The following is a 57,157-nucleotide window of genomic DNA, read 5'->3' as shown; positions in this document are numbered from 1 at the left end:
TCTCACCAAGTGGAACATTTGTGATGACTGATGAACCTCAACTGACACATCATGATCACCCAGAGTCCATAGCTTAAATTAGGTTTCACTCTTGGTGGTGTGCATTCTATGGGTTTGGACAAATATATGACATGTACTCACCTTTATAGTAAGATACAGAATGTTTTCACTGCCCTAAAAATCCCCTGTGCTCTGCCTATTCATCTTCCCCCCCCCCCCCCGCCCCGCCCAAAACACTTAACAACCACTGATCTTTTCACTGTTCCCACATTTTGGACTTTTTAATATATTTGGAATCATACAGTATATGGCCTTTTCAGATTGGTTTCTTTCACTTGGTAATATGCATTTAAGTTTCCTCTGTGTTTTTTTCATGGTTTGATAGCTCATTTCTTTTTAGTGTTGAATAATATCCCATTGTCTGGATATACCATAGATTATTTATGCATTCACTTACTGAAGAACATCTCAGTTCCTTCCAAATTTTGGCAGTTAGGAATAAAGCTACTCTAAACATCCATGTGCAGGTTTTTATGTGGACACACATTTTGAAATCCTTTGGGTAAATACTAAGGAATGAGACTGCTGGATCTGATTATCAGTTTTCACCCAGATACTGTCCGCAGAAGTTGACGTCTTCAGACATGAACTTTCTTAATGAACAGAAGCAATTTCAATCTAATGGTATAAAGATGCTGTGTGGTAACAGAGAGTACAGACGTTATTTTATTATTCTACCATTTCAAAATCTATCTACTAATATAATTAGAAATTAGGAGAGTTAGTTAACTATCTCAAGAACACTCAAAAAATAATGGACCCCCAGGTGTCAAATATGAAGAAAAATATTCATAAGAAGATAGAATGTGGTCTTTGGAGGCAGAAGATTAGTAACTCAGGGATACAAATATGAAATTGGCATAGTTACTATATTATGGTTAGTATATGCTTTAAGAATAACTTAAAAAAGCTAAATGATTAACTTTGTTGTTTTTGATTTAATTATTTTTTTTTGGCTTGTCTGCTATGGATGGGCATTTTTAAAACAGATCTTTTCCCTGCAAGCTTAGTGAAATCAACATGATCCTTTTGTACCGAAAAGAAAATCACTTGGACAAATTTTTTTCAAGGAAATGAAAATGATATTAATTTGTTCATCAGAATATCATACATTTGCTTATTAAACCACTTACTGTACACGTTTTCAAACATTGACTTGCACTTTTTAGAAATGCCTTGGAAAAAGGAGCATCAGACACCACTTTTGACCTACGGTGTTGGAGAGTCCCTTGGACTGTAAGGAGATCAAACCCGTCAATCCTAAAGTAAATCAACCCTGAATATACATTGGAAGGATTGATACTGAAGCAGAAGCTCCAATACTTTGGTCACCTGATTTGAAGAGCTGACTCATTGGAAAAGACCCTGATGCTGGGAAAGATTGAAGGCAGGGAATAACAGGGGACAAGATGGTTGGATGATGTCACCAACTCAATGGACATGAGTTTGAGCAAACTCTGGGAGATGGTGAAGGACAGGGTAGCCTGGCGTGCTGCAGACCATGGGGTCTTAAAGAGTCAAACACGACTGAGTGACTGAACATCAACATTGCTATTTTCTGGAGAACATTTATCAGTTGCAAGATTTTTGGTGGGAAGTAACTGGATACCTAACTAATGATGGCTTGAAGAATCAGTGCTTACTCTACACAGTAAGAAGCTTGGAGTTTGGCACTCCCTGGTCGGCTCAGTTGTCACCTGTGTCATCAGCAACCTAGGCTCTTTCTACCTTTCACCTCTGCTGCACTTCACTTTTTGGCTGCCCTCTTCACCTAATGACCACAGAGACTTTCCCAGCCTCTGTCCCTTACAGGAAAGAAGGGTAGGCTTTTTGTAGACATTTCTCTTCTTTTTCAGGCAGGAAAATCTTTTCTGTGAATGATCCCAACACCACCACTTCCTTCTCCTTCCTCTCTCTCCTGCTAGGAGACTACTCCTTAGATTATTGGCTGGGATCAGGTTACACAGTGCCCCAGTATGAGGGAGTCTTGGGAAAAGAAGCCTCAGATATTTCTGACTTCTATTCTGCCAGCAAGAAAGAGAAGGAGGCTGACTATTGGATAGGCAACTAATAGTGTCCAAGCAATTGCCACACACCAGAGGAAGGCCATAATTAATATTTTAAAATTTACTAAACTCTTACTCTGACCTAGACACAGTTTTAATCATTACATGTACAATTTGAATTTTACAGATGTTGAAACTGAGGCATGGAGATGGTTAATAGCTTACCGAAGGAAATGCAACCCACTCCAGTAACCTTGCCTAGAGAATAGCATGGGCAGAGGAGCCTGGCGGACTACAATCCATGGGGTCACAAAAAATCAGACACAACCAAGCGACTAACACACAAGGCCATTCAGCCAGTAGAAAGCAAAGCTGAGGTTTCAATTCAGGAAGCCTAACTTCAAAGCCCAATCACTTAACCATGTAACCACTGCTTCTACATAATTAATACAGTACAGGATTAAAGATGAATGCCAATAGAAATTTACAATTGAAAACAGAAGTGGTAGAAAATTTCAACATATCCTTAGAGTCTGGGATTTTAATATTTTGGCTTGATCCACTGCTTAATAAGCAATCTACAGTGTGTGACTCATTGCTGTAGTTGATATTATGATAACTCATCCTCAAGGAGATAAAACATGTATGTGATATAATGACATTTAAGATAAATTATGACACTGGAAAAATTCTTTATTCTTTGTTAAGAAGATAAAGTGCTTCCTGAAAAGTTTCTTTTAAAACATTTGTCAGGTTTTCATAACCATTGTTTTAAAAATGCTCTTAATATTTTTATAATATGAGAATTTGATCTTAGCTAAAAATGTATCATTCATTGCACATTTTCTCCTTAAAATTATTGTGCTTTAATAACCAATTATGGGATCATATTAAAGAACTGATTGATTTTTTCCTTTTTCCTAGTTATATGACTCTGAAGAATCCCTACTCAAAAGACCCCCATTACTTTCTAATAGAAAAATATTAAAACGGCTACGTAATAAAAGAGACATACTAACAATTCTTTTTAAAAAATTACTCCCTAGCATTTTAGGAGAACAGAAAAAAGGAGAGAAGAAAGTTGCCATAATTGAGACAAAAAAAAAAAAAAAAAGAATTGATAGGTAATAAGGAATAAAGGGTGCTTCCCTGGTGGGTTAGACACTAAAGAATCTGCCCACAATGCAGGAGACCCAGGTTCGATCCGTGGGTTGGGAAGATCTCCTGGAGAAGGAAATGGCAATCCACTCCAGTATTCTTGCCTGGAAAATTCCAAGGACAGAGGGGCCTGGTGGGCTATAGTCCCTGGGGTTGCAAAGAGTCAGACATGACTGAGCAACTAACACTTCACTTCAAGGAATAAAGAAAGGAGATCTCAGTTTAAGCAGGGCCTTCACTGGAATTTTCAAGCAAGCCGCAGCCCAAACTCTTGAAATAATTACAATGGGAAGTTATTCAAGAAAACTTGGCTCAAGATAGGTTGCTAGGAATTGTGGGATGGGGGATGAACTCTGAAACCTTATCTATGCCTGGCTAGTTAAAGAGAAAAGAGCAACTTTAGGAAATAGAAATGACATGTCACAGGAGAAGTAATGGTAAAAGAATAAATGCTTTGACTTTGAATTTAGAGAAGATGGAGAGATGATTTGGAGTGGCTTTTGAAACCATCCAGAAAGACGAGTGGCTGAACCAGAATGGTGTTTAAAAGCTCTCATTGGCCTGAATCCCTCATGGGGAGAAGACTAGGTATGTCTGTGGTTGAAGGGAAGCCCTTCTAATCCTCCACCGTGCCTCGTCTCTAAATGGTGGATTCAGAGGAGCAGGGCATTGGCTCTGTATGAGGCCATGCAGGGATTTTTGTTGTAGCTAATTGGTTGGTTTTCCTTTAGAAAGTAAGGAAAAGAGAGAAAGGACAAGAGATGAAGATCCCTCAAAATAGAAAGAAGCTGAGGCAACTTGGGCACCAGGCTGCTCCACAGTTGTAGAAAATTATTTTTTAAATGCTGATGCCTTCCTTCAGTGATGTAAAAACTTTATTTTTTTTTTCTGTGACATAAATACCTCCTTGGCTTCCCCTACAAACTCTTCAATAAAATTTAAATTGCTCACAAACACAGTATGTACATAGTTCTTTGGAAACTCAAGAATACTACATTTGAACAATGTGAAGAACAGAAGCAACGTGTGTGGATCTAGGAAAAAGGAGTTTCAAGATCAAGTGTCCAAGCAGTTGCAGAAGTCCTAGTCTTCCACAAGCCATGGAACTGACAGAGATAAAAGCAAGTTATGTGTAGGTCTCTTAAGAGCAAGAGAATTCCAGCTGACAATAAATGATAATTACACTGATAATAATAACTGTACCTACCATTTATAGCACACTTCTGGATAAGGCATAAAGAATCACAGCCTTATGTTACAAACATGGAGTATATTTTTATGTCATTTAAATACAGGTAACTATAGATCTCAGGTTATTTTCATGGCATTGTTTCCCAGTTAATCTCTTCTGTTGTCAGTCAGTATCATGATAGGTACTTTTGGGCAAAGAAGTATTCCTTGATTCCTCTCTTGATAAGCATACCAACTGAAAGGCTTTTATTTCATCTTCATAGCAAAAATATTTAACTGAGAGGGGAAAGGCTAAAAGAAGACAGTCAAAACTGTTGTCTGAGCTCTGTCCTTTTCAACTGCATTCAGCAGTAACTCCTTTGCTGGCCCCTGCTACACCTTTGCCTTCTCACAAAACGTCTAATGGTCAGATCATGTCACTCCTCCACATTCACCATTTCCTATTTCATAGGTAAACTCTAGTCTTTCCCACAAGCTCTGGCTGAATGAAAACAAATAGGTTGCCAGGTATTTCTCCAGCAAAAATGGGTTGATTTGGGATTGACAGAGAACTGAAATTTGGGATCGGTAATGATGGTGAATAACGTGCAAGTCCCCCACAGTTGGGTAAGGAGAGACTTTGAAGACAAGAAAAGGAATTTGGGAGAGCTAGAGTAAACCTAGAATCCTTGGCTTTTCGTTGGCTGAGTCCTTGGCAGGAAAAGAACAGTCTTCTTTTTCCTGCTGGGCTCAGCTGTTGTCTCAGGAGGTTAGAGCCACCCCCCCCCCCGAACCCCAACCATTTCTGGCCTCCCAACTTTATTTAATTGAGCTTTCTATTTATTAAATTTTACAGCTGCAAGCTTTATGTGATCTATGTTCTAAACACAGTTCCCTCCAGTTCATAGCGTCTCCCACTGCTCTCTTCAGCGTGCATTTCACTCCAAGCACTCCCCCGCTTCAGGGTCTTCCCTCTTGCCCTTCTATCAGCCTGTGCTACTTTTCTCTCATGTGGTCAAATGGTTCCTTGCCCCAATCCTGACAGTCTTACCTGTGAGGCCTTGCCCAACCACATGATACAAAATAGCACGCCTCTCTCATTGGCCTCCTCCCCATTACCTGATTTCTTACTCTTCATATCACTTTCACTAGATATCCCATCATATGTGTTTCCTTAGTCTCTCTCTCTCTCCCCTACTTGGTCCATTTCATTTTGCATCCAACATTTGGAAGAGTGTCTGACATCTAGTAGAAAGACGGTTTCAAATTTCCAAAAGATTTACTGAGGTACATTTGATACAATTTTATTTTTGAGTGAGTAAATGAATGAATGGATAAGCAAGTGAAAAAAGAAAAAATTAAGGAAGCAGTTCCTTGTTTAAATAAGGTATATCCTTAGAAATTACTTGCTTGAGGCTACATGCAGAGATCAATAAAACAATCTTATCATGGCTCACATAATGATTAAAAAGAAAACAGATTGAATTTGAGGCAAGAGCTTTAATAATAGATGATTGTGGCTTTTGAAAATCTAAAACCTGAAAGATTAAAGCTTAGGCAGGCAGTCCAAGGTGCTTTAAGGAGGAGGTGAACATTCTCACTCATGCTTTCCATAAGCCTTGTACCACAATGTATCCTACCCAAGAACTGGCCTTTCCTTAGGTCTGGAACTAATGATCACACAGTACAATGTCTTACAGAAATGCTTTTCTTAGACTCTGCCTTAATGATTATAATTGTAACATCTTGCCTGGGAACCTGTTTCTCAAGACTTGTATCCCTGATGACACAGCAACAGTATTATCTTGCCCAGAGACTTTGCCTGGAACCCACTCTCCCTGGTTAATCTTGTGCCAGTTATCTCAGGATGATGCCTTGGGAAAAGGTCTGGTGGAACTCTTACAACCTTGAGGTATTCTTTTTATCTATTCTCAGCAGCTAGTTGGAAAGTATACAAGGTCCTACTTAAACTAGTGACGTGGCTACTCTCCTGCCCCCTTCTGATGTCTGTGTCAGAAGCTTTTTCTGTCACTTTCACTTTAAATAAAATCTACCCAAAGCTCTGCGTGACTGAGACTGTCTTTGGTCCCAGAGTTAAATCTTCTCCCTTAGAGACCACGAATCTGGTGACACTGTTCACTGCTCACCGCATAAGCTATCATCTTGGGGGCTTTCCCAGGATCTTCAAGACAAGGTAAGAATACTCAGAGCTGAGGCTCTTTTGCTCTTTTACTGTAAAGTCTCTACTAACTCAGAAGCATAAGGACCAAACTTCTTTTGCTGGTCAGCCTTTTCTGGTCTCTCTGACCATTTCACAACTGCTTGGGGAATTAAAGCTACTAACCTAGTGTGCCAGATTGTAGACTTTCAGGAGATTAGCAATCCATGCTGTTATTGTGTTTTGCTAGCCAAACCCTCATTCCAAGTTTTACAGGACACTGCAGGCAGGAACACATTAGGGAGCTCTAGCTCCAGGGACATCTCTCAGACTGGAAATCATCATCCTGACCCCAGAGACCCAGAGGCAAGTTCTTATCATGGCTATGCCTCCAGACTATATGGATGGAGGCATTACTGGTAAGCATGAGATTCCTGAGGACACAGTTCGGGGAACCTCAGATTTGGGCAGATTGGAAATTCAGCGGGCTTCTTCCCTTGTAGTGCTAGCTCTTAGAGGACCAGAGAAAGCCCTCCAGTGGCTCTTGTCTCAATTCCTTAGATATTCTTTTTGTACAACCTGCAGGACAGGAATAGAAATATTGACCTTGACACACCATGAACATGAAAGATTATTTTTTTTCCCTCTCAGGCCAGCTCTCCATCACTTCCTTTGTTATCACATAAACTGGTGTGATGACACTCAGGAGGGACATCTTGGGTTTTTGTTCATCCCTTTATGACTTACCACTTCTACTGCAGTCAGGAATATGCTCGGGAATGTGCATAGGCATACAGAAGAAGGATGTTTCCCCCTAGCAGTCTTAGCTTGGGAGACATTCTGGAAGGTTATTCTGCTCCACCCCAGGAGGCACCAGAGAAAAAGGGGAAATCAAGTCAAAGTTTTAATAGTGGGGAACTGGGCATCAATCTGGGATGCCATCAGGTCTACCCCTGGTGTACCTCCACCGGTAGGACACCTGTGTCGGTAAGAGACGGGTTAACTCTGGCCAGGGAAGGAAGCTTAGGTGGAATACCTGTCTCTGCCCCCATCTGGAGTGGGGAGGGACGCCTCCAGTAGAAAAAAGCCACAGCACTTGGTACCGCTTTTTTCTCTCTTACAGATGGGAGCTAGCAGTTCCAGAACCACCCCTTTGAATTGTGTATTGAAAGACTAGCATATGTTTGATCCCCAGAGCCTAGAAAGGCCAGTATATATAGGCTCTCTTTGCTTTAAGAGAGGACCTCACCTTCCCAGAGAGACAATGCCTGCTGGGTCAACACCTTATCAGTCAGTCCACCCCTGTCATCAGAGCCAATTTGGACACACTCTGGTTTAACTTTTAGCTATGAAACTATAACTACAAAAAGGAGAGATGACATTTCTGACACTAAACTTTAGACTCTGGAGAAAACTGGTTAAAATGAAATCTTTTTGAAATTGCAAAATTGTTTCTTTTTGCATGTGCAATTAGGAAAAAGCTGACTTGTTTTTTGTTTTTGTTTTTTTTTTTTTCATTTATTTTTATTAGTTGGAGGCTAATTACTTTACAATATTGTAGTGGTTTTTGCTATGGATTGACATGAAACAGCCATGGATTTACATGTGTTCCCCATCCTGAACCCCCCTCCCTCCTCCCTCCCCATCCCATCCCTCTGGGTCTTCCCAGTGCACCAGCCCTGAGCACTTGTCTCATGCGTCCAACCTGGGCTCGTGATCTGTTTCACACTTGATAATATACATGCTTTGATGCTATTCTCTCAGATCATCCCACCCTCGCCTTCTCCCATAGAGTTCAAAAGTCTGTTCTATACATCTGCGTCTCTTTTTCTGTCTTGCATATAGGGTTATTGTTACCATCTTTCTAAATTCCATATATATGCATTATTATACTGTGTTGGTCTTTATCTTTCTGGCTTACTTCACTCTGTATAATGGGCTCCAGTTTTATCCATCTTATTAGAACTGATTCAAATGTATTCTTTTTAATGACTGAGTAATATTCCATTGTGTATATGTACCATAGCTTTCTTATCCATTCGTCTGCTGATGGGCATCTAGATGACTTTTAAATTTAGTGATTTATACCTGTTGGTAAAGTTATAACTTTTTTCTCTCTGCCTCATCTCTCCAGAAATCAGAGCCTTATCAGATATAAACCTCAAAATATACTGGGGAGCTCTAAAAGAAAAATCCACCCAACTGATGTCAGGCCTATGGCATCTATTATGTTTCACTGAATACTAAAGTTCTAGTATTGTTAATTAAGGTCTGTATATACTAAGATTCACTTCTGAGACAGTTCCTTGTGGTTATGTTATATTGGTAAGAGGTTTAATTAAGTTATTTAAAAAGGCACTCTGAGTTTTTTTATAAAGCTTATCTCAGTAACCAGTCTTTGAATAAAGATCAGATGCTCCAGGATCTACCACCAGGAGATTAACAATACGCCAGAGTCATTTAACAAACTAAGTCAGATGACCTGGAGATGTCACTGGGCTATACCTAATGGAAGTTCTTGACTTAAGTTCTTACTTATGATTTTACTATTACTACTAACTATATTGTTTTCTATATTGCTTGTTGCAAAAGTGTTGCTCCTTACATTATCAAGTGTGTGACTGAGCCACTGATATAATGATGGTGTACAGTTACATTTGAAATTCATAATTATAATGGTGTGACTCTGTATATGAGAAGAAGCAACAAAAGGGAATATTTTCCTGGACCAACAAACTAGTGAGACAAGTGTGGTCCAGAGACTTTTGCTACTCACAGGGCCTGGTCAAGTAACAGCACATTGAGTGACCTATCAGTGAAATCTTCAACAGAACTGGGAATGAGCCTTCCCAGTACTGTGGGACAAGATGGTCTTGAAATCCCCTCCGAACCATGGGCAAACTCATGGCCATAAAGGGGCCCTGTGACTGGAAATTGGCACTTGCCATCTGCCTCTACAAAGATTAAATCATGGAAACTACAGCTGCTGACCTTCAACATCCCCTGAATAGAATTTAGGGTGAAAATCAGAAATTAGACACTCACTCTGTGCTCTGAAGAAAATGGACAAAACAGACCTTCAGATAGTTAGATATTTTCAGGTAAATATTTCTTGAGCCCCAATTCTTGCATCTTCTCATACCTAGAAAAACACTGAAATTGTTAATGGTGACAACTACTTTGGCTTATATGTTAATACAACAATAAGAGGCTAAAGCCTACTTGGACAAAACTTAGACAACTGGTTACCTGGCTGTAAGTTTCCCTAAAACAGCTGTCTACACTGGGGCTCAGACTCATTCTTCTAAAAAGAAATGGTAAGGCTTATTTTGTTTGTTAAGATTCAGGTTGTCACTCTTCCAACTACTTCTAACTGGGTTTGTTATACCTACATTCAAAATGTGTATGAACACGCCAAATGGCTCCATTCTTATAAACAGGGCAGCCCAAGTGTTGACTCTATCTAGAACAGGATCCAAGTTACTACCAATGTGACCTGATTCTTACTCTTGCTTGGACTGCTAACTACAATAATTCTTTTACTGATTATTGGGCTCTGCCTTTTTAGTCTACTTGTCTAGTTTGTTCTTTCTAAAGGGTACAATGGCTTCCCAGACAAAGTAAAGGTGATGAAGAAATTCTGGTCACACTTCAAAATGGACTCCCCTGATGTTCTACTCTCATCACAGATACAATTTTGATTTACAAGCTCTCCTTGGTGGAAAACTATCTCGACTGTAATAATCGTAATCATCTTAGTCTTGCAGTTTGCTCCTTATATCTGGAACTGTATAATGAATTTTGTATCTAAGCGGCTTGAGGTATTTAAGTTACAAATGGTTTTTCAAGCTCCTAAGATTGCCACAGCCTCTTCCAACTATTACTTGGGGCCCCAGGATCAGAGATCCTCAGTATGAGGGTAAGGAGAATATGTTGCCTAAACAATTTAGGGTCTGTGCCCCTTACCAGCAGGAAAAAGTTACAGAAAGATTTCTCTGCCCCTTTCCCTGGCAACCATATTCTGCTAAAAGAAAAAGAGGGGGGGGGGGGGATGAAAGAGTTAAAGCTTAGGCAGGCCCTCTAAAGCCCTTTAAGGAGGAGATGAATTCTCCCTCATGCTTTCTTTTTGCCTTGTGCAACAATGTATCTCGCCCAAGAATTGGCCTTTCTTTAGAAGCTAATGATCACACAGCACAACCTCTTACTCACAGAACTGCTTTTCTTAGGCTCTGTGTTAATGACTATAATTGTCACACGTCTTGCCTGGGAACCTGTTTCTCAAGAGGCACCCCTGATTACACAGCAACAGTGTATCTCACAGAGTCAGTTGCCCAGAACTGTTCTCCTTGGCTAATCTTGTGTCAAAGTTGTTTCAGGGTGTATGCCTTGGGAAAGGGTTTGATGGAATTCTTACAACCTTGAGGTATTCTTTGTATCTATTTTCAACAACTAGTTGAGAAGTATATGAGGCCCCTTAAACTAGAGAGGTGGGTATTCTCCTTCCCCCTCCTGATGTCTATATCAGAAGCTTTTTCTGTCACTTTCTCTTTAAAGAAAATCTACACAAAGCTCTGAGTGACTGAGACTGTCTTTGGTCCCGGAGTTAAATCTTCTCCTTTGGAGACCACGAATCCGGTGGCACCATTCACCATTCACTGCATAAGCTATTAAACCTAGCTATCTGTGTTGATGCTGCTATTTTCAACCTTGTACTTAGCCGTTGTTTCTTTACAAAGAATAAACAATGGTGTTACCACAAAAATCCATAATTAATGCAATATTTTTTCCCTGAGTTCTGAAGAAAACACATGCCTTTCCCATGAGAATTAAAAAAAAAAAAAAAAAATTGAAAGACTACACAGACTACCTCTTTCTAGTGTAAGGAATGTAATCACGAAGTGTGGCCCAAGGACTAGCAGCCTCAGCATCACCTGGGAGCTGAATAAAAGTGCAGAATATAGACCTTGCCTTGACCTCCAGAGTTGGAATCTGCATTTGAACAGGTAACTCTCAGGAATATTTAAATTTGAAAAGCACTATGCCAAGTATCTTTTGGTCTACTCTAGAAGGTCTGTGCAGGCTAATTTTGTTTGCTGAGAGTTTGCCTGGGGATTCAGAGCCCCACGTACCTACACTCTAAAAACAGAAGGGGGAGCCCTAATCCCCCTATTTCCAGATCTGGTTAGAGTTGATTTCCTGTTCTTTGTCTGGTGGGATTAAATGGAGTAGTAGAAGCAGCACAAGGAGAGAAGGAAAACCGAAAATTTGCTGCCCCCTGTTGGTGGGAATGGGGGAAGTCAAGGAATCTGGCAGAGCTGGGGGCTTCTCAGAGGTATTGAGGACAGAATCAGACCAAGAAGAAAGCAGAAAAGGAAACTAGGGAAGAGTAGAGTTAAGATTTTAAACTTCTACTTCTGCTTTTTGTTCTTACTGAGTCTCTCTGGTTATTTTTCATCTTTTAAAATAATTTCCCCTACATGTTTGCTTTCTCTTTTTTCTTCTCTGAAAAAATAATGGTAGTAATATCTTATACATAGCGTGCTACTATACACTATCTGGTACATAATAGAACAATATTTTATAGAAAGCAACTTTATAGAATTTTTTGCAAATGAATATTCCATACCTTTCTCACATTTTCTTTATTGTGCTGTGTCCTCAGTCGCTCAGTCGTGACCAACTCTTTGTGAACCTATGGACTATAGCCCGCCATGCTCCTCTGTCCATGAGATTCTCTAGGCAAGAATACTGGAGTGGGTTGCCATGCCCTCCTCCAGGGGATCTTCCCAACCCAGGGATCGAACCCACATCTTTTAGTCTCTTGTATTGGCAGGTAGATTCTTTACCACTAGCTTGGATTATCATTAAAAGTAGTTCTTGTTTCCATTCATTTGGGCAAATTTTGGAGGGTTTTCTTGCACACAAAATCATCTTCATTATTGCCACCATGAGGGTGGAGTTATTGTTGTTCAGTTTCTCAGCTGTGTCAGACTCTTTGTGACCTCATAGACTGCAGCACACCAGGCTTCCCAGTCCTTCACCATCTCCCAGAGTTTGCTCAAACTCATGTCCATTGAGTTGGTGATGCCATCCAATCATCTCATCCTCTGTTGCCCCCTTTTCCTCCTGCCTTCAATGTTTCCCAGCATGAGGATCTTTTCCAGTATCCTTTTCTAAGATCCAAGATGCAAAAGTCAGCTTTTTGCAGCAGAAGACCAAAGTATTGGAGCTTCAGCTTAAACATCAGTCCTTCCAATGAGTATTCAGGGTTGATTTTTCTTTAGGATGGACTGGTTTGATCTCCTTGCTGTCCAAGGGACTCTCAACAGTCTTCTCTAGCTCCATAGTTCAAAAGCACCAATTCTTTAGTGCTCAGCCTTCTTTATAGCCCAACACTCACATCTGTACATGACTACTGAGAAAACCATAACTTTGACTATACAGACTTTGTCAGCAGAGTGATTTCTCTGCTTTTTAATAAGCTGTCTAGGTTTGTCATAACTTTTCTTCCAAAGAGCAAGCATCTTTTAATTCCATGGCTGCAGTCACTATCTGCTGTGATTTTGGAGCCCAAGGAAATAAAATCTGCCACTGTTTCCACTGCTTCCCCATTTATTTGCCATGAAGTAATGGGACCAGATGCCATGATCTTAGTTTTTTGTTGCAAAATCCCAGAGGTGAAAGACTGCATGGGGAGAATTCAAGAAATGAGAAATGAAGTGTAAGCATTCTGTGCTTTGGCAAAGTGGTGACTCAAGAAACACAAATGACTTCCCAGACCCTGTCTGCACGATCAACTGCACTCCTTTGCCTTGAAAATGAGTGTAACTGTAAAGAAAATGGGGTAAGGCAGGTGTACAATGTGCCATCTTCTTCCTTAGCAAGGTCTGTGTTTTATTTAAACTCTGCTCAATACTATGTAACAACTTAATTGGGAAAATAATTTGAAAAAGAATAGATATACGCACATAGGTATGATTAAATCACTTTGTTGTACACCTGGAACTAACAAAATATTGTTAATCAACTATACTCCAATATGAAGTAAAAAGTTAAAACAAATTTAGTCTACAACTGGTTTTACCTTCTGTTTTGATTTAGTTCAAAAACATTGCAAAACTGAAGTGGCCCATAAGCTTTGTAGCCAAGACACACAGATGATGATATTCTCCTCTTCTAAATGGGATTGCTGACAAGCTGAAACAAAAGCCTGAGAGAAAATTATTCAAAGCTTTTGGGGACTCCTCAAGATGTCAGATCTTCTGATTGTCTGACCCCAACTGCATGTTTAGCTCACTTTGATTATGGGTCTCTGCCTGCATATTCTGTGAGAAAGAAAGAGAGGCCTTCTGGGGTCAGCCTGAACTGCAGATTTAGACAATGAACAAAAATGTGCTTTAGATTCTTCAGTTACTGAAATGGAATAACTCTTATTTTCTTGAAAACAGATAAAAACAGTAGAATCCTAAAATTTATATAACATTGAAATAAATGCTTAAACATTGTAGTCCCATTTTTCTTCACTTCAGGTTTGTTTCAGTTCTCAGATATCATAAAATCTAAGGGAGCAGTGACTTTTTTTGAACGAAAGGATAATCTGGGTTTTTGTTGTTGTTGACAAGCTCTCACAATTTATCAGAAGTGGACACTGCTCAGGAATGACTTTAAGTCACTTAGTCAAGTCAGGATTTGCCAGCTTTTTAGTTTTGTCTCCTGTAGGGTCAGCGTGGTCAGAAGAGAAGGTAGGAAGAAGAGTACTCAGCCCGGCCCCAGGTCTGGTTGCTGAGAGCAGAAAGTGTTCTCAGGTAGGTCAGAACAGAGGCGATGGGAAAGGGCTTTCAGGAGTGAGTATGACTCCCAAGACACAGTTTAAAAAAAAAAAATGGGCCAGGGACTAGGAATCTGAAGAGGCAGGTGATGAAAGCAGAATCCTGCCAAGCAGCCAGACCTAGGGATTAGGTTCCAGAACCAAGGAATCAAAAAGCAGATAGACAGGAATGGATGTCATGCCTGGACTCTCAGCCCAAGGTGAGCAAAATCTGACTGTGTTTTTCAGGTTTTAACCCAGGTGAAGTTGGATAAAACTGTCCACTTATGATTGTTCTTTATAAGGTTGCTCGCACTCTGTAGCCAACATTCTCCACCCTACATTCTAAGGGAGCCATTGTAACTATTGACAAGAACAAGTAGAGAGAAAGCTGGATGTCCGCCCTCAGCTCCCACCTCAGCCAGCGAACAACCTACGTAAGTGTGCACAGTGCTAAGAAGAAACTTCCCTGATTGTGGCAAAAAGCTACTGTCATGATGTGGCTTACGCTTTTAATTTTTTAGTATATTGCTTTGCTGATGGGAATAATGCTTTTCTTGAAACCATAAGAGATTAGTAAAAGAAAATTAAATGCCAAGGAAAGCTGAAAATAAAGTGTATTGTTGCAATCAATGAGTCACAGTTCTGGACAAAGACTTTGAAGTTGCCACGCCTTATAGCTTCCACTCAGACACAGCATGAATGAGAGGAAAAACCACGGCTGTGAGTCAGCCCCAGAAGACAAGACAGCTGAGCTGACCTCTGAGCTGTAGCATGAGCAGCTCTGGTAGGCACGTGGTGACTAGTGACATTCATTCCCCAGCACCCCCGAGAGAGCACCGGAACCCAAGCAACTTCTCTTAAGAGGAATCAAGAGGGAAACGGTTCCAGAGCAGAAGCAATACCTTCTAGAAGAGATACTTTCAAAATTGGGAAGATTATTTTCACACTATAATCCAGGGCTGTTTCTTATTCTGCTTTACTTTACTTCTCTAACTCTGTTCATTCATTTATTCAACAAATCTTTATTGAGCATTTACTGAATTAGGTCCTAAGGAGGTAGTGAGAAAAATAGACAGGGTCCCTCTGTCATAGGCCCCTCAGCGGGAAGCAGGCAGCAGATAACACAATATGAATGTGACACTGTAGCCATGATCAGACTTCAAAGGGGAGGTACCTGATGCACTGACAGAGTGAAAGAGAGGATTCTAGGCAGGTAGAGAGCTCAGCTCAGGCTCCCAGGACGGTAAAGGAATTTGTAGGAAAAGTAGGTGAGACACAGTGGGAGGAAAGTTTACAAACAGAAGGACAGTAAGAGACAAATCCCCTTCAATATCCCTCAACATTTCAGCTCTGAACACTTCATTTCTAGTTTCTTGAGAACATAGAGACATGGTTCAGTGAAAAACCCTGGAACCTAGAGTCAACTGGTCTCATTCTAACCCTGTAATAACACTCACACAGCTTTGAACCAGTTACTTAGATTTTCTGAGCCTCAGTTTTGTTACCAATAAGATAGAAATGATAAAACCCAGCACACAATAAAAGTTAGCTCCCTTCCCTATTGGCCAGTTTTCATCATCTGTCTGAGACTCAATGTCTTCGTTGAAAAATAGTAGTAAAAATTACCTATACTAGGCAATTGAAATTTAAGTGGGTTCACTTGTAAACTCTAAAGCATTATATAATTATCAGGTAACATTAATCACTTATAAAATATTTGTGAGGCCTACTGTACTCCAGATCCTGTGAGAGCTATTGGAGAAATGGAAGGTTGATTGAGGCACAGCCTTGCTCTCTGGAGAGAGCTGCTAAAAGAGAAATTCATTCTTTTCCTTGACCCAGAGAGAAAAGGCAGCAAGGTCAGAGGGAACGGCCTCTATGGCCTGCATAGGCAGGCGAGTTCCTGGCACCTGACCCTCTCTGGGGGATACCTAATACCTTCCCTCCAGTTATCAGCTGACCTAAGGGAGAGGGTTGCAGGATGGATTTTCGAATCTTAAAAATCAGCAGACACAGGAATCTTCCATCAAACAAAAAATTACCTGAGAGCCATAGGGAAGTAGTTGCTCTGACTGATGGAGGAGGTTTTCAAAGATGAAGAGAGAAAAACAGATCTCTGTGTGTCTAGTAAAAGTGGATGGAAAAACCCAGATTCTCTAATTCCCAGCCCAGCCAGCCCTCCCTCTTTGAAGCTCTTTTTGCCTTATTTTCCTATTCCTTTTGAGAAGACATAAAATAAGTAAGGAGTGGAAGATTTCTTGCCCAACCATGATTCAGGAGGAAGCCCAGCCACAGAACAGGCAAGTGTGGTATCGCCTAGAGAAAAACGACTTGCAGAGACAGGTCTCATTTAGATCCACCCCAGATTTTGCAAAGAAGGCACCTCCTTCATCATAGACTCTAAGCCCTTCCAAGTTCGGGAAGAAATTATCTGCGTCGCCATTAACAACTTGGCACAATGTACCTGGCAGGACCAGTGTGACTGAATCGGAGGTTTTTCTCAACATGACCCACAGGGACAGTGAAGGTCCTGTTTGCAGCCTGAAATTTGTGACTCTCCTGGTGGCCTTAAGTCCAGAATTCCTCTTCCTGGGAGCCGGACTGCAGCTTCGAGACAATGGGTACGATGGATTACTTATTGCAGTCAATCCTCAGGTATCCGAGGATCAGAACCTTATCCCAAACATTAAGGTGAGTGGCGTATATGAAATTGAAACCATCATCTTATTCATATAGACCTGTAGCCTTCTTTACGGAATTAACAACCCTGCCTGGTTTGTATTTGAGCAGCAGAGAAAGGGGTGTTTCTCAAAGATAGCAACAACAATTATAATTAAAGCCAAGCCAATTCATTCACCTACTTCTGTGTAGTCTCAGCCTACATACTGTTTACCTAGCCCCCTTTTATCTGTTGTTGGTTACTACTAATTTTAGCTTTTGTGTTTAATGACTTGACTGTTTTGGGGGCAGAAACTCCAAAAATAACCCATTGTGGCAACAAAGACCAGATGTTTGGCTGATGAAGACTCATGATTGCACTTATTAAAATCATGTTGCTGAATTCCATCCTGAGGGTGGGAATTCTCAGACAGAAAGAGAGTCTGGATGGAGTGCCAAAAAGCAACATTCTTTTCACCTGAATGTCCTGTGAAGTAACTTGACTATTTTCACCTTAGTATGGTAAGGTAGACTCACACCTCCATTACTTGATTCTCCCTTTGGTATTGCTTTAATGAAATTAGTATTGTCATAAAGTATGGTCTTGGCCATGCCCACAGGTATGACATGAAAAAGATTTGTTTGGTGAAAGCTTAGAAAGCTTTGTGAAAGCTTTTCTTTTACAAAACTGGGAAAATTATATGGGCAAGCCGAGACACACAGTGTCCTAAATTCTCAGATAAGCATTTGAAGTTTATTTATTTTGCTTCTAAGTTTTCCCCAAATCTAATGCTGTCTCTAAAAGAAATGGGTTCCTTCAAAATATTTTCATTATTTTTGTTACTACTTATTTAAGTATAACTAGAAAACCAAAACAATAAGAATTCACAGTGATAATATAAACGTTTCTTTTATTTGGTTATAGGAAATGATAACCGACGCTTCTTTTTACCTATTCAATGCTACCAAGAGAAGAGTGTTTTTCAGAAATGTAAAGATTTTAATACCTGCCACATGGAAAGCTAGTAATTACAGCAAAGTAAAACAAGAATCATACGAAAAGGTAAGAATTCAGGATTTCGTTAAATGAATTTAACTGAAGAAGAAAATACAATATAATATGTTCAAACTTTAGGCAATAATAAATCATTGATATTAATACACAAATAATATCATTGAAAAGATTGTTATGCACAAAATGTATGAAAATGCATACATTTAATAAGTGAAAATTGTGAAGTAAAAAATAAGCAAAATGCCATTGCCCAGGCAGCCTCGCAGATGATCTCTTTCACTTTTTAACTTACAGGGTTCTTCCTTTCTGAAATTCTTGGTTAAGGACCAAGAACTAGTTTTATTCTGAGTATGAGATGTAAAGGGAATGATTCCAATTATGACTATCCTCATTTCCCACCCTGTCAGGGGCAATAAACATGCATGTCCACATGGAAGCCTAAGCCACTCACACATAAAAATTTGACTTTCCTATCCCACAGAGTGCAAATTAATAGAATTTCACATTAGCCCAAGTCCAGGACGCTGTTTTTGAGAGAAGCAAGGAAGAAAGCAGCATAAGAGGCATGGCTACCTTTTCTTTCCCAACCAAAAAAAGAAAAAAGAATTTAAGCTTCAGGGACTCTCATAGCTGAAAATTATAAACATCCATGGCCATGTCTAGCACATACTGGGAACATGCTACAAATAAATGTTAAATAAATTTGGCAAATGACTATTTGAGATTACTGTGAAAAGAGTCCTAGCAGCTACCAGAAGGGGCAGGAGCAGAGGCATTGAGGACACAGCTCAGGGCGTCAGCAATGGCGCAGGTTCAAGACAGCTCAAATAGAAGGGCTGGATTATGGTAATTTCCCCTTTTCCTTATTTGTGTCACTTGGCATGAATTTTCCTAAGGCTGTTTTAATTCTTAGCTCTTTTTTGAAGTTTATGCCTCAGTAACCAAATGATATATTAATAGCAATCTTGATAGGCATTCCAGCGTCCTAAAAAAGTTAAAGGGGCTCTTAAAACTATTTGATTTATAACAAAATGAAAGCATTTGATGCTCGGACATGGAGAAAAGAGAGACAGAGGCACTGGGATAAACTAAGAAGAGAGATACTGTTTATCAAACTTCAATTAAATGCCAGGCATTCCACATATACATATAATTATTACAATATTATTATATTGTTGATGTATTATTATATTATTGTGTATCAGCTGGTAAAGAATCCACCTGCAATGCGGGAGACCTGGGTTCGACCCCTGGGTTGGGAAGATCCCCTGGAGAAGGGAGCACCTACCCACTCCAGTATTCTGGCCTGGAGAATTCCATGGACTATATATTCCATGGGATCGCAAACAGTCAGACATGACTGAGTGACTTTCACTTCACTTCAAATGCCAGACATTACATATATATATAATTATTATAATATTAACATTATATTATTATATTCTTGGCACATTATATTATATAGTATATATTCCTACATATTCCATATAACTGCTTAATTGCTTAATATATATATTGCTTAGTCCTCAGTCACACCTAAAATTGTTGCTGTTAGTTGCTGTTATCAAAAATTACAAAAATGAGGCTCAAATATAGTAAGGATTTTATCCCAAGTCAAACAGCTGGTAAATTAAGGAGCAATTTTGAATCCATGCTTATTTGATTCCAAAACCTATGTTTTTTGTTCTAAGCTATGCTGTCACCAGTTATCTTACACAGATGTTGTTAATCACTTTGGCCTTTAGTGGAACAAAAAAGTATTGGCGTTAACCAACAACAAAATCAGGTGGTACTTCTTATCCTAATGGAGAAGATAAATAAATAACTAAAGCAAAGATGACTGAACAGAAAGATTGAAGAATCACTGAATCATATACCTGCTAGATACCAATTCTTTTAATCTCATAATGTTAATCAAGCAAGCATTTAGTGAATAATCATTATATACAGGAGCCATGCGAGGCGTGACAGAGGACACAGGAAAAGCAATATAGTTCCTGTCCTTGTGAATCTACAGTCCAGTGTAGGTAGGAAGCAGAGGGTGGAGAGAGGGTTAGGAAAAGCAGATAAAAACTGCCTTACTAAGACCTATAAAGTAGAATATAACCCCAAACAGCCTGAGCATTCCATCCCATGCAGAGCACTCTTTCCTGGTTGCTTCAGGACAACTTTCCAGACATAGAAATGAGATTTTGTCCTCGTGAAGACTCTTCTAGGGCAAGACTGTAGCTCTTCCACAGGTGTTGCCTTGAAAAGTCCTTGGCCTGAATTTTTACCTTTCTAAAAATAAATGTTAATTATTATGAAAATAATCCATGCTTATTGCAAAAAGGCAATGTAGAAATATGGAAAATGAAAACATTACTTTCCATTATTCCTCAGTGGTGTGTACACAGACACACACACACACACCGGTACACATGTAGTACTTTTATAGTGATCATTACATATATATATAAACATATATATATATACACACACACACATTTGTGAAAGTGAAAGCCACTCAATCATGTCTGACTCTTTGCCACCCCATGGACTATACAGTCCATGGAATTCTCCTGTCCAGAATACTGGTAGGTAGCTGTTCCCTTCTTCAGGGGATCTTCCCAATGCAGGGATTGAACCCAGGTTTCCCACATTGCAGGCAGATTCTTTACCAGCTGAGCCACAAAGGAAGCCCATACACTTATAGGATTATATTAAATCTATTGTTCCAAAATCAGCTTTAAAGAAATCAACCAGATACTCAACTTCTAAGAAGAAGTCTCCAACTTCTAAGAGCAAGTCTCGAGACAATGTATTATCTTTCTTCCTAAAAATGAACAATGTTGTATATAAAACTGTGTTCTCTAGATGGTTATTTGAATAGATATTTATTTTAGTTTTCAACTTAAAATAATGTGTTTTATAAATAGTAATTTAAATGGTCAGGGTATAATATGAAATATATCTTCAACAGAAAAATTGTTTTGTTATTCTGATTGGTTATGGGAATAAAAGGACAAGGGATCAACCTACAGAAAGTTGTTCACAAAAAGCTATAACATTTCACAGTACAGCTCTAAATGATGTGTAAATGCTCTTAAAATTTCTTTAAATATTTAAATTACATTTTACAGTGTATATAATGTCAGAATTTTACTGTGTTGACTTCTGAGAAAATTTTAATCTGGAAAATGGGTACATCAAATGACAGTAATGAAGTTCCATGGAAATCTGTTAAGTTTTTTAAATGTACACATTTTTGAAAGTGACAGATATTTGTGTTGACATTTAGTTGTGAATTCATTCTAAACTCCATCTAAAGGCATATGTTTTTAAAAATCCATTTTTAAATTGGGATATAAACCACACAGAAAGAATGCACATATCTTAAATGTACAGTTCAATGTGTTTTAACAAATGTAGATATTTGTGTCACCAATATCACAGTCAGGATACATGGTATTACAAGGCATTTCTTTTAATCTAGGCAAATGTCATAGTAACTGACTGGTATGGGGCACATGGTGATGATCCATACACCTTGCAATATAGAGGATGTGGAAAAGAGGGAAAATATATTCATTTTACATCTGAATTTCTACTAAATGATGGCTTAACAGCAGGCTATGGATCACGAGGTAAGTGTGGTCAATCAAGAAACAGACAATGGACAGCACTGTTTATAATATTGTGCTCAGTGCTGAAAGGGATTCAGAGAACCTGAAACCTGTCCGGGGCTTACATTTGGATGAGAAGATAGGCCACATGCCCATAAAAATGATGAAAATCAAGGTGAGCCAGAAAGGGTTAAGCACCAGATTAGTGGCCCAGACAGGGAGCACTTTAAGAATTCAGCAAAGAGGGAAAGCATTTTGAGCATCTGAGTTAGAGATCCTCTCACAAGAGGATCTTCAAGGTTGAATATCATTTTGATGAATGGAAAGAAGGGAGAGAAGAGTGGGAAGAGTATGAATAAAACTGTGGCAGCAGAAGAACCCAGGGCATATTTGAGAGAAGGAAGCAGTAGACCCCACTGCTGGTGCAGAGAGATTATGGGCAGTGGATAAGGGGAGAAAATGCTGAAATGCACACGGGGTAGGTAATGGAGAGCCTCAAATGCCCACATTAAGGAATCACCACTGAAGGTTTACAAGCATAGCAATGAAACCATCCAAGCAGGGTTTTTCAGAAGCTGAATGTGGCTGCATGGATAATCTGGCTTCCTCAGATCAATGAGGAAGAAATTGGATTATCGAGAGAATAACTAGAAGTCCAAGCATGAAGCCATGAGACTTGAGTAAGATTGGAAGCAGTGAAATGGGGAGGACAAGAAAGATAGCCATGAGAACAAGAAAATTTTCTCTGTGCCAAGTGCTGGGCTATTTGCTTTTTAAATGTTGTTTTATTTAATCCAAACAACTCTAAGTAAGGATAGTCCAGAGAGTGGAAAAATATTAAATAGAGATCAGAACTGCTTCAGAGTGAAAGGCAACAGGTGTGTGTGTGGGCAGCAGCATTAAGGAATATATTACGTTTTTGTCAGAAATAAAAGACAGCAGTTTAAAGGGGAAATCCACAAGTCTGAATTTCGGTGATTGAGTGTGAGGAACAGTGTTCTGTGCTTGGAAAGGCCTAGACTGTGGCTGGAGGAGGATGACTGGAGTGTGCAGAGAAGTCAGTGTCATAGGTTTGGAGACCAGCATTTAGTAGATGAGATCTGAGAAAGAAACTGTGGTGAGAAAAAAATCAGCAAGTCGAGGGCTAACTTTTCAATTCTTAATTTTTTGCCTTTGATTAATGTACAGTAGTGCCATTCAAATGTTGTTTTCACTTTTACCCCCATTTAAATCCAAACAGATTTTATTATCCTCTGTATAACTAGCAGGAAGTAGAGCCATGCACCCCATAAAATACACTTTATAAAATACTTTATAAAAAAGGTCTTTTTTCCTGGTAACTATGAGGTGTTGATAATCTCTGTACAAATATATGACTTCACCAGCACTTCTAAATTCCATGAGTAGGCAGAAACTTTTCCTTAACACTTTCAGCTTAGACTGTTCCCCTCCCTTCCTTTGTCCCAACGTCCCAAAATTGCACAACAGATCACAGCCCGAGTCAACTCAGCAAACATTTCCTGCCTTCCCAGATCTTAAAAGTATTCAGTAAAGAAAGTGTACTTTGGGAGGAGAGTTAATCTGGAAAATTCTAGAGAAGTCAGTTTTTTGCTGAACATTAAAGAAATGCAAGATTTAGAGAGGTAGAGAGAAACTTATAAAGGACTTGATGCCAACAAGGAGGATTTTCATGAGTAAGAGTTGGAGATAAACATGGAGAATCAGGGATATAATGAAAGAGAAAGGACCATCCAACCTGGTGAGGAGGTTCTATGATTCTTTTGGCTCCTTCCTCCCTCCCTGGCCCCAAGGTTTTAATTTTTACTCCAGACAGAATTATCTATAGGAAAAAAAGCAGCAGGCATGCCTGGATAAAACAGACTGAAAAACAGGAAAGCTTTATTTGCTTGTTTGGTGTCTTAGTCCATTTTGGTTGCTATAACAAAATATCACAGACTGAGAAGCTTACTCACAGCAGAAATTTCTCACAGTTCTGGAGACTGGAAGTCCAAGGTCAAGGCACCAGCAGAACTGGTGTCTATGATGGCCCACTTCCTGGTTCACAGACAGCCGTCTGCTCCCTGTGTCCTCTCATGGCAGAAAGAAGAAGGGAGCTCTCTAGGGCCTTTTGATAAGAGCACTCATCCCATTTATTAGGGCTCCAGCCTTATGATCTAATAATTACTCCCAAAGGCTTTACCTTACAACACTTTCACATTTAGGGTCAGGATTTTGACATATGAATTTGGGAGGGACATAAAAATTCAGTCCATTGAGTTAAAACATTCAGTCCATATGGTTTTTTTCCTTTCCCAGAATCCTGAACTTATAGGCATGTATGAAGCTAAATAGAAATCTGTTAGGCAGCTTCATTAGGGAAATGAGAGGATATGGGATTCCTCACTACTTTCTAACAGGTGTGCAACAGGTAAGTCACTGGTTTACACTTACAACACTAAACGTATTTTTATGCTCCCTTTTTTGTGGTGGTGGGAATAAAGCAGGAGATGGGAATGGCGTGGGGAAGAGGAAAGTGGAAGGAAGAATTGCACTTCAACCATTCAGAATCAGTATATATAGTCAGCTGATGCTATATCATCAATGATTAGCAAGGTCCACTGCTGAAATTTTAGGAACTCAAAACAAAAATTCTCTCTTCCACAGGCAGAGTGTTTGTTCATGAATGGGCCCATTTCCGTTGGGGTGTGTTTGATGAATATAACAATGAGAAACCCTTCTACATAAATGGGCAAAGTCAAATTGAAGTAACAAGGTTAGTGGTTTTTCACATGTTTAAAATTTCTTGTTTATTTTTTATTCTAAAATAGTTTATAATGGCAGGTAAAACTTAATTGACAATTTTGAAATTTTATTGCATTTTTAAAAATTTGTAAGTATTTATGTGGTCGAATTTGAAAACAATATAAAAAGTTATACTCTTATATATCATGCTGCCACCACTGTCTTCACCCTATCCTCTTTCATTCCCTCTAGGTCACCCACCTTATTTGTGGTTTTTTAGGAAAATTGAAATAAATATTAACAAATATTTTTCTTCACTTTTTTTTCTTTTAATTGCATAGTGTTCCAAAGTATGATATGCCATAATTTTTCAACCCGTCCCTTGTTGTTGAACAAATGAGTTGTTTACAACGTCTGTCATTACTACAGGTTGCAATGAGATATATATATATATATATATATATATATACACACATACATGACCTTCCCTGGTGACTCAGATGGTTAAGAGTTTGCCTGCAATGCCGGAGACCTGGGTTCAATCACTGGGTCAGGAAGATCCTCTGGAGAAGGAAATGGCAACCCATTCCAGTATTCTTGCCTGGAAAATCCCATAGACAGAGGAGCCTGGCAGGTTACTGTCTGTGGGGTCACAAAGAGTTGGACACAACTGAGCGACTTCACTTCACAATATTTGTTATTACTACAGGTCGTAATGATAGATATATATATATTATATATATTATTTCCATTTTATACAGGCAGGTCTGTATATCTATTGAACAGCTTCTAACAATTACCAGGTCATAGGGTAATTTTAGTTGTAACTTTGGTAGATACTGATTCTTCTCCTGAAAGTTACAGGTTTTTCATCCTTTTGACAGTATTGAGACTGTTAAATTAAGAAGGAATCCTTTATCATCATTACATGTTCACCCTCTTCTTCCTCTGATGACAATGAGCTCAAAGAAGTCCTGATTCAGGATATCACCACTCATGCTTTCCTAGGGCCTTCGAAAGTTCATGGGGATTTCCTACTTGCTTTTGCTTTGACCTTGTATAGCTGGTAAAGCTCTTGGCAAAACAGAGCTTCCCATCAAAATCAAATGCCTGAAAATAAAGTGGAGTGCATTTATAAATTAATGACCTTTCTTAATAGTTTTAAAAATGTTTTATGTGTATCTAGCAATCTACAATCCTTAAAACAAATTATTTTATGAGTCAGTGAAAAGGAAACATAAGTTTTTATAAAACAAACCAATTTCTCTTACTATTTTAGGTGTTCATCTGACATCGCAGGCATTTTTGTGTGTGAGAAAGGTCCCTGCCCCCAGGAAAACTGTATTATTAGCAAGATTTTCCAAGAAGGATGCATGTTTATATACAATAGCACCCAAAATGCAACTTCATCGATAATGTTCATGCAAAGTTTATCTTCTGTAAGTATAATCTTAGAATAACAAACTTCTACAAGACCCCACCTTTCCCCAAGATAGACTGATATGTTTTAAGTATTGAAACAAAAAAGCAATTAAGATTCACTACATTTAAAATCTTGGGGAACCTTAGAGTTAATCCAGTTTTTACTTTACAGATTAAAAAAAATACCTCAGCATCCCCCTCCCCCCGCCACACACACAGTCCAAGGTAATCAGTAAAAACTGATTCCTTTATAAAAGTGATTATTTGCTCTCCGGGGAAGATGGTTTAACAAGGAGAATCCTGGAGTCTTCAAAAAATTTCTTGTATAGCGGTTCTCCTGTATCCTTTTATGGGAAAGTATACCAGGGGTTAATGACAGAGATGTAATTTATGATTATATTTCTCACATTTGAGGTAGAAAACCATTTTTATTTATATGAAATTCCCAAATTCTCTTTCCCTCATTTTGCATATTCTAGAACTTAAAAAGAAAAGTCTGTTGTTACCAAGGGAAGTCAACTAACCCTTAGCCTTACAGATTCAAAAACTCAATCTTGTCATTATTCCCCACCAACTGACAAGAAATTTGTGTAGGAATCCAGAACACATTTTTAATATTATTATTTAAAAAGAGTACTCTGTCATGGAGATCTGACACTTGCATCTTCTAGTCAATTCATTTTCTATTTGAAGGAAGCATCATGGAACAGCCAAAGTCTACCCAGAGTCCTGCTTTGACTTTAAGAGTGTAAAATCAGAAAGGAGGGAGATAGATAGGAGATTCAGAGATTTAGTTCCATCAGCCTTCATAACCTGATACATTTTCCCAACTTCATCATCTCTGTGTGTCACTTCCTTTCCAACAGGCCAGGAACACCACGGTCAGTGTTCCAGTGAAGTTTTCTGTCTCTGTGGCTGACCCAATGTTCCTTGGATTGACACATTCATTTTTTTAGATAGTTTTTTTTCCCCTTCAGTCCCAATTTTAGTCAAGGCTAAGAGTCATTCTGTAACTTTAAGACAGACTTCTCATATTTCTTATCCAATTCATTATAGTTTTAATTTACAGTTTCAATATCTGAAGCCAAGCTAATTCCGTGTTATTTAATCCACATTTTTTGTGGCTAGTACTCTCTTTGTGATCATTGAAAGCCCTACTCATTAATATCATCAGAAAAGTTTCACCATCTCCTAACCATAGTCATGAAATATAAAGAGTTAAAAACAAACAACAATAAACCAGTTCTATCTTGTCTTCCCATCCTACTAAGAAACTCATGTCTTTACGCAATTGTTAACTTTTTGAAACTTCAGCTTATTTTCTAAGAAGTTAGACTCAAGATTAGAGAGTCTATAAGATTTCTAATTTTAGCTCTAAGCTTCCATGGCTCTATTAGCAGGAAGCTTCTATTCTTCATAGGAATATAGCCACTGGGAAGTAGATAACACATTACTTTGGAATGTAAATCATGCCTTTAAAAGGGGTGCTGCCATAGGTTTAGTATTTTTATATGAGTTATGGCCATATCTCCAAATGAGGGGAAGATCAGGAAATAGATTTCAGTTGCTTTTCTCCTTATCCTATTCTTACATAGATCAGTATTTGAACTACCTTAATATATGTTGACTGATCAATAGATAGAGATGCAGTGGTTATTAAATATGATTTCAAGGAATAGCTGACCCAAGATAACATCTCCTGGGGTGTTTTCTTTAACACATTATCATGCTAAGGAATGAGAATCGGGTTTTATTTTTTTAAAGACTAAGTTATTTATACATGGTCTACTCTCTCTGTTATCTAAGGGCAAGTAAAATTTAACAGAGATTGACCACAATACCACAAGGTTGCCAGTGTTTGAAGCAAAAGGTGTCAAGGTTCATTTTTGAAATGGTATTCTTGAAGTAAAGATGGACATTTCTGTAGCACTTCTGATTTCTCGTGTTTCAGCTCACTTTTCCTTTTACCTTTAGTTGTCTGAGAATGAGAAGTATGTCTAGTATGAGAGGAGTATTTTTATTTTATAAGTACTTTTATTTTGTTATTTTTCTAGGTGGTTGAATTCTGTAATGCAAGTACCCACAACCAAGAAGCTCCAAACCCACAGAACCAAATGTGCAGCCTCAGAAGTGTCTGGGATGTAATCACAGACTCTGATGACTTTAGTAACAGTCTTCCCATGAGCGGGACTGAGCTCCCACCTCCTCCCACTTTCTCTCTTGTACAGGCTGGTGACAGAGTGGTTTGTCTAGTGCTGGATGTGTCCAGCAAGATGGCAGAGGTAACATCTGAACCAAAATGGTTATCAACCATTCATCCCTTTTCTCTATCAGTTTTTAATTTCTTTTCTTTTCAGAGGATAAGGGCAGGGAAAGGTGAGGGCAAATGTTTGGAATATTTATGGGCATCATCTCTTCTTGCAGATGAGAGAAACAGATTCAGAATGTGGCCCAGAAATTGAGATAATGCAGATAAAAAAAATGCACAAGTAATTTCCAACCCCTATTTTTGCTAATAATTGCAATCTTTTCCAACAAAAACCCTCTACAAAACTCTGACATGTAACTGAAGGCTCCTTTCTGACCACATTCCACTCACTGGTAAACACCCTTCCTGAGGCAATAGACTGAGTTTGCAGTTAAATGTGCATATCCACTACATGTATATTTTCTATGTCATTGTGTACAGAGAATCATATCTCAGTCACCTCTAATAGCAGCCTTCCAGAAACCCACTCTCCAAAGCTCCATAATTCCTAGGCAGTATTAGAGATTTGAAAGTGAAAGTCGCTCAGTCGTGTCCAACTCTGCGGCCCCATGGACTATACAGTCCATGGAATTCTCCAGGCCAGAATACTGGAGTGCATAGCGTTTCCCTTCCTCAGGGCATCTTCCCAACCCAGGGATCGAACCCAGCGTTCCCACATTGCAGGCAGACTCTTTACCAGCTGAGCCACAAGGGAAGCCCAAGAATACTGGAATGGGTAGCCTATCCCTTCTCCAGTGGATCTTCCCGACCGAGGAATCAAACTGGGGTCTCCTGCATTGCAGGCAGATTCTTCACCAGCTGAGCTGTCAGGGAAGCCCGTCAGAGGTTTGTCTCTGGAATCAGGCAGCTGAGCCTTGAGTCCCGGCTCCTTCACTTACTGTCTGTGGAATCAAGAGCAAATTACCTCTCTGGAAGCTCAGTTTTCTCTTCTGGTAAAACAGAGACAACAATACCTATTTCATTGTTGGGACAGAGCCAGTTCCTGGTGACTCACAGGAGTCAACTGTTAAATTTTTAGGAAATCTGCAAGTTGTAAAGGCAGCCATTATTAAAAATTAAACTATGTAGACTTATAATTAAATAAAATATTGAAATAAGCATTAATAAATGCTCAAAATTCATTACTTCCTAATTATTTTTCTACTATTTTTACCGCTTTGCATTGCCTGCAAATTAAGAATGGGTTTATTAGGTAGACACATGAAAATTATATGAAATTCAAATTTTAGCATCCATAGTAAAATTTTATTGGATGACAGCAACACTTATCTGTTTACATATTATCCATGGCTGCTTTAGCACTAAAATAGCAGAGTTGAGTAGTTGCTGAAGGGAATATATGTCCCGCCCAGCCTAAAACGTTTACTATCAGATCCTTTATAGAAGATGTCTGCTAATCCCAGATGTAGGCTCTTGAGGTTCTTTCTGGTCTATCCTATCTCTATGTCTGCTCCTACATATCTCTTTCCAACTGTGGACTCAGTGACATCGGGCTGACAACTTAAACCAGTCACAGTGGGAATATTTTACCCCACAGAAACTGCCACAAGCCCAGAATTTCCCCCTCTCTCTTTTCACCAGAAAGCCATTTTTTAGCATTTACCAGAGCACTACTAACTACTTCACAGGATTGTTGAGAGGATAATGAGATAATTGATATGAAGGTTTTGGTTTATAAGTGGCAACTGTTATTTTATTATAGTATTGAATACTTTAAGGAAGAGTTTATCCTCTTGCATTTTCTGGATCAGTTGTTTTGGAAATCTGGGTTTGATCCCTGAGCTGGGAAGATCCCCTGGAGAAAGGAATGGCTACCCACTCAGATATGAAGGCTGGCAACACAAGAGTAATGAAAGAGAGCTTCACGTTTCTGGCTTCACTAACTAGGAGTAGAGGTCATGACTATGATATTAGGGATAGCTACTATTTACTAAATGCTTACTATGTATCCATTTTGCAGATAAGAAAACTGCAGCTAAAAAGGATAAGTAATTTCTCTATGGTCACACTATTAGTAAAAGTTGAAGGCATATTCAGAGTCCTTGTTTTATCTACTCTGCCAGTTTACCTCTCAATATTGAAAGAAACAATATTTGGGAAGGAGGGCAATGAATTCAACGTGAGTAGATTTTGAAACCCCTATGGGATGTTAAACTGGTGCTATTTCCTAAGCAGTGTGAAAAGCAGGTCCAGATGTTACGGGAGATACGTAGTTTGGAGACAGAGACCAGAATCATAACTGGACAGGCAGTCACTGAAGCTCAGCTTGTGGCTCCTGCAGCCTCCAAGACAAGTGGCCTAATGAATTTATCACTAGTGTCGCCTGCCCAACCGCAGTCAGTCATATTAGTATTACTTTATACTTAGTATTTCAAGGTGTAACTATTGTCATATACATATCTCAGTTGATCCTCACGGTAATTCTATTTTAATAAGTAAGAAAGAATATTATTCCTCCAATTTACAGATGGGATACCCAGTCTAAGATAAACATGGTAACAGAGGGTAGTGCTAGGATAGATACCTGACCGCTGTTCCTCTCTACCGTAAGGTCTTTGCACTGTTTCCTCTTACTCAGGATGAATTTTCAAAGAAGAAATTACAAACCAAGTCTCTATTGGTTCTACAGACCTTTGAATTCGGATAGGAGAGAAACAGTGGCTATATCTGTTCTTAGGGAATGGTAAAGTATGAACAGCATTTTGGGGGCAGAGTTCCAAATCACACCACCCTCCCCGAGAAGTGTTCATTTTTGAGCCTGCAATATCAAACAGTATTCTAGCATCATATCAATCTTTACAACTCAAAAAATCACAATCTGATATCTCTAAAAAATTGGCAGAGATATTTGCTAATTGAATTACTAAGTCATACTTTTGTCTACCAACCAAATGTTACTATCTTTCGTTTTTCCTTTTTGAAACATAGGCTGACAGACTCCTTCAACTGCAACAAGCAGCAGAATTTTACTTGATGCAGATTGTTGAAATTCATACCTTTGTGGGCATTGCCAGTTTTCATAGCAAAGGGGAGATCAGAGCCCAGCTACACCAAATTAACAATGATGATGACCGAAAGTTGCTAGTTTCACATCTGCCTGTCACCGCGTCAGCTGAAGCAGAAATCAGTGTTTGCTCAGGGCTGAAGAAGGGATTTGAGGTACAGTAGAGCACCCTAAGCCTCGGATCACCATCACTTTCCTTTCTCTCACTTCATATCTGAGGTTGCTTCTGATTTGGGGAAATCTGTTACAATGTCATCACAATGTCAAATATAGGAAAATAATAATGGATTAACTTTAAGATCAGGAACCACAACTTTCTCATCGCTGAATCCCCTGCACCTAGTAAAAGGCATATAACAGTAAATAGTTGCTTCAGAAATGTTTGTTGAAGCAATGAGTAAATAAATGAATACAATGGTCAAGGTTGGGACATCAGGATCATCTGAATAATTTCTAACACTGTCCCTATCCATTCTGGGACTGTGGCCGTTGTTAACCTTGGATTTTCCAAACAAAATCAGCATGTCTGGCTCCTGCCTACAGTCATACTAGAACTTAAGCATATGAATATCAGTTAAAGCCAGAGGTATGTTTCAAGAATAACGGAGTTCATCTAAATCAGCATAAGTTTGGATTTGACACTGAGGATACAACCATTTGTTAAACATCTAGTAGCAAGCAGAACAAAGTTGCAGTTGTTACTGCTCATAGGTAAGTGTTTCTCAACCTTGGCTGCCCATCAAAATCACCTGGGGATGCAAAACTTCTGTTATCTTTGTCTCACTCTGAGAGATTCTGTTTTAATTTATTTTGGGTGTGATCAGACCATTAAAAATTTTTAAGTTCTCATCTGATTCTAATGTATAGCTACTGCTCTAGGTCCTTTTATTGGCCACTTATTGGATCTCAGAAGCAAGGATCTCACACTATAATGTTCTCCCATATCCTCTATGATGGACACTGTTCTAAACTAGGGCATCCCATAGTGATTTGAACAGGAAGAAGCCCTGTCCATGAGTAAGCTGACAATGGTGTGTAGGGTGACAGGTGCTCTGATGGGGTGAAGTAAGTACTGAGCACACATGTAGAGTGCAGGGAGCTATAGAGGACCTGGAAGAGGAAGAAGCCCCACTTATGGGGAATTTGCAATGAAAGTGAATTCTTCTGCTTAGTAAGGCAATCTGAATTACATCTCCTCCTAAATGACTGATACCCTGTGTTCAGGTGGTTGAAAAACTGAATGGAAAAGCCTCTGGCTCTGTGATGATATTAGTGACTAGTGGAGATGATGACCATATCACCAACTGCTTCCTCACTGCTCTCAGCAGTGGTTCAACTATCCATACCATTGCCCTGGGTTCATCCACGGTCAAAAACCTGGAGGAACTGTCACGTCTTACAGGTAAGTAAATTCCTGGGAACATATTCTAGAGACTTTGCTTTCAACTTGAATATTCAAAGAACAGCCATGAAACGCATATAATGTGAACAAAATACAGGGCTTAATTGAAGGAAAAAAATATAAACAGTTTTCTTAGAAAAAAACACAACAATTCAGTGCTAAATTCTGTCAAAAAATTTGCTGACTTTTTTGTACTTTCCTTATGAAGTGCCAGTTATATACATCTAATGAAAATATTATTACTACTTCTTTGTTAAACCAACCTGAGTATGTGTAATCACGGAGCTAAAAGTATGTTTAAATGCACTAACTTCTATGATAAGATCACACGCAGTATTAAACGTATATCTTTTTGTTTTAATTGAGGCATAAGATAATTTTATCTTATATTCCTTATATTCTATAAAAAATAAGTACGCTAACTTGAAAATTAGGTTTTATTGAATTATGTTTGAAAATAATGTTTTCAGAATGTAAATGTAAACATATAGCTATATAAATAGGTAGCAATTAACCTAGATTATCTGGGAATTGCCTTCATTAAATATTTATTGAATTCAATAAATATTTATTGAGTTTTTATTGCATACTGGATAAAGCTCGAGACCCTATAATTACAGCCATGAATAGCACAAAGACACCTGCCTTGGCCATCTACTCACCACGTGATTGTATAGGATGTCTTGTATAGCAAGCCAAGCACAGCTCCTGTTTTCCCCAAACTCACCCTCTTAAGCAAAGGAAGTTTGTTAGGAAAAGCCTATCATTTTATCTTTTGTATTACTTTACATTTTAATACATTTTAATCCCACTCATGTATTTCAGGAGGTTTAAAGTTCTTTGTTCCAGATAAATCCAATTCCAATAGCATGATTGATGCTTTCAGTAGAATTTCCTCTGGAACCGGAGACATTTTTCAGCAACATATTCAGGTCAGAATTTCCTCAGTATTTTATTTACAGATGAGTGAAAGAGGAGCAAGAAAAATAGATGAATTGTGCTGCCTCATTAACCTTATTTGAATATGTAACAGTCCTTGTTAAATTAAAAGAAGGCTTTTAATGAGTTTCTTGACATCACTAGATCCAGGTTCCATCTTTATCTGATGTCTATACATCTCAGACCTACGAGTCATCTCACAGATGGTGAGTGAACCTCCCAAGTTAATGGCTTGATGGGAGCAATGAAGTCAGTAAGTGTTCTAAGAAAACATTTAACATGAAGATTATGTGTACACAGTAAAAGCAATGATCACAATTCTGTCATTAGACTTGGAAAAAGATGAATTTTAAATGCCAATTTATATGTTAGATTAGAGTACAATTTGCTCTCCTGAATAGTCTTTCTACCTTTGATTTTCTCTTTAATAATATGAAAGAAAAACAAATGTTCAAGAAAGTAAAACAAAAAAATTAACAAAACATAGTTCCTATAACTCAAATTAGTTTCCAGACTTGGCCACCTCTCCCCCATTCTTTGCACGTCATTAACCCCATTAGACTATGGGCAGAAACTATATCTAATCCCCTTGAACAGTACAGAGCGTGGCAGAGAATGTGTTTGGCACAGTAGTCAGCAACCAGGGACACTTGTGAAATTGGTTCGGACAAATAACCCACAATGTCTTTGCTGTTATCCACCAATAAAATTTTATGTTCTTTACAAGTTTAAGCAACTTTACAGTGTTGCTAATGTATTTATTTAATAAATGCAATTTTTCAAAGTTATGTACAGATTTGTATCCTTTGTGAATGCACAGCAATTAAATGAAAAGGATCTGGTGTCAGCTAACCTGGGCTCTAGCCCATTTCACCTCCTTGCTGTGTGACAGCTTCCTTCCCTAAGTCTTAATGATTTCATCTGTGAAATGTGAGTGACCACAGCACTCATCTCAGAGGGCTTTGTAATGCCCTCTGAGAACAATGTGAACAATATGAACACATGAACAATATTTTGTTAAATTTTTTCATTTACTTTTTTAAACATTTAAAAAAATTTCATATTATTAAAGAGAAAATCAAAGGTAGAAAGATTTTTTCAGGAAAATCAAAGGTAGGAAGATTTTTTCAGGATAAGCCTCTTCTCCTCCTCCATCAGAGGGCAGACAGAATGAAAACCACAATCACAGAAAACTAACCAAACATGGACCACAGCCTGTCTAACTCAATAAAACTATAAGCCATCCATGTAGGGCCACCCAAGACAGATGGGTCATGATGGAGAGTTCTGACAAAATGTGGTCCATTGGAGAAGGGAATGGCAAACCACTTAAGCATTCTTGCCTTGAGAACCCCATTAATAGTATGAAAAGGCAAAAAGATAGGACACTGAAAGATGAAATCCTCAAGTCAGTAGGTGCCCAATGTGCTACTGGAGAAGCGCAGAGAAATAGCTCCAGAAGGAATGAAGATGCTGAGCCAAAGTGGAAACAACTCCCAGCTGTGGATGTGACTGGAGATGGAAGTAGAGTCCAATGCTGTAAAGAGCAATATTGCATATGACCCTGGAATGTTAAGTCCATGAATAAAGGTAAATTGGAAGTGGTCAAACAGGATATGGTAAGAGTGAACATTGACATTTTAGTGATAAGTGAACTAAAACAGACCAGAATGGGTGAATTTAACTCCACTGACCATTTTATCTACTACTGTGGGCAAGAATCCCTTAGGAAAAATGGAGTAGTCCTCAAAGTCAACAAAAGAGTCCAAAATGCAGCACTTGGATGCAATCTCAAAAATGGTAGAATGATTTCTGTTCATTTCCAAGGCAAACTATTCACAATCACAGTAATTCAAGTCTATGCCCAAACACTAATGCCTAAGTAACTGAAGTTGAACTGTTCTATGAGGACCTACAAGACCTTATAGAACTAACAGCAAAAAGAGATGTCCTTTTCATCATAGGGGACTGGAAGGGAAAAGTAGGAAGTCAAGAGATACCTGGAGTAACTGGCAAGTTCAGCCTTGGAGTAAAAAATGAATCAGGGCAAAGGCTAATAGACTTTTGCCAAGAGAACGCACTGCTTATAGCAAACACCCTCTTCCAACAACGCAAGAGACAACTCTACACATAGACATCACCAGATGGTCAACACTGAAATCAGATTGATTATATTCTTTGCAGCCAAAGATGGAGAAGCTCTATACAGTCAGCAAAACAATACCGGGAGCTGACTGTGGCTCAGATCATGAACTCCTTATTGCCAAATTCAGACTTAGTTGAAGAAAGTAGGGAAAACACCTAGACCATTCAGGTATGACCTAAGTCATATCCCTTACAATTATACAGTGGAAGTGAGAAATAGATTTAAGGGACTAGATCTGATAGACAGAGTGCCTGAAAAACTAAGGATGGAGTTTCGGGACATTGTACAGGAGGCGGTGATCAAAACCATCCCCAAGAAAAAGAAATGCAAAAAGGCAAAATGGTTGTCTGAAGAGGTATGGACCTAACAGAAGCAGAAGATATTAAGAAGAGGTGGCAACAATACACAGAAGAACTATACAAAAAAGATCTTAATGACTCAGATAACCATGATGGTGTAATCACTCACCTAGAGCCAGACATCCTGGAATGTGAAGTCAAGTGGACCTTAGGAAGCATCATTATGAACAAAGCTATTGGACGTGATGAAATTCCTGCTAAGCTATTTCAAATCATAAAAGGTGATGCTGTGAAAGTGCTGTGTGCAATATGCCAGAAAATATGGAAAACTCAGCAGTGGCCACAGGACTGTAAAAGGTCAGTCAGTTTTCATTCAAATCCCAAAGAAAGGCAATGCCAAAGAATGTTCAAACTACCACACAATTGCACTCATTTCACATGCTAGCAAAGTAACGCTCAAAATTCTCCAACCTAGGCTTCAACAGTATGTGAACCAAGAAGTTCCAGATGTTTAAGCTGGATTTAGAAAAGGCAGAGGAATCTGAGATCAAATTGCCAACATCCGTTGGATCAACGAAAGAAAGAAAAAAAAAAAAAACCACATAGTGTTCCAGAAAAACATCTACTTCTGCTTTATTGACTACGTTAAAGTCTTTGACTGTGTGGATCACAACAAACTGGAAAATTCATTAAGAGATGAGAATACCAGACCACCTAACCTGCCTCCTGAGAAATCTGTATGCAGGTCAGGAAGCAACAGTTAGAACTGGACATGGAACAACAGGCTGTTTTCACATTGGGAAAGGAGTATGTCGAGTCTGTATATTGCCACCCTGTTTATTTAACTTACATGAAGAGTACATCAGGCGAAATGCTGGGCTGGATGAAGCACAAGCTGGAATCAAGGTTTCAGGGAGAAATATCAATAACCCCAGATATGCAAATGACACCACCCTTATGGTGAAAACAAAGAGAAAGTAAAGAGCCTTGATGAAGGTGAAAGAGGAGAGTGAAAAGGCTGGCTTAAAACTCAACATTCAGAAAACTAGGATCATGGCATCTGGTCCCATCACTTCATGGGAAATAGATGGGGAAACGATGGAAACAGTGAGAGACTTTATTTTCTTGGGCTCCAAAATCACTGCAGATGGTGACTGCAGCCATGAAATTAAAAGATGCTTGGTCCTTGGAAGAAAAGCTATGACAAACCTAGAAAGCATATTAAAAAGCAGAGACATTACTTTGCTAACAAAGATCTGTCTAGTCAAAGCTCTGGTTTTTCCAGTAGTCATGTATGGATGTGAGTGTTGGTTCATAAAGAAGGCTGAGTCTTGAAGAACTGATGTTTTTGAATTGTGGTGTTGGAGAAGACTCTTGCGAGTCCTTGGACAGCAAGGAGATCAAACCAGTTAGTCCTAAAGGAAATCAACCCTAATATTCACTGAAAGACTGATGCTGAAGGTGAAGCTCCAATACTTTGGCCACCTAATATGAAGAGCCACCTCATTGGAGAAGACTCTGATGCTGGGAAAGATTGAATGCAGGAAGAGAAGGGGAGGACAGAGGACAAGATGGCTGGATGGCACCACTGACTCAGTGGACATGAGTTTGCTCCAGGAGATGGTGAAGGACAGGGAAGCCTGATGTTCTGCAGTCCACATAGCTGCAAAGAGTTGGACAGGACTGAGCGACTGAACAACAACGATGACAGAGGACTTTCATAAGGATTGTGTAAGATAATATATGCAAAGCATTTAGTACAGTGCATGTCATCTGTATGTGGTTTACATATGTTACACACACACACAAGTCACAATTGCACACATAGTTTAAGTGCATACAGCTTAAATCATGACTAAATAATTTTTTTTTAATGTACAAAACCCAGCTGAAACCCATGTCTGATATCTTATCAAAATACATAATGGTATCTGGACAGATTATATACAAATTAATTAGAGCATATTCACAAAATGAAGTAAAAAGAAGCTGGTTTTAACTGCTACTCTGAAGCTAATGTTGATTTGGATAAGAGGCAAATATGAGAACACCTAAAATCTCTTGATAAAAATTAATGAAGTGATGTGTACTAGCTACAAAAATATTTTATATCTACCGTACTTATAATACTTTGCTGAAGCAAATATTTTTGTATGAAAAATAATTTATATACTTAGGACATGTTAGAGTGAAATGGTTTTTATTTCTGCCAATTCAGTTTTGTCATAAAAATAAAGAAAATATGGAATGATTATGCATATGCTGGAAACTGTCACTTATATATTCTTTTGAACAGCTTGAAAGTACAGGTGAAAATGTTAAACCTCAGCATCAGCTGAAAAACACTGTTACTGTGGATGACAGTGTGGGCAATGACACCACCTTCCTAGTTACATGGCAGACCAGTGGTCCCCCTGAGGTTGTGTTATTTGATCCTAATGGAAGAAAATACAGCATGGACGATTTTATCACCAATCTAGCTTTTCGGACTGCTCGCCTCTGGATTCCAGGAACAGCTAAGGTAGGTGTTGTAAGCTTGTTCATAGTGACAACGTTTAGTCAAGCACATGACTTTCGAATGAATCACAGAACTAAATGCATTGTGTAAAAGAAACCAATTCTGATATACCAAAATTCTACTTTAAATTTATGAGGGAGTTTTGTGAATGTTCAAAATTTAAAAGGAACGACTAAGGTATGTTCAAAACTTTAAAATGGATACCAAAGCCTTCTCTCACTTCAACAGTGAAAATTAGCATTTACATAGTGCAAATAAGTTTTTGCTTACTTCCTTCTTTACAAAGTCTATATAGAATACTTATCCTTATACTTAGAAAAAAAACCCTCTACTTAGAATTTATAATATAAACACATGCAGTATATGTTTTGCAACACCTCCTATGTGCAGGGTCTTGTTCTAGGTGCTTTAAAATAAAATGCCATAATAGGAATAAGAACAGGGTACTCAGAACACAAGAAGGCATGTGCAGGCAGTAGGGGAAGGAGAATGCTTCCTGAAAGTGAAGACATCGAAATGGAAATATGGAGGACTAAGGAGCCAGAGGTGTAAATGACATTCTGGGCAGAGGAAACAGCACATAGAAAGGCTTATAGAAAAATAATATGGCTTTTCATAGAACTGTAAGTACTAGTTTGATGTGGATGAAATACAAAATAGCATAGAAAGTGGAGATTTAGGAGAAGAAGAGGAGGGTGTGATGGGGTTAGACGGATATACAGGAGTCAATAAGAGGAACAGTTAAAGGGAACCACTAAAGGTTGTCAGCAGGGTGGTAAATTCGTTAGATCCACTCTTGCATTGCCTTGAATGCCATCCCTCTTCAGGTCTGTTGGCCTTCACCTCCCCTTCACATGACTGTCAGCCTCTGCTAGGTCTTCCAGCCTCTGCACCAGCATCCTTCCTTTCTGCACCTTTATTAGAGTGATCATTCTGAAGCACAAATCTTATCAAATCTGTGTCCTACTCAAAACTCTTTGATGGTCTCAGAATAAAATACATGTGGTTATTATTGCATACCAAGCTTATTACTTTCTGGCTTCTGCCTAAACTTATCTCTTTTTTAAAATTATTTTTTAATTTAAAATTTTTAATATAATTTTAAAGGCTACTTTCCATTTATAGTTATTACAAAAGATTGGCTATATTCTCCAGCTTGCACAATATGTCACTGAGCCTCTCTTATATACTATTTGTACCTCCCACTCCCCGACCCCAAGCTTATCTCTTAACCTTTCTCCCAAATACCTTATGCTCTGCCCTTCCTTTTCTCCACACTCATCATGTGCTTTTCACACCTGTGCACAAAGACCAGGCCACTTTACCTACTTCTTGCTGCTTTTGCCTGACCCCTTTGTCTGGATTAGGTGCCCTGTATCAAAACACTTGCTATGCCCACAGAGAAGTTTTCCATGTGGAGTTTCCACCATGTGTCTGTTACTAATGTTATGAGTACAAAAACCAAAAAAAAAAAAAAAAAAAGATAGATAATCTTGTTGCTTGAATTGTGACTTCACTGTAAAATGGTAAAGCATTGTTTCCCAATGAAGAAGGCTGGGTAGGGCATTCAGGCATCTTAATTTTACAGTCAAACCTTAACCCATTGTTCTCTCTTCTTCTTCCTGCTCCACTGTGTTCCTCCTGCTACTTCCAGGGTTTAAGAAGGAGCAGCAGTAGGAATGAAGAAAAAAGGGAATACTTATGGACAGTTTTATCAAAAAAACAAAGTTCTGCTACACTGTAGTTTAAGTTTTTTCTTCTAGATATTCTTTTGCAGGTTTCCCTCAGGCAGCCCGGGCAGATAAAGAGAATGGTATCTAGCAATATTTCTATAATTCAACATAGACATTATGAAATCCTGACCTATTTAACAATAGTATTCCTTTTCTTGATCCCTTATAGTGCATGTGGATTTTGTTGCTTGAGATTTCTGGGTCTGGGAATATTGAAGGAAGTAGAGGGAAGGAAGGATACTATTGCCTTTTAGTCCAGGTTTTCCACATAAATCATAATTGTCCACTTTATTTGTTATAATTTTTTCCATTATGTAAAAGGAATAAAAACACTGAACCTCCTTTTGGGTGAAGGAGCTCAGATTAGTGTTTGCCAAGTACCTTGAAGGTGGACACTTATTATTATTCTCTAAAAATGTGAATCAAATTGTGTCCTTCCCCACGAACAAATTCAGGGTTTAATTCCCTAAAGAGAAAGTAGGTTGTACAGTGAAGTCATGTAAATACTGAATTTAGTTATCTCTTAACCAATATTACTCTTCCTGACATTCTTTTGTATTATTTTAGAAAATGCAGTATCAACAAAACAAGAACAATAAACCCTTGGAGGTTAGGCTTGCACTTTAAAATAAGGGTTGGTTTTCTTCTTGACAAACAGTCTTTGTTTTGCAGCCTGGGCTGTGGACTTACACCCTGAACAATACCCACCACTCTCCTCAAGCCTTGAAAGTGACAGTGACCTCTCGCGCCTCCCGCTCAGCCATGCCCCCTGCCACTGTGGAAGCCTTTGTGGAAAGAGACAGCACCCATTTTCCCCATCCTCTGATGATTTACGCAATTGTGAGAAAGGGATTTCATCCCATTCTCAATGCCACTGTAACTGCTACAATTGAGCCAGAGACTGCAGATCCAGTTATGTTGAAACTTTTTGATGATGGAGCAGGTAACAAGGAATTCCATGTCATTTTTCATGTTCTTAAGAGCTGTTCTGATGTAATATCAATATGAAGTTATTTTTTTAATTCTCTAAATTTATATTTTTTCTCACCTAATCTTATGAGATTCTCAGATTGTCATAGTCATTGACATACCAAGTAGCTACAGGTTTCCATCTGCACAGCAAAAGTAAAAAGTGAACTTGGGAAAACGAGTCCCCTTGAGGCTCCTGAGAGTGGCTGTGTGTGAGCAGCACTGAGGGAGGAAGTCTCCCGACATTCAGGTCTTGGCTTCCACCTGTCCTGTGACACTGAGCACATTCAGTAAGGTCACTTGGGAATAGGCATGACCACATTCCTCTCGGATTCACCAGTTTTACTATGCACTGAAATAATTGGATTAGACAATTAAATAGTAAATGAAAACCCAAAAAGGGAGATGCTTGAACTTGTGAGTCATGAGATGTCATAGACTGTTCTTTAGTCAAGTAGCTCAGATGATGAGAGAAAATAGCCAGTGCCTTTTACATGTGTTATTTGATCACAAGAAGACCAGGCCAGCAAGCCTAGTGGAATCAGGGTAGAGATTTTTCCATCTCTGGAAAAACAAAGCAAATAAAACCAAACTCTGCCTCAAAGCACTCATTCTGCATAGAGTTAAGAATTTCATCATCATACCTCATAGCACAGCATCAAGCTGGGCAAGGAACAGCAGTTGGGCTCTTTCTGACTAACTTGTCTTAACTTTTAAAAACAAACTCCTTTATTGTTTTATCTTTCCTGTTCTGTTCTTTTCCTAATATAAATTCTCAGAATTACAATAGACCTTGAAGTTTATGTTGGCAGCCCCAATGTTTGATCTACCATTAAAATCATATTCCTTCCCTTTGTTGTTTCAAAGGTAAATTTTTTTCAAGAGCCTCATGTTTGACAACTCATTAGTATCTTGCCATGGCAATCTTGTATGATATTTATGAAGCAAAGGTTCATTTAAAGGATTTTAGTTCAAGTCCACCTCAGACAATACTAGAGAAGTCCTCTTGTTTTGCCTACTGGAATGGAGCCAAACAGTTTTTCAGACTCTGATGCCACACCTTTCACTTTTTGTGTATAGTCCAAAAATATACCTGGGCTGGCCTGGAGAACAGATCCTGCTGTCTTATGTTCAATATGCTCAATAGGCTTTTATATTTATTCCCTGGAACCATTTTATTTATTTGATGTCAAAATTTAAGACGGATGAAAGAAACAATGAAAAGGCTGTTTAAACATCAAAGCGTAAATTTTTATTTTCCCCCTGTATTTACACACTTGCATATAGTTTTCTAATACTTATTTTTATAGTGGAAATAGTATTTATCAGCTAATAAAATGAACAATAATAAAATTTATACTAATAAAATGTCATAATTTAAAATGTACTTTCTTATGCATACTCTCAAGTAATCATCACAATCACCATGTGAAATGTTATGCCCATTTTATAGGAGAGAAACAGAGGCTCAGAGGGATCAGCTACTAAGTGGCAGATCCAGACCTTAAAAAAGTCCCCTGAGATCCAAGTCAGTGTTCTTTCCCATTTCTTTCTGACTCAGCAATTAAAAGAGGTAACAGTGGTAACCATGGCAGGAAGAGATTTGGTTTTATCATTTCTCAACAAAGATAGACCTTTATAAATAATTAAAACAATAAATATCCAGATCTGGTTCCTTTCCAGTACATAAAAACATTTTCTAAAACTACTATGATGATAAAGTGCTTAGTGTTTTTGTTTTAATAAAATATACTCCCATTTTTCTCATGTTAAGAAGCAGCCCTGCCTCTCTAGCTGAGATTCTAGAGCCCTTCAGTGCAGGGCTTGGGTGTGCGGTGTGAGAGCCGAACTGGCCCTAGAATAAGACAAGCTGCTTGCCCCATGTGGCCATCTGCACTTGAACAGTGAATGTGATCTCCGGCCTCAGCTACACCTTCTATGGCTGCCCTGGAGTCCAGGCCTTGCTGCCATTCAGTCACGTACTTGGTTTGGAATTGAATGGCTCTCTGAGGAGCAATGCAAATGGAAGAAAGTCTAGCAAGCTTTCAGAATGCCTCCAGAAATAAGGCACATTCTCCTGAAGCAGACAGATCCCAAAGCCTGTCATTCTCCAAGTCAGTGAGCCTCTTCAAATTGAGAACAACAGTTCCATGTATCCTCTAATGAGGAAATTAAATAATTTCACATTGTTATATCAACTACCAAAGTTTTTTTTTTTTAGTCAGGGCTTCAGGGTATTCATAAATATCTTGAATTTGTATGAAAGTGTGTGTTTATGTGTATATATATTTATTCACTGGGAGCAGAAAACTTTTACCTCCAAAGGGTCTGTGACTATAAACTGACTTAAGAATGTATTTGGTTTCTGTGAAAACCTAGCACTATTTTCAGTGATAGAAATGAGAACTCTAAAGGTGATTAAATGCTTTACTGGCACTAAAGCAGGTACAACTCATTCACCTTTAGAAAATAAATTTTCAGAGGTTAATGAATCACAAGGAGAAATTATAGAGCCAATGGAATTTTTTAACCACCTGATAATGTCAAAAGTAGATATTAGCATGCCCACATAGGTCAAAAATTGGAAAAATAAGGAGAATAAATCTTATTTTAATGACTTAATTAAATGTTAGTAATCAACTGTGATAAGTATTGACCTTGAGTTTCTTTTTATATATATATATAAACAGGTGCCGATGTTATGAAAAATGATGGAATTTACTCGAGGTATTTTTTCTCCTTTGCTGTAAATGGTAGATATAGCTTGAAAGTGCATGTCAACCGTTCTCCCAGCATAAGCACCCTAGCCCACTCTATTCCAGGAAGTCATGCTATGTACGTACCAGGTTACATAACAAATGGTAAGAATCATAAATACTGTGATTTGAATAACATTATTTAGTGTGTGTCTTTCTAGTGAATGTGTGTATGTGTATGTATTAGAGAGAGGTGAATTTCAAAACTCGTGCAAGTCAGTGCATAATTTGTTGATTATCTCTTCAGTCCTTAGTGATTTATGGTAGTGGATAACAGGAAGGCAGTAGGTAATTCCCACAGATTACTTTGACCTCTTTCTTGTGAGTGTTTTATCAGAATTACTACCAGGCAAGGGGATTAATTGAATTTTCTCAGTTCCAACTCCTATATTTCTTTATAGAGCTTTAGGCAAAAGGAAGAGGCAAAACGTTGTTAGCAGTTTAAAGAAGCAAGCAAACAGCCCAAACAATCCACACAGGAAATGAGTTCCTGAAAAAATATGAGTGTGGATATTATGGGAAAATGAGGGCTTCCTGAAGATGTTCTGCCTTCCTTCAAGATAAAAGTGCCGAATACACATCTCTTTTAAACACCATTATTATAGTAGTTCCCGATAGGAAGCAGTGGTTAAAGTATAACAAACAGAAATATGCTGTAGTTTTTAAACATAATCTTAAAAAATGTTAGGAAGCATTCTTATTAGCAAAACAGCACTCTTTAAGAATACCTACATGTATTTTAGCAGCTACAGCCAATCATTTGGACTATACAGTAGCATGATTCTATATTTTTCTACTATATGTACTTTTCAGTAGAAAACAATTAAGATGTTACAGTGGATTTGCATCTCATGATATTTTTTGCATTGCTAGAATATAACTTGCTCTCACCTATATTTAAAATAATTTGGATTACTTCAAAACCAACGTAAATCAATTTGCTAGGTAACTCAACTTTACTACCACGATATGATTTTGTATCTAGATATAATACTTCATTTCAAAATAGATATCTCCTCCTTTATATCATACATTGACGTTTTTGAAAGCCTAGTAAGAGACAGGCTTAGTCCTAGGAACTTGGGATACCAGGACTTATTGATATCAAGTCAATAAGACTTGATTCCTATCAAGGAGCTTGCAGACTACAGACTGGTATCTTTTTTAAAGCCATGAATTTAAAGGATTCAAATATCAATATCTATAGTACACTGAGAATAGAAAAGTCGTATTCAACTCTGCTTTTCCCTATGTACTTCATATAGGCCCTTGATAGCACAGAAAGAAAAATTTAAATTTCTCTAAGCATGCCTAGCTCACATAACATTCGTTAGCTCATTTTCAGGTGATGACCCTGAACGTGCACAATATGGCACAAAATGGCAACTGCTCTGTTTCCACACAACCGAATCTCCGAATCTGCAGCAACTACTCCCTTCCTCTCCTCCCCAGGGCCTCTGCTGAATCTGCTGTAGATTCCACCCAGCCTGCTCTTTCAGAGCTTGAGAGCTCTCCCTTGCATGTCCCCACACTACTGATTCCTCTGAACAGCATTCAAGAATATTAAAAAGAAATTTTGTTGATCCCCCTTAAGCTACTGTCCACCTCTTTACTCTCTGTCATCTAGTTCCTTGAAATTAAATCTGTCTATACCTTCTTGTCCCCAGTTTACTATTCAGCTCACTGCAAGCAGACTTCCAGCCACATGACCATGACGCCACTGGAATTGCTCTGGTTCTAGTTACCAATGACTACCTGCTGTTAAGTCCAAAGGACACATTTCAGTCCTCATTTTACTTAACACAGCTGATTGATTTCTCTTTTGTCATTTCCTGGTTTCTATGATACCACACTCTCTGAATTACCTCTTATTCTCTGGAATTTTTATTCTTAGGCTCTTTTTCCCCTCCTCTTTTTCTACCAAGCCTCTAAGTGTTAGCAATTATCAGAGCTTAGTGTTAACCTTCTCACTCTTCTATCTGGAGCCACACTGCCTGAGTTTGAAATCTAGCTCCTCCATTTACTAGTTGTGTGACTTTGGGCAAGTCACTTAGACTCTGTATGCTTAGCTTCATCATCTATAAACATGGGGGCAATTGTGCTCTCCTCATAGCATTGCTGAAAAAGTTAAATAGTTGATACATGGAAGGTACTTTTAAAAGTGCCTGACATATAGCAAGCACTCAGCAAATGCTATTTGTCTTTACAGCTGAAATTCTTACTGGGTAATAGCATTAACCTACATGGCTTTAATAACATCTTTATGCTGATAATTTCCAAATTTGGAGGTTCAAAAGTATTAAATGTAGCTAAAACTTTTTCTTTGAGCTTATAATCTATGTCTAACTGGCTCCTTGACATCATCAACTAGATGTTTTACAGGGACCACAAACCTTGACACTTAAATTTGTCTTCTCCTCTTAGCCTGTTAGTCTTTCCATTTGCTCGTTTTAGGAAGGTGGGAGCTATTCTTTTTGTTCACCAACTTTCTCTCCTTTACCATTTCATATTCAAATGCATAACCAGATTTTGCTGATTTCTATCTCCAAAATGCGTCTCAAAATGCCTACTTGCCTCCTCTCCACCACTGTCACCAGCCCAAGCTACCATCTCCTCCTATCTGGACTGTTGCAGCGGCCTCACTGCTCGCTCTGCTAGTCCATTCTCCGCTGAGAGCAGCCAGAGTGACCTGTCAGAGAGCAAAGTGACCATATCACTGCCTTGCTTCCCCGCAGCATGTAAGATTAAACTATAAAACTGTCACCGTGGCCCACAAGGTCCTGCCTGAACTTCTCTCTCCTCGCTCATCTCAAACTATCTTCCTCCTAGATTTAAATGTTTCTAATGTGCAAAGCTCTTCCATACCTCAGGATTTTTTACTCAGCTTGTTCTCTCTGCCTGGAATGTTCTTAACCTCCACTCTTTACCTCCCTGACTCCTACTCATCCTATAGGAAATCTTTAAATGTTACTTCCTTGATTCCACTTTGAGTTATTGGTTGCTGCTTAGTTGCTAAGTCCTGTCTAATTCTTTATGACCCCATGGACTGTAGCCCACCAGGCTCCTCTGTCCATGGGATTTCCCAGGCAGGAATATTGGAGTACATTGCCATTTCCTTCTCCAGGACATCTTACAGACTCAGGGATGGAACCTGCGTCTCCTGTATTGGCATGCATAGCACCCTTCCTTTTTTTTTCTTTCAACATTTGCCACAATTATAACGTGTGTTTATAAACAGGACTTATAAATTCTGTGAGGGATACTGTTTTGTCTATGATTGCTGGCACAGCATATGCCCTCAAAATACTTATTGAATGAATGAATGGTTGAATGAATAAAAGAACTGTTGAATAAACAAACTTATTCTAAAGATGTAGCAAAGGAAATAAGGACTTGTCAATAATCTATAAAAACAAGCTATCCAGGAGATTGTAATTTGTTGTTTTGGCTATTTTTTTCTTTGATGTCACAGGTAATATTCAGATGAATGCCCCAAGAAAATCGGTGGGCAGGAGTGAGGAGGAGCAAAAGTGGGGCTTTAGCCGAATAAGCTCAGGGGGCTCCTTTTCTGTGCTGGGCGTTCCAGCTGACCCACATCCTGATGTGTTCCCACCATGCAAAATTATTGACCTGGAAGCTGTAAAAGAGGAAGAAGAGGTGGTTTTATCTTGGACAGCACCTGGAGAAGACTTAGACCAGGGCCAGGGTAGGTTTCTTGCTTTCATTGTCTGTTTTTCTGTAAAGTGGCATTTCCAATAACTGTCAGGGGTCAGTTGGCTAAAAATAGCTTTGGGGATTTACAGCTGACAAAGTTGTGAGGGTTGTCATGAAAAGTTTTGAGTTGCTGATAAGGCCATGTATCCTGGAGCACAGGAAGAGAATGTATCAGCTCCCCCAGGATTGAAGAGGCCCTGGTAGACTTACTGACACTAATATGGAAACCTCTGTTGGAAACATGAATATCACATGTAACAGTGATCTAGTCAAAAGATATGGGTTTTACATGACGAGCATGACTTTTAAATACTGGAGGTGATTAGTCTTCTGAAGATTGAATGGTAAATTGTAAATTCAAGGATTTACAATTCAAGTTTAAGGGAATAATTCCTGTAAGTCATGAAGTACTTGGCACACTGTCCTCTCCTACTTCTGGTCATCATTTTTTGTTAGGGAGGCTGGGGCCTGTTCTCCAATTTGAGGCTTTCTAACCCTTGCTTGGACATGATGAGTTCCTTCTTCTACCCTCTCTTTTCTAATGCTTTTATGCCAGCCTCCAGGCTTCCATCTACCTCATTTCTTGATAGCAACTCAACAGACTAAATTCTATGAAAGAATAAATGTTCCAACATATTTGCCATTACCAGAACATGATTATCATTGGTTACACATGAAATGGTTGATTTCCTAAAGCCTCTGATTGAGATTTCTGTAGGAACCAACCTTCTCTCTTGAAAGCTAATTTGTCAATATCAGTGAATAACAGTGGCCACCTTAGGCCTCTTCCAGTCTTGCTTTCAAATTTGATCTTTTTTTTTTTTTTTGGCTTATAATTCTCTACTACTCTCTCCAGAAAGCGTCTTAATTACAAATAATTCTGCACTGCTGAGAAAGTCAATATTGTACTTTTGTCTTGAAAAATCTGTTATCACAATGTATCTCTTCTTGCTTAAGAAGAAGGAAGAGAAATATTTTACATTCTAATTTAAGGACTCTCCCAATTTAAAGTTTGGAGATATGAATTGATTGAAACTGTGGGATGGGTCTATCACTTGTATAATGGAAACAGCTGTAACTTAAGATTAAAGCCAAAAAGTAGTCCCCACTGTGACTATAAGTCCAGCTGTTGGATCTTTGGCAGTTTGCTTAAACTCTATTAGCCTCAGTTGCATATGTGAAAAATAGAACTAAGACTATCTATTTCACAAAGTATTATAAATATGAACTAAGGTGGCATATATGATACAAAATGGAGGAGAAAGTGGGCCCAGGAAATTTCCTGGGCTCTTGATTTATGTTTCTAGAGTTCTCTAGCTTCTTATTTGAAGTAAGGAGCCACCCACACTCACTCCCATCTTTATGTAAAAGTAAGTGTGGTGCCTGCCGTCTAGAATTTTTCCTCTTTCCTCACTGCCTGAGAAGCACAGTAGTGTGAAAAGAGACAAGCTCAGCCTACTGGTGACTGTGTTCCCAGTTCTCAGGGGTTTCAACTATACGCTGAATTAAGAGTACAAAGAAAATGGGTGTACAGTATCAGTGGTTTTGGATGGCTTGAAAAGAAGAAATACAACTGAATGGGACTTTAGAACTGATATTACAAAGGGCTTTAGAAAGGGAGAGAGGATTTCACACACATAAATGGGCCTGCAGGATGGGGAGGATGACTAGAGCAGGATGATTAAAGCATATCAAGCTTGTTACAGTGTGAAATCTCAAATCACAAAAGATCGGGAGGTAGGGAGTGGTTAGATGTGTATTAACTTGCTGAGATCACTCAGTCATAACTGACTTGATGACCCAGCAATGGCAAAATTGACCAATTAGCCATGAGTATACCAACTAGCAAGTAGGTGCCTACTTAACTCATAAACATGTGCTTTCATCCCCTCTTTTTTTCACAGATTGTTGTCTAGAAAGGTGTGATATTCACCTCTATCACCAGAGTTAAAAACAATCAGGGTATGTCTCTGGCATTACATTATGAAAAATTTCACTATTCTTAAAAACCTTATTAGCAATAAATGAACAACTTATATATATCACTGTATACACAGTACCAACTCTTTACCATATACAATATACTGTAAAAAGATGACAAAGTATATGAAATGAACAAAATATTACCAGATCATTATTATGTTTGGGAATATATGTGGACAAAGTATTATGGAAATGGGTTATTTCCTTAACTCTTCATTAAAAGTTTGGGTTAATAACTGTTAAAACTGAGTTTTTATTATTTATTGTGTGCTAAGTCGCTTCAATATGTTCAATTCTTTGCAACCCCATAGACTGTAGCCCGCCAGGCTCCTCTGTCCATGGGATTCTCTGTCCATGGGCAAGAATACTGGAGTGGGTTATCCGGCCCTTCTCCAGGGGATCTTCCCAACCTAGGGACTGAACCTGCATCTTTTATGTCTCCTGCATTGGCAGGTGGGTTCTTTACCACTAGCACCACCTAAGCAATATTAAGTGCCCAGTACAGTGCTAAGTGAAAGTGAAAGTTGTTCAGCCATGTCCAACTCTTTGCAACCCCATGGACTATATAGTCCATGGAATTCTCTAGGCCAGAATACTGGAGTGGGTGGCCTTTTTCTTCTCCAGGGGATCTGCTCAACCAGGGAACGAACCCAGGTCTCCCGCATTGCAGGCGGATTCTTTACCAGCTGAGCCACAGGGAAAGCCCAAGAATACTGGAGTGGGTAGCTTATCCCTTCTCCAGCAGATCTTCCTGACCCAGGAATTGAACCAGGGTCTCCTGCATTGCAGGTGGATTCTTTACCAGCTGAGCTATCAGCAAAGCGTGTAAACAGTGCTAAACATTATGTAAAAGTAATTTAAGATGGTATTACACTCCAAGAACTTATAATCCTATGTTAAGAGAGAAAAGACATAAAATAGTCAAAAAACCATTTTATGTATTACACAGTGCCATTTGTACAATTCAGACTTTGGGAGTTAAAGGTATTAAAAGGATGTAGAGTGGGTGGAAGCAGATCAAAGGCCAGATTCTAGTGCCAGAGGCCTGAGCAGAGCCTTTGGAGTAGTGACAGATCACAAAAGCACCAAACTTGTACCTCCTTCCTCGTACTGAGTAGCTTCCATGTGTCTAACAGCCTGACTTTCAAACTGTTTTTTCTGACATCTTTTCATTGTGTTCTTATACAACTGTCATTGAATATATTTATAAATTGTTGAAAAATTGCTGCTTCTGAAAAGCTTTTCAGTGACAATAGTTTTTCCCACTTCCCCCAAACCTCAGTTATGTTTCTTGGATGGAAGAAGGCTCAATGTAGGAGAAACATAAAATAATCTTCAAGGGATGGTTTGGATTTCAAATGAAGAGAGGAAGTGGGAACTGTACCCACTGACAAAGAGTAAACTCCCTGAAGATTGGGTCAGGTTTTTGATTTTCCATGTACTAAAAATTTATTGGCAAAGATGCTAATGAAAGTGTAAACCTTGGTAACTGGAAGAGTAGCTTATTAGGAAATAGGAAATAGGAGACAGTGTAGCCTAGCAGAAGGTATTGAGCTCTGGAATCAGATGGACCACCTTTTATCTGCGTAGCCTTAGGCAAGTTACTTGATTTCTCTAAACTTCTGGTTTCTAGTCTGAAAAAGCAGATAGTAAGAGTACCCATCTTAGTTGAGAGAACTGAATGAGAAAAGGCACAAAGAGGGATTAAAACAGTGTGTGTGTGTGTGTATGTGTGCGTGTGTGCATGTGTATGTGTGTGTGCGTGTGTGTATGTGTGTGTGTTTGTGTGCGTGCATGTGTATGTGTGCGTGCGTATGTGTGTGTGCGCATGTGTATGTGTGTGTGTGCGTGTGTGTGTGTATGTGTGTGTGTGTGTGCGTGTGTGTGTGTGCGCGCGCGTGCTAAGTTGCTTCAGTCGTGTTCAGCTGTTTGCGACCACATGGACTGTAGCTTGCCAGGCTCCTCTATCCATGGGATTATCCAGGCAATAATACTGGAGTTGGTTGCCATGCCCTCCTCCAGAGGATCTTCCCGACCCAGGGATTGAATCTGTGTCTCATGTGTCTCCTGCTTTGGCAGACAGGTTCTTCACCACTAGTGCCACCTGGGAAGCCCAAAACAGTGTCTGGTCCGTACTAAATGCTCAGTAAATATCAGCAGTTATAACATTTTGGAGCCTGAAAGGATCTTAAAGATAAACTAGTCTGACCCCTTGTTTTAAATGCAAGGGAATGTTCCTGAGAGGTTAAGTGTCTTGCTCATGGCCTTGAGAGCTGCTTTCATAGGCTGAAATATACTGGGAATGTAGAGGTAGAGGCCAAAACTAGAGATATACCTGAGAGGTCAAAGATACAGAACCAGCCCATTTTCTTTCTCACAGGGAGGCAACAACTGTTGTAAACAGAAAGAAACCTTTCATGAATGTATGAGCTGAATTAGTTTTGAGTCTTTGTAGTTACACAGTTGTCCTGAATCATTTTTAATAGCTGCTCATTGTTGAAAGTACATGGCGCTTGGAATTAGAAGAAATGAGTTCATTTCCCATACTATAGCCTCCTAACTTGACTATAGGCATGACATTTAACCTTCTGAGTCCCAGTCTTTTTTATTTTAAAATGGGATGATCAACTTCACACAGGGAGAGCTAGGTATGTGGAAAATCTATGTAAATGCAAAGGCTTATGGAATATTACTTGTTTCATTATTTAGGAGAAGATTCTGGCACAGCCCCATGGGGAGGGCTTTCTCCATAGAGAACAAAGGGCATAGGAAAAATGAACATGTTCCATTGTGAGTGTAGATCCGATGGTCAGCCTAGCTTCTCATTCCTATCTATACAATTGTATTTGATCCACAGCAGGAAGCAATTCAAGTGGGTTCACCCAGAGAAAATTGGCTGATTGATAAATTTGAATATGAAGGTGATTTTTGGTTTGCCAGCCTTCTCTAAGGGTACTTTACTCTAACTACAACTCAGAAATAGAAATAGTCTCATTATTAAAAGTTATTATAGATTTAGAAAATGCTCAAAACATGGATATCACTAGGATATTTTTATTTTTTTGATTAAAACTCAGAATGTCCTGTTGTTTTTATTCCTGAGAATAAAATTGTTCTTTGTTGAATTCTGTTCACTGTTGAATCTATTTTTAACCATTTTAGGTAAGAATTATGCTATATTAGAGTTAGTACTACAGGTGGCTTTCTTTAGCAATTATTTCTGACCAATAATTTTGTTTTTGAGTTGATATTACATGAATACAGTTTGAAAGTCATAGCAGTACAACAATATAAATGTACTTAACACTGCTGAACTACACACTTTAAAAAGTGGTAAAAATGGTAAAGTTTATGTTATGGGTATTTTACCACAGTTTTAAAGGTCAAAACAATATAAGGGAAATCAAAACAAAATTCTGCCCTCATTTACTCAAATTTTTCTCTTCTATCAATTGCATTTTTCTTAATTTATCTCAATCTGCCTTGCATTAGTATTATGCTACTACACATATAGAAAGAGACATGGGTGGCTCAGATGGAAAAGAATCTTCCCGCAATGTAGGATACCAGGGTTGGATCCCTGGGTTGGGAAGATCCCCTGGAGAAAGGGATGGCAACCAACTCCAGTATTCTTGCAAAGAATCCCATGGACAGAGCTGCCTGGCGGGCTACAGTCTATGGGGTTGCAGAGTCAGTTTCAACTGAGCAAGTAACACACATACACACACATATAATATGTGAATCTTTCAAAAGTATATTTCCATTTACCCTCTGTCATCCATTGTGATCTTGCTGTCATATATTTTACTTCTACATTTGTTATAAACCCCATAATGCATTATTATGGCTTTTGTTTTAAACAATCAATTATCTTTCAAAGAAATTTTAAAGAGAAAAAATATATCCTTTTTAATTACCTATCTGGTATAAACACCATTTCTAGTCCTCTTCTATTCTTCCTGCAGATCAGAATTTTTATCATTTCCTTTGTAGTTGAGGTCTTTGAGTAACAATTTTTTTCAATATTAATTTTTCTGAAATGTGTCCCTTAATTTTTAAAGGATATTTTTCACTAGGATGTAGATTTCTAGGGCAACAAGTGTTTTTTTCAGCAGTTTAAATATATTATTTCATTGTCTTCTGGCCCCAATTTTTTTCTGACAAGTTAGCTTTCAATTATTTTCCTTTATCTTTGGTGTTTAGCAGATTGACCGTGATTTGACTCAAGTGTGGTTTTCTGATACTTACTCTGTTGGGGATTACTGAACTCTCCTAGTCTGTGGAGTATTCTTTTGATAAAATTTAGAATATTTTCAGCTGGTAAATCTTCAAAAAATATCTACATTAATTTATTCTTCTTTCCTTCCTGGGTATTATATATCATATCATAACTTATCATACACACCAAATGGATATGTCTGAGGATCTTAAAAGTCACTGAGATTCTGTTCAATTTTTGTTCCTTTTCTTTAATGGACCTGTCTTCAAGGTTACAAATTCTTCCATTGTGTCCAGCCTGCTACTAATCCTCTCAAATGATTTTTTTCACTGTATTTTTTTCTAAAATTTCCATTTGTTTCCTTTTTAAAGTCTTCATATCTCTCTTCAAATTTCCTATGCCTTCATTCACTATATCCAGCTTGTCTTGTGTGTAGACCATATTCACCATGGTTATTTTAAGATCCTTGTCTATTAATTTCGAATCTGTCATTTGTGACTGCTTTGATTTGCTGATACATTTCTTGACTACATATCACATTTTCTCTTTCTTTGCATGTCTAGTAATTTTTATTATATATTGGACATATGGTAGTAAATTATAGACTCTGGACTTTGTTGTACTCCCCTGAAGAGTTTTGAAATTTTCCAGTAGATACCTTGGATCACCTGGAATTTTAGGATGCTTGATTTTACTTTTAGATAGTGTTTGTCTATTTCAGTTTTGCTCTTAATCGTATGGTATATCCCTTAATCCTGGGACACAATTTTATTCCTAAGGCACAGCTTTTATAGTGTTTTAACAGGCATGTCAAGATATTTACCAAGCTCCTTTAAAGTGGCAAGACTCACACTCCAAACTCTGTATCTCCCCTGTGATGGGCACTGGCAGAAGACTCCACTCCATTTATGAGCCATCTAGCTGTGGTTTTCCCCTTGAGTCCTTGATTTTTCACCAACACATGTAATTCAGAGGTCTTCCAATAATGTGAGAGAAGATAATACCCAGATTTGGGGCTCATCCCTCTGCAGCTCCCCAATTTTCAACCACTCTGGCAATCCCACACTATCTCCTCTAATTTTTAAGACCAAGAAGATAGTAGCTTTGTGTATCAGTTCTAGATAGTTGTACTGAAGTGGAAAGTACCTTCAAAGGAAAAGTTGTATAAATGTAAATCAGTCCCAGTCTGGTTTTCTTCTTTTACAGGTTGTAACTCCTTTAGTTCTTATTTGTTTTTATTGGATTCTAGTTTTTCTTTCCCCTTTCCTTCTTCAGAGTTTATATCTATTATCTGCTAATGAGTTAGTCCAATAGAAGCCACTCAACAATTACCATTTATCTTTGATTTAAGTTACAAATATTTTTGTCATGTAACATATATGCTTATATTTTGCTTAAGAGTCTTTTTCCCATGTAGAAAATTTTTATTTTATGTGTATAAATTCATGGAATTTTTTGTTTATGGCATCTGAATCTTGAGTCCTAATTATAAGGTCCTTTTCCACTTCAGGTTTTTAAAGAAATTCATTCATTGTTTCCTACTACTTAATATTTTTCTACATCAAACTTTTTATTTACTTTGGAATTTTTATCCTGAAAAAAATGTTTGCAGTATGGATCATATTTTTTCCATCTTTTTGCCCGATTGTTATAATATCATTATCAAGAAATTTGTACCTTCCCCCATTAACTTGGATTCTATCTTTATCATATACTAAATTCCTGAATATATTTTGGCAGATTTTTATATATGAATCTGTTCATGCACCTGTGCTGCAGTTTTTTAGCTATTGAAGCATTGCAAGATTTTTATATATGATAAAGTCAGTCCTTCCACTAAAAATTTGCTATTTTGTAAATTTATATGGCTAATTTTGATTATTTAGTTTCTGTTTAAACTTGCAATAAGCTCGTTAAAACAGAAACTAGAGGTACTTTTAATAAAATCATGTAAAATTTATAAAATAACTTAAGGAAAAATAACATGTTTTATTCTGTTGAATCTTGCTATTGAAAAACATAATAAATCTTTTCTCTTATTCAGTTTTTAGTATGAGTTCTTATGTAGTGTCTTAACAGTTTTGTTCATATGCATATTTCTCGCCTTGTTTATTCATAGGTATTTTGATTTTTTTGGTTGCTATTGTCATTAAGCCATTTCTAATAAACTAGAGAGTTTATTCAAAATCACCTAACTTCCCATTTGTATTTTTTTTTTAATTTCAGCTAACAGCTATGAAATAAGAGTGAGTAAAAGTCTGCAGAAGATTCAAGATGACTTTAGCAATGCCATTTTAGTGAATACATCGAAGTTAAATCCTCAGCAAGCTGGTACCAAGGAGACATTTAAATTCTCATCAGAGCTTTTCACAAACAGACCTGAACATCAACCTGATGGAGAGGCACAAAAAAGCCACAGAATTTATATGGCAATACGAGCAGTAGACAGAAACTCCTTAAAGTCTGCTGTCTCTAACATTGCACAGGCATCTCTGTTGATTCTCCCAAATTCTCCTCCTGTACTTGCCAGAGATGATCTGATATTAAAAGGAGTTCTGACAGCAATAGGTATTATAGGAACCATTTGCCTCACTATAGTTGTAACACACTGTGTTTTAAAAAGGAAAAAGAGAGCAGGTAAGAAAGAGAATGAAACAAAATTACTATGAGCAAATGTACAGAGTACATTCCCGCTTAAATATAAGTGGCTTTTGCACTTTACAAAAACATACTAATAAAGTCAAATTAACATCAAATAATTAAAAATGCCTTGAGTTTCTGTGCAGTATAGATCAGAATTTTACATGGTAACTAGACAAAAAATCTTTTTTATAGCATTAATTTAGGGGGAGGGGAATTAGAAAACCTTTAGGCTTTGGCTATGGACAAAATAATGGAATTTATTCTCTAAGTTTATGTGTTGAAAGGCAAAGGCAATAGCAAAATTGAAGCAAAGATTCAAAAGCTTGCTCTATTGAAGAGGAAATATAGCCCCAAGTAAAGAGAAGAAGTTTATGCCTGAATGATACAGTATAATTATCTACATGAAACAATTGTTCAGTTGTTATGATTAATTTTTCATTTCTCCTTATTTGTTTAGAGCAGGTTGCTTGTTTATGACTAAAAGTCAAGTTGTATTTTCTATATGAAGCACCTATTGTAAAGTTCTTTTCTTCTTTCATTTGGTTAATTAGACTATAGATAGATGCCACTGCTAATGCTCAAAGAGATTTGGTTCACTGTAAGAGGTAACCTTAAAATGTAGGTATTATAAAACCTGACACTGGTTTTATAACAGAGGTGTAATAAATTTATTGCTTAAATGTTCTACTCTTATCAAAGCAGCTTTCCAAGTAATTTGCTTTGAGTGTTATTCAATGAAAATGGTTATAGTTCTCATAA

The 57,157-nt window shown here is 38.2% G+C and overlaps 1 protein-coding gene across 2 annotated transcripts; it reads left to right on the top strand.

Moving 5' to 3' along the window:
• Nucleotides 1–16,628: 16,628 nt before the first annotated feature.
• Nucleotides 16,629–56,915, top strand: CLCA2 (chloride channel accessory 2). Of its 2 annotated transcripts, XM_043878249.1 has the most exons (15): nt 16,629–17,053; nt 17,946–18,083; nt 21,511–21,661; nt 24,305–24,413; nt 25,662–25,821; nt 27,859–28,086; nt 31,002–31,232; nt 32,302–32,479; nt 33,305–33,411; nt 38,160–38,384; nt 40,787–41,057; nt 43,774–43,944; nt 47,312–47,545; nt 49,458–49,515; nt 55,982–56,111. In XM_043878249.1, the coding sequence occupies exons 1-14, from the start codon at nt 16,868–16,870 to the stop codon at nt 49,502–49,504; spliced, it is 2,436 nt and encodes an 811-aa protein (XP_043734184.1). In that variant the 5' UTR covers nt 16,629–16,867; the 3' UTR covers nt 49,505–49,515; nt 55,982–56,111. The 2 variants fall into 2 exon arrangements, with proteins under 2 accessions (XP_043734184.1, XP_043734183.1); XM_043878248.1 differs by lacking the exon at nt 49,458–49,515 and having other exon boundaries at nt 16,634–17,053; nt 55,982–56,915.
• Nucleotides 56,916–57,157: the final 242 nt, after the last annotated feature.

The sequence above is a fragment of the Cervus elaphus genome, chromosome 20, assembly GCF_910594005.1.
Source record: "Cervus elaphus chromosome 20, mCerEla1.1, whole genome shotgun sequence".
NCBI lineage: Eukaryota > Metazoa > Chordata > Mammalia > Artiodactyla > Cervidae > Cervus > Cervus elaphus.
Note: the sequence above shows the minus strand (reverse complement) of the source record. Positions and strands in the feature narration are given on the sequence as shown.

Bases quoted from the DNA above. Each gene is read 5' to 3' on its own strand.
- CLCA2 (XM_043878248.1), top strand. From the start codon at position 16,868: ATGACCCACAGGGACAGTGAAGGTCCTGTTTGCAGCCTGAAATTTGTG. The intron at 17,054-17,945 runs GTGAGTGGCGTA...ATTTGGTTATAG, and splicing joins ACCTTATCCCAAACATTAAG to GAAATGATAACCGACGCTTC. The intron at 24,414-25,661 runs GTTAGTGGTTTT...TTACTATTTTAG, and splicing joins AGTCAAATTGAAGTAACAAG to GTGTTCATCTGACATCGCAG.